Source organism: Puntigrus tetrazona, chromosome 4 (assembly GCF_018831695.1).
Source record: "Puntigrus tetrazona isolate hp1 chromosome 4, ASM1883169v1, whole genome shotgun sequence".
Classification (NCBI taxonomy): Eukaryota; Metazoa; Chordata; class Actinopteri; order Cypriniformes; family Cyprinidae; genus Puntigrus; species Puntigrus tetrazona.
In genome coordinates, this window is record NC_056702.1 from 12,435,847 (window position 1) to 12,507,935 (window position 72,089).

General features: G+C 40.1%; 2 protein-coding genes and 1 long non-coding RNA gene across 7 annotated transcripts in view; 1 reads left to right on the forward strand and 2 right to left on the reverse strand.

Moving 5' to 3' along the window:
- The first annotated feature begins 24,839 nt into the window (after positions 1 to 24,839).
- On the forward strand, positions 24,840 to 26,381 carry LOC122342723. Its single transcript, XR_006250638.1, has 3 exons — positions 24,840 to 24,992; positions 25,203 to 25,351; positions 26,308 to 26,381. It is a non-coding gene; the product is annotated as an uncharacterized LOC122342723 (long non-coding RNA).
- Positions 26,382 to 29,765: 3,384 nt separating this feature from the next.
- cpm (carboxypeptidase M) lies at positions 29,766 to 53,335 on the reverse strand. Its single transcript, XM_043236767.1, is given in 10 exon segments — positions 29,766 to 30,461; positions 30,908 to 31,056; positions 31,710 to 31,862; positions 32,047 to 32,217; positions 32,506 to 32,643; positions 32,646 to 32,695; positions 40,870 to 41,039; positions 47,734 to 47,831; positions 52,208 to 52,391; positions 53,124 to 53,335. Coding segments are annotated over 9 exon segments (1,341 nt in total). The 5' UTR covers positions 52,374 to 52,391; positions 53,124 to 53,335; the 3' UTR covers positions 29,766 to 30,215.
- Positions 53,336 to 56,507: 3,172 nt separating this feature from the next.
- The window catches only part of usp6nl (USP6 N-terminal like), a 43,973-nt gene continuing 28,391 nt past the window's right edge, over positions 56,508 to 72,089 (reverse strand). For 4 of the 5 annotated variants that reach the window (XM_043236801.1, XM_043236804.1, XM_043236802.1 and 1 more), the window contains 11 exons: positions 70,890 to 70,929; positions 69,701 to 69,781; positions 65,348 to 65,455; positions 64,809 to 64,918; positions 64,077 to 64,125; positions 63,787 to 63,907; positions 63,471 to 63,565; positions 62,538 to 62,603; positions 62,312 to 62,411; positions 62,002 to 62,154; positions 56,508 to 59,571 (listed from right to left, as the gene is read on the reverse strand). In XM_043236801.1, coding sequence (XP_043092736.1) covers positions 58,187 to 59,571; positions 62,002 to 62,154; positions 62,312 to 62,411; positions 62,538 to 62,603; positions 63,471 to 63,565; positions 63,787 to 63,907; positions 64,077 to 64,125; positions 64,809 to 64,918; positions 65,348 to 65,455; positions 69,701 to 69,781; positions 70,890 to 70,929 — 2,308 coding nt within the window. In that variant the 3' untranslated portion in view covers positions 56,508 to 58,186. The remainder of the gene's footprint in view (positions 59,572 to 62,001; positions 62,155 to 62,311; positions 62,412 to 62,537; positions 62,604 to 63,470; positions 63,566 to 63,786; positions 63,908 to 64,076; positions 64,126 to 64,808; positions 64,919 to 65,347; positions 65,456 to 69,700; positions 69,782 to 70,889; positions 70,930 to 72,089) is intronic. The other variant, XM_043236805.1, reaches the window with a different exon arrangement.

Genomic DNA, 72,089 nt, shown 5'->3' on the forward strand with positions numbered 1-72,089 from the left:
GCTGTCACTCAGATGGCCGCCCAGACGCCCCCAAACACTGAGACAGAGGTCCGTCTGTTCCCAAGAGTTTGTGTGGAGACAGAAACATTCTGAAGTCCAGGTGAAGTTAGAAGTTTGGTAACAGGAGCAGAGTTTATCACAGATACATAGAAAGATGGCAACGTCATTGTCTTGGAATCTCGCTTGTCAGACTTTTATCGCATTTTAATCTTAGTCTACTTTAAATGGGCCGGAAGGTGAAAGAGCTGAAAAATAACCCATTTCTTTTTGTGTTCGCACTGACACCGGATCTAAACTAAAACATATTCTGGGTTTTTCATTTAAAGTCTTGCTATATTAAAGTTTTGCTATATTAACTATTAATATTAGCTGTTTTCCCAATGAATATCACACATTACATTTAAAACGTTTGCTTACTTCAAACCAATATTTAAACTAATTTAGCAATACCTAAAGTAAAACACAAGGCATGCACTCAGTATAACCTCGCTTACAAAAAATAACATTAACAGATCAAGTTTCTGATTACCAAAAAGGAAAGTAAGCCTGTGTGTGAGTGTTTGAGAAAAAGGTTCCTGATAGGAAAGAAAACGTGTGACTCGATCCTTTTGTATCCTGCTATCATCATGTGTTACCATCTGTAAATCATTTCCTATACTCTTATCAAGGACGATATTTAATACAGGAAGTTAGGAGCAGAAATCCATATCAGAGAAACAAAGAAGCCAGATGGATATTGAACAAATACGTGTAACATGTAAGTGTGACATTGAGCTACACGTTTTCCTCTTTCAATGTTGCTGATATCCACAGTCTTCGGTTAAAATGTTGTATTCTTTCAAGGTCTCGCACACTTTCTCTTAGGGCACCATTATCATGAAAACTGCATGAAGTATGCTGAACTCAAACTAAAGAGCTCGTTTCTTATTTCATGGCTTGTTTGGAAGGGATGTTTATACTGGCTGCACAGAACTGTTATTGTGTTTTATGCGATATCGCAAAAAAGAACATTTGTTTTGGTGGTTTAAGTTTCAAAAAACACATTATTTTCCACATACTGTACATTATTGTTCGCCCCGCGTTAGGAAACGAGTCGATTTGTACAAAGCTCATTGTTTTATAAAAGCGAGGTGTGCTCTGATTGGTCAGCTATCCGATGCGTCGTGATTGGCTGAAAACCTCAAGCGCTTGGCGGAAATCGTTACGCCCCTTATCATAACATGATGACGCGTCCCGGCGCAATGACACCAAACCTATCTTTCTTCAATTTCATATTACGCCATTTAACAGGCAGATCCGGCTTCTAAAAATATATTAATGTCACGCAACCATCGATTAAAATGAGAGAAATCCTCCACAAAAGAAAACGGCCCTTTTCCCGAGACATGACACGCATATGTAAAGAAATGAGAGCTGTTACATTATGCATGAATTTTTTCATGAATTACAAAAACAGTTCAACATGACAAGCGGATTCTGCCTCCGCCGCCGACAATAAGCTGCCCATAGAGCCACATACACTGCGTGCCATCTTAATGTGCCACATCAAGTCAGAGCACAAAGCCTCCGCCACCGGTCCTACGCAAATGTGTTTCTTTCAATCCCCCCCCACTCGCTCCTCATTTTCATTATTCTCCAAACATCATGAAAATACAGAGAGACACTGTCAACAGTCCTTCCCACCACGTCTACGTCAAACCTCATGCCATTATATCCTTCCAAGATTGACTTAGAAATGCCGATACGAGGCCCAAGCCTCCCACAAGCCCATTTCCACGGTGTTTGGTGCAAGAGGTTTAGAACGTGGTGGAAATACTTGTGCTTTTAGAGCAGTACGATTACAAAACCTCTGAGTCCAGATGTAAAGAAGCTGACAATAAAGTAAAGAAACAGCCGCAGAGGTTTATATTTATGCATTCTGACTAACAGCTGCAGATTTTAAAAAGCGCTCTCTATTCAACATATACATTAACTGCGTGCGAAAGCAAAAAAAGTGCAGAAAACAGTTTGATTAATTGACCTGGCTATTATAAATGTACAATATTGTCATCAATGTTTTATTAAAGCCACATCAATTAAGTTTTAATTCAGAATGACGAAGGTTAGATGTAATATCATGCATTTTGACAGTGAATTATTGATTTTGTTTTTTTGATTTGGCGTGAACCAGAGCAGCATCCAGATGCTTTTTGCAATAATCGAGGCCCATTTCTGATTCTCAGACGGACATATGGAAAAATGCGCTGAGCATTTTAAATTTTGACAGTCTGGTCAGGAAGAGACCAGATACACTGTGAGCAGCTGAAACATGGGAAACTGAAAGGCCTGGGGCTTCTATCAGCGGCCAGGATTGTGATGAGTTATTGAGTTTGGGGAGGAGATTTGAGTTTGTGCTGAGGTAAGCTTGGACGGACTCATACAAATAAAAACTATAGAGGCAATCCAATGCTCGATAACCCACCTCCACCAAGACCCCTTCAGACGCCTGACATTGTTAACAAACCACCAACATCCAACAGAAACCGAATCAAAGAAACCAGTTCTCCATTGAAGCTGAGGATGGATCTTCAGTTTGTGATTGACGGATCTAACATCTATTCTTTATCGTCAGTTCTTCGATGACTGTCAATTATTTAGAAAAAAAAATGCAACGTGAAGGAAACACTTCTTCTTGTTTAGTCTGTGAAGTACTTGAACGTTCATTGGCAGGTTCTCTAAAAAGCCCATAATCAGCCTTTTGTCGTCTTTGTTTAATCTCAGTCAACAGAAACTTGTGAATGAGCTGAAAATATCTGAACTCAGACCTGTCCGTGATTCATTTTCTTCCGTTGGGTTTGATGCAGGAAACTCAAGGTCAAGCTGAAGGGAGCGAAACAATGTGACTGCGGCGCCTGAGCAAACCTGTTATCATCTGTGCGACGCAAACTAACCGCTCTCGTGATATTTGTCCCCGTCGACCTCGACCACAAACGGAAAACACAGAAGCCAGTGCGGTTCATCTCAGAGAAAACAGGCCACTTGCACCTTTGTCACGTTTAACTTCTCCGAGCCTGTTTTTCAAGCGTCCGCGGCCTCCATCCATTCCTCTTCCTCGCTGTTTGTTTTAATGGGAGCCGGCTCTCATTAAATCTCTTGAACTCATTTTATATGTGTGTTTTCAAATTGAATCTGCATCTCTCCAGGCGCTGTGTGGGACTCGCTCGCATAAACCTCCTCATTCGCTCTTTAGACACTTTAAATCCTCCCCGGCCGACTGGAGGATTTCCCAGACAGATTATCATTTTAATAGTCAAATCGATCCGTCGATGTCACGCCGTCGACTGCTTTACGTTCCCAAGTCTATGAAAGTATTTTCAGCTTCTCCGTGTCTTCTGGGTCACGGCCTGATTCAGACACAAACCTGTTGCTCCTCGAAGGCAAAAACACTTGAGCTGTTTTTTAACGCAGCTTTGCTCGATGTGTATTTCAGTCGCTCCGGATTTGCCCCAGAGAGCGGCGAAGCGCCAGAGGTCCAAAAGAAGCAGATAATAGATAAAGCCTCCAGCTCTCAGTGAACACGGCTGCTAATCTCCACATTTGTATGTATGTGCTCTTCTCTATCGCTGCAGCTCCTTTGAGGATGAAGATCTGGAGTGTCTCAGAGTGTCTCGTCCTTGAGCCGGAGCAAGTGACACAACGTTTAACTTCGTCCAGATAAGAGAGATCAGCCTCTTTTGATGTGAGGAGCTACAGCTGGGATTACGAACCCATATTTTCTACAACCTTCTACAACACACCTTTATTGACTTGATAAGAGAGCATCAAACAAGAACAAAAACATCAGCCCACCATCCACTAAAACAAATCTACTAGGACGTGTTTTAAGAAATGCAGGGACAGCTGTACAATCTCAGCCTTGACACTTATTTTTTTTACACCTCAACACTGATCAAGGACGAAGGAATTTAAAATCCTGCCTTTAGGGTAAATATTTGAGATCCACTTTAAGTTTAAACTCTAGTAGTTTCCAGAGGAATTTTCTTTCCTGCTTCAGCTGTAACGTGATTGAATAGACACCCCAGGTGCTTCTTGGTTAAATTGTGCAAGAGTTTTCAACATGTTTTTAATTGGCTTTGCACCAGCACAAACACTTAACGGTGCAGTCTGTAATTATTGAAAGAGCTACACATGGGTAATGTTTTTGAAAAGAGGCTGCATTTATTTGATAAAAACAGTAATGTTGTGAAATATTATTGCAATTCAAATAGCTGTTTTCTATGGAAGCCTGCTTCCACCACTGTATAACATTTTTTAAAAAGGTTATTGTGACTTTTAATCTCACAATTCTGCCTTTTTTCTCAGAATTGCATAATATAAATCACAATTCTGACTGATTTTCTCAGAATTATGAGATATAAACTCGTAATTGAGAGTTACGAAGTCTGAATTGCAAAATATAGTCAGTAATTCTGACTTTATAACTCCCAATTTTTTCTCAGAATTTTTCTCTGACTTTGTATTTTGCTATTCTGATTCTCGCACTTCTCGTAACTTTTTTTTTTTTTTTTTATTCAGAAACTGGCCGCTGTAGTTTTCTGTATTAATATATATGTAATTTATTATTATGATGGCAAAGCTCATTACCAAAGTCGTCTGTGTGTGTGTGTGTGTGTGTGTGTGTGTGTGTGTGTGTGTGTGTGTGTGTGTGAGAGAGAGAGAGAGTGATTGAGTGAAAGAGAGAGATGCATGCCTTTAATTACAGTCATAACTGAGCCAGTAATTTCAGTTGTTCACAAACAAACCCACTGCAAAGACACCTGGGAATGAAATGCTCACTGGCCTGTAATATTCCGTGAGGTTGTAGCGCGCCTTTCACCCTCTTCTTCAGTGTTGACAGACTTTGATGAAACTCGTCCCATCTCTCGTCTTCCCCGCAGCGATAGATTAAATGTCACAGGGCTTCTTGTAGGACAAAACTCTGCTGTTTCTGAGTGCATCTGCACCGCTTCACCTTCTCGTGAGCGTTTCTGATGTATTTCTAATCCCACTACGAGTCAAAGAATAACAATGAAGTTTGCACTAATAGTCTTTGTGTCCTTGACTCGTGTCTGATCTGCTCACAGACGGGTCACACGCAAAGTACAAAGCCCTGACTGGCAGCCCCGTGGACGTTTGATGAAACACACCGACGAGAAGCAAAGATAAATTTATAGCTGATTTGCAGTTAAAAGAAAATCAGTTAAAAAGTTTAAAAGGGTGTAAAAACAAAAGACAAGTTCTGTCGTTTTTTTTCAACTTCATATTGTTACAAATGTCTGTGTGATGTTTTTTTTTTTTTTTTTTTGTTCTTCTGTGGAACACGAAAGAAGAATTGTCCCAGAATAAAATTTCCAAAATTACCAACATTCTTTAAAATATCTTCTTTTCTGTTCTATAGGAGAAAGAAAGACATACGAGATTTGAGAAACACGAGGGTGAGTGTACCTTATCTTGTGTTACTTATATACTTAAAGTAAAACGAATGAACATCATATAATCAGAAAGGTCTTGTTTTATAATAATGATCTGAAAATAATCTGTAAAACTAGCTTTCTAAGGGAAAAAAAATACATTTTACAGAAATGTTACACAAATCCACGCAGCATCAAATCAACAAAATGAGCAAAACTATATATTTTCAATGAAAAGGTTTATAAAAGAGTGGGACGTGAACTTTTGAGTTATTGCTTTAAATTATCTTCATATTGCGTCGAGTAGCAATAAATCATTTGGTTTTTATTTTTAATTACTCGTATTAGTGACACAATAAAAATATATAAACAATAAAAAGGAAGCGTATGTCTCATAGCAGCGTGTTTGGGAAAAAAGTTTTACAAAGGTTAATCCGGAAGTTCATTTCAGTTAGCGGAGCACCGAAGTCATGAATTATTTTCTCTTGAACTTGTGCATTATTAACGATTATTAATATATAATCATTAATATGTATTAATTTATTACACTAATATATTTTTCCATTCATAATTGAACGGTTGAACTCTGGAGCGAGCATTAGGAAGCGGTGGTTAATAATGAACAGCCGCTACGTGGCGTTAAAATGATTTTTAGACTTACAGCCTATTTAATAAATCATTAGAAATCGGTGATCCGGCGAGAAACGGGCTCATTTGTTCCCAGTCACATGCATGTGTTTGACTCTCATTAACTGAAAGCAGCAGCTCTGACATGCAATTAGCCGGATTTGACATTTACTGTAATAGCACGGGAGTTTAGACTTTGAGACGAAAATAACCATAAGAAATTGCGATTCTAATTATGACGCACGGGAGCAAGGAAGGTTAAAGGAAAAGATGAACATTAAAATGAACATTTTTATGCAGTCCGTTTAAAATCGAACTTGAAATGAAGCGCTTTCTCCAAAGGTTTTGGTTCCTGTCGCCTCTGGCTGGCTTAGTTCCCCAATGATTGCACAGACCGTCTTTGCATTTAATAAGAATTAAGTGCTTAATCTTGTCTTTACGTATTATACGTTGTTCTCCTATTCGATACTGTTCAGTGCTTTCACACAATCTGTGCTGTTAAAGTGATTGCTCGATTGATTGAAAGGAATAGGGGAACATTTGCTTCGAATTCATTCCCCTTTGGGCATGATTTCGTTTTTTCCTGCAAACCCGTTTTTAGAAGTTTAGCGTGCTTTGCATCGCGGCGAATGGGCGCCGTCAGAACAGCTGATAAATACATCACAATCCACAAGTTATTCACGCGACTCCAGCCGATCAGCTAACATCCGGTAAAACTAAAAATCATTAAGACAATTCTCCATACTCGGCGTTTAGACAAAAATATCTCATCTGGGCTTTGAAAGTGAAAACAGACATTTTGTTATTACGTTTTATGGATGGTTCAGTATAAAAGGTTTACGTTGTGAAGTGAAATCGGCTAACAGGAAAAACTATAGTCTCGCTGGTCACCGGTCCGGACACCTCTCGTGTACGTCTGTGAATTATTGCTCAGATTACCGTTGTTTTGCTTCATGCTGTGTTATCTGCTCTTGTAACGCGGGTCATGCACCAGCATGGAAGGAAAAGCATCAGAAAACGCGTGTCTGACGTCTCCTCACAGAGACCTGAAATCCAGCGAAGGGCGTCACATTTCTGTGGAATCCCCACAGGCCCGATGTCTGCGGCGTCTGTAAACATCCACGCACCTGTGGTCTGGGACTAAAAGGGGTTTGATTGCTTGACGCTCATGAATTATTTAGGAAAGTCTGCCGTAAAGATCTCACCCTTCAGCGGGCGGCTGCCGACTCGAGACGCCCCTCTGGAAATACACCTCTGGTGCTTCTCATTAGCTGGATATGTGCCGACTGCGGGACGCGAAATGGGAAATCCTGATCAGAATCTCTCGCACGTGCCAGACAGACCAGACGGTTTCCAATAATTCCCACGTTACATAAGCATTTCCTGCAGGCAAAATAAAAGTCAAAAATAAAAGAAACTACTTACTTCGCCTTTAACAGAATACGCAAGTCGTGCTTTGAGGTTCACATTCGTATTTGCTTTTATACACATTTAATCAAAGCATAATTTAACCTCCAAAAAGTGAGATGGCTTTTTTTTTTCGTACGAATGAATGCTTGTCCGCGTCCGGTCAGGTGAAAGTCATAAACGACAGAAAGTCATTACACCTGCATGTAATCGGCGCCAAACCCATCTGACTAAGCCGGATAAACAAAGCATTCGCTGTAAACTTCTGACGTGAGATATCTGAAGTTAATTGCTTGTGAAAAACGCTTCGTAGTGAACGTGACTGTGCGTATAATGAACTTTCTCCGGAGGCTTCAAACTTGCACGGTGTGGCGCAAAATTCTTCTGTTGATTGAAGTTTCATCTCGCAGCATCTCGTAAGTCCTGTACGCAGAGAGACAGGACACACTGTTCTGGTCACAGAGGCCTTTTTTCTCAATCACAGAGCAGCCGCTCATGCAAACAGGACTTTTCTCTTTGCTAAGTCGAGCGGCAAATGTTCAGCTTTGATACATTTTCAATTTTCCACTTCCTATCTCCTATTTATGGCATGCATAAATCATAAGCGAGCCGTGTTACTTTCCAAAGACGGCAGATATGAAATAGCACACGCACGCGGGGAATTCAGACGCACTAAAGTACAGTAATGATATCTGCTTTTACATACCGAAGCCGCTGGATACCAGATTTAACAGCTTTTAATGCCTTAACATTTAACTGCTCGTAAATTTATCAAGTTTCCCTTTACACTTCATAGTTTTGCCGCAGGTGTTAAATATACCATGAAAGGAACGATTCATCCAAAAATGTAAAGTTCCTCACGCTAAGTTATTGTACGGCTATAGAAAACTTTAGCGCGCTTTATGAAGTGTAAGACCCGTTTTTCATCCGTTTTTTGTATAAAAATGTTCAGCTTGGACATTCTGATAAGCATCTTCTTTTGGGGTTTCACAGAAGAATAAAAAAAAATCAAAGGTTTGAAAATAAGCTTTAGGAAATGGCTCAAAACGTAATCAACAGAACATTTTTAAAAGAGTATCGATCTGTTTAAGTGGGTTTCCTCAATTCAGTCTTGGGTCTGGATTGAGTTGACCTGCATTACTGCAGACGGCCCGGCTAACACAAACAGGAGCTCGCGACCTGCAGAAGCTCCAGATACACGAGAGCAGGAAATGCAGGCCGAACTTCAGTAATGAGAACACAGACGTCCCTCGGAGGACTCTGAGGTCTGAGACATCTGCCACCAGATGCTGAAATGTGCTGCGCAAACGAGACCTTACGTATGCATACAGAGTTTTTTATATGCCTGTCAGGATATATGACTCGGATCCTAAAAGCGGTTTGGGGTCTTTGAATTCCGAGAGGCCATCAAAAAGATTTCCCAGCAAAAAAGTATCTTTGAATTGATTCCTGAGAAGATTTTCTCGGAAGCGCAATTCACAGTCAAACGCTACATTTCAGGATATGTTATTTTCTTAACCCCGCACAATTACTATTATCGTCAGCCTGAAACCGTTCATCTTACTCGGTCACAGAAGGCCACTGGTAACCGTTCTTTTGATTCCAAGTAATTTAATAGCAAAATAATTCAAACGAAGGCAAAATCGATGCGCGGCGCCCTAGCATTTTCTCAATCGTTTAAACTTTAAATCCGCACTTTTGTTCAGAAATCCTCCGGTTTCGGGTTCATTTCGAAAGTGTGGAAGACGGCCAAACTGCCAGCGTCCGAGGCAAATGGAGATATGAATTAACAGACATTCACGGACTCATTAAAGCGGCGGGTTCGGTGAAATACCGTCACACCTGTTACAGCAGCAGAGACGAAGTGAGGAAACACATCTCTGCTCAGTATGTCATTCTCTGCTAACATTGCAGCAGTCCAAGGTGGTCAGACTGTTCTGGTAGCACGAGATAATGGAAATAATCCGCTGAAAATAATGTATTTAATTAGAGACACAAAGAGCACATTGTCGGCGTGGTGTGGATGAGTCAGTCATTTAATCCTAATTGGTGTTTCATTCTTCAGACGTTATGTGGCCAACAGCTAATATGTAAAAATGAGTTGTAGCAAAGAGTTTATGAAATGAAAAGCTTTTCGTGCAGTTAATGCTTCAGATATGTCTCATCAAAAAATTTTAAATAAATAATAATAATAAATATTGATCATATAATTGTCTTAAAAACACGAGGGGGTTTCTGCAAGGAACCCTTCATTAAACAGTGCTTTCCTTAATGTGAAGAACATCTATTTCCACTATAAAGAACAGTTCGTCCAATGGAAAGTCCCAGGTTAAAAATCCCACGATGTACTTAAAATGCTCTTTTTTTCACATTCATTTTGCATTTAATATATTAAACAATTCTTTAGTTCTGCTTGAGATAAACTTGAGATCACCTGAGCTGTGCGTTTTATGTATATATATAAAAGAAAAATACATTTATGTATATTTGATATTTCAATTATGTGAATGTAAATATATAGGTCATTTATATATATACTATATATATATATATATATATATATATATATATATATATAATATATGTGTGTGTGTGTTTATATATGTGTAGTAAATATACACAGTAACCACATTATGAAAACAAAAACTTTTATTTTCTATGCGATTAGTCGATTTGTAGTGCCACTTGAATCCTTCTTTCATACACTAGTATACTATTGTACTTTTTTTAGTACGTTAAAACCATTTTGCTATTGTTTATGGATTTCGAAAAACGCACAACAGAGTTATTTTTAGGATACAGTATTAAGCAGAAAATTAGTTCACAAAAACAGAGCACTTTAACTACATTATAGAAGTGTACTTCATACAGGGTTGTGAAAGGATTTTAATGAAACAAAAGATGCCTATCGGAAAAGAATGCCCTAAAAATCAAATAAGAACCTTTTGTATTTCTTGTACGCGTGTGTTGACCTCTTTATTTAGTAATAATGCTCATGGATATTTCTGCTTTCCAGACAGCACGCAGGTCATGAGATCATAAAATGGTACATCTTCTGCCTGTAATGATTGAAATCACTGCCGTGCGTGTCTGTTTCCATCTGAATTTTAGAGATTCCTCAGATTTTTGCATCAAGCCCCTGAGGAGAGATGCGCAGTAAATGCTTAATACCTGAAAATAACGTAGATAACGATAAAATGTAAAGGCCAGGAAAGAATTGATTGATTCTGTTCGTCTGCTTCAGGCGTCATGGGTTTGGGCTTTAACAAGGTTTGCCGCTCAATCGGCTGTGACGACGTGTCAGCATTATTTCGAGCTCAGCCTGTGGCGTGTGATGGAGTCGGCCCGATGCTGCCAAATCGAGCAGGGCAAATAATTCAAATAGAGAGTGGGTGGAACAAGATAATGAGGACCTCCACCGGGAGGGAGGACGATCCGCCGCGTTTTAGGAGACGTAAAAAACAGAGAGGAGCTCATGCAGCTGCAAAACTATCACGATGATTTTCCCTTCAAACTGACACGAGATCTGTTGCTTTGCCTGTTTGCTGAACAACGAGTTACCAGCCGCTTATTATCGCATTTCACGACTGAAGTGCCTCTATCGTAAAATACAGCTAGATCTAATTTAGACTCGTGGATATCCCGGCTGCAAGACTAGCGGGAAAACGCTGCTTATTCATTGCATGTTTTTGACCCAAAGTATTGATTTTGATACGCGTGTCTGCGGCTCCACCGTTTTTTGATTATATGTATTATTATCGCACTGATTATAGAGCGTATGGAGGTCGATGGCGGCGCGTGACCTCGAATCGGCTGATAAATGGTTTCTTTGAGTATCGCAAGCAAGGCCTCTAGAAAGTCACTGGTCTCCCGAGCGCATGCGTCTCAGTCAGTCAAAGTAATAAATGCATCGATTGTTCGTAATCAGACTAATTTGTTATTCTTTTCCGCCCTTCATTTGGTCGCCAGATGTCCGTTTTGTCCCACGCGCGCGATGAGATTTCAGGGTCTGTTAGCCGTGCCGGATCATCAACGTATAAAACCGACGCCGTCCCGATTCCAATTAGACTAATAATGTGTCCGAAAACAGCGGTCAATGAGAATCCCACCTCATCTCCTCCGCATTCGTTCAGTCATCATTAACACACCGTCATGTTCGCTGACCACAAATGGAGGCACGTATCGACGTCCCCCTCCGTCTTATTAATATTGTTTTTGCTTCCCTTCTTCAGAGACGCATCAGTAATGTTTCATTACCCTTTCAATAAATTGCGAGGCTGTTGTTGTTTCATCTGGTCGGGTCGGTACTGTAATGAAAGCGCGCGATTTGATAACGAGTCACGTGCAAGTTTCATGAAAAATATTCTCGGTTTTTGGAAACGATATGACGGACCAAAACAACACGAGTTTACTTCACTAGTCCGAATGAGGCAGAATTGAATGAACAATTAATAAGGCTGGCTAGCAAAGGTTTGAAATCTATATGTCGAGCCTCACTGAGGGATTCGGGCCGAGTTCACCTGACTTGAATGTTGAGTTGTTTCGCTCTGATTTGAAGCTCGTCTTATCACCCGCCGCACGAGCCCAAGCACCTGAGAGGCATGTCAATACTGAACCACAACCATCTAGTTCCTGTTCAGTTCAACAAATACGCAAATACAGCCAAGCCAGGGGGCGACGGGCAATTACAGCAATCGGCTTTGCAGAAGCAAACTGCCGGTTCATAATTCGGATTATCGTTAGACAGAAGAGGTCGTTAAAAAGTACGAGGCCGGATTACGTTCATCGTTTCATTTCCGTGTTCGTCGTTGTTGGCTAAAGGCGTGCGGTGAGAAACGTCTGGCTTGCAGCGAGCTTATTTTCTCAGACTGTTCAAAGTCCCGTATTCGATTTCGTACGTTGGAATGATAAGAACGGCATCTGCTACGAACGCGACAGCGGATGTAAACAAACATGAAGAAATGAGAAGTTAGTGGCTTTATAATTAAAACCGATACGATGCGAGTGGCAGTAAAATCATTCATCTGCTGCAGAGGTGGGAGAGTATTACCTGATTTCTGTACTTAAATGCACTTTTTAAGTGTCTGTAGGCCTGCTTTGCTTGAGTCTTAATTTGTTTTCTGGAAACGTACGACTTGAACTTCACTGCATTTGAAAGAGAATTATTTTACTATACTTTTCAGTCTGCTGCATTTCTGTCAAGGTCCTTAAAGCAGAAAGTCAGTGGGTGTTTTTTCTTCTTCTTCTTCTCCTTCTCCTTCTCCTTCTTCTTCTTCTTCTCCTTCGTCTCCTTCTTCTTCTTCTTCTTCTTCTCTTCTTCTTCTTCTTCTTCTTCTTCTTCTCTTCTTCTTCTTCTTCTCCTTCTTCTTCTTCTTCTTCTTCTTCTTCTTCTTCTTCTTCTAACTTTGTCTCCTTCTTCTTCTCTTCTTCTTCTTCTTCTTCTTCTTCTTCTTCTCCTTCGTCTCCTTCATCTCTTCTTCTTCTTCTTCTTTTTTCTTCTTCTTCTCTTTTCTCCTTCTCTTCTCTTCCTTCTTCTTCTTCTCCTTCTCCGTCTCTTCTCTTCTCTTCTTCTTCTTCTCTTCTTCTTCTTCTTCTTCTTCTCTTCTTCTTCTTCTTCTTCTTCTTCTTCTTCTCTCTTCTTCTTCTCTTCTCTTCTCCTTCTCCTTCGTCTCCTTCTTCTTCTTCTTCTTCTTCTTCTTCTTCTTCTTCTTCTTCTTCTTCTTCTTCTTCTCGTTCTTCTTCTTCTTCTTCTTCTCCTTTGTCTCCTTCTTCTTCTTCTTCTTCTCTTCTCTCCTTCTCCTTCGTCTCTTCTTCTCCTTCTCCTTCTTCTTCTGCTTCTTCTTCTTCTTCTTCTTCTCTTCTTCTTCTTCTCTCTTCTTCTCGTTCTTCTTCTTCTTCTTCTTCTTCTTCTTCTTCTTCTTCTCCTTCTCCTCCTTCTTCTTCTCCTCCTCCTCCTCCAAATCGTGACGGCCTATCAGTGATCACTCTTCTAAGCTTAGGGGAAGTGATTTCCCAGAATTAGTTCTGAACCAGTTGCGAATGCGATATCCTATTTACTTATTAATTCAACAATAATGATACTGTGGGATATATTAGCCTCAATATTGTCAGATTTTGCCAAATTGTGTAAACGAAAATATTGCACAAAATCCCAGAGACAAACTGTTTGGCATTTCCTAACAAAACGCGATAGGTGTTTGACTTGAATCAGCGAGGCACAGGCACCAGAGTAGTTTTTGATTGACTTGTTTCATTTCTATATGTTTTGACATAAAAAGTTTTATTCCAAATACTACGAGCCAGTCACACGGAACGTCTCTCTGGGCTCTCTGAATATTACAGGTGCGTGTTTTCACGTCCAGCTCTTCTTTCCGATTGCCGCACGGTCGACCGCCAGACGTCCACCAAGCCAGCGTTTTCCTGTCAAAACAAATTGACTAGACATCCTGCCATTTGTACGCATTTGATCCTCACCGGACCGCAACGGGATCTGATCTGGCTCTGGTTTTCGCTTGGAACCGTATTAAAACATATTCCATTAAAATCCCAAGCTTTCATCCTTTCCATTGAGCGTTAGTGAACTAATCTATTCCACCGAAATCTTCTCCTGTTTAAATGTTTGGCTGGGCTGTAGCTCTTTGATGGTTTATGTAAATGAACCTCTTGAACGCTCGATTCTGATTTACTAAATCAGTGTTACCCGTGTATCTTTCGTACATCAAATGTAAATACAAAACAACCTTTAAAAACCTTTAAAGCAGGACGATGGCAACATGAATGAAAAATCATTGTAAGCAGCTCATATGAGAAGGGCGTGCATTAGATTCGTGAAGATGCGGATAAACACCGTCTGTTGGGCACACACCCAAATTCTCAAAGCAGATAAACTATTTAAAACTCAATGCACGGTTAGCGCATCTTGAAATGTTTATTTTTGTTGAGTTAAAACATTCAGTGACTGTCACAGTGATTGTACACAGACGTTACGAAATATATGAAATATTGAAATTAGTTTAATTTTGCGCATCAACAGATGAGCAAAGCGCACACCTGAGGACCGTCTGATGTAACAGGGTTTATTTCTGCAGGCCGCATACATATTTTTCCACCTTTGATTTTTCTTTGCGCTCACCACCTTATAGTACTCTCTCTTTTCATTCCCCGCAGACATTCGTCGGAATAAAACAACCCGTCCCATTTATGTGTAGAAACAAGAATATTTCAGGATGACTCATAACAAGTGAACGTCGGATGCCTCGGGCTTTAATGTAGTTTTACTTTTCTTGACTTCCTTGAATAAAGAAGAAAATCTACCGCTTCCAAACTTAGCAACTCAAGCTGTCGCATTGAATTCTGTCCCAAAAACTTCTTTCTGACTTACGTTTCGGGGGTTTTCTTGTTAGACAGATTTGTTGATACGCATTACTCGTTAAAATACATGTAAATGAGCTCGGGAGCGGAGTTGGTCCAAATTGTCCAAACTTCTTTAACGCCTACATCTGCTCAGAGCCGCGGAGAGGAGCAAACGGCTCCTCTGTTTTTATGTTCTGCGCTACATTAAGAATATTCGCGCAACGGCGTCTTCTGAACCCCGAAAGAAAAAGAGCATAATTCACTTTAGGAAGAAGCAGAAGGCGTGAAAAGTAATTCTGCCCTGGGCTGTCTGTTCCTACAGAAGCAACGCCATTAAAACATTTAGATGCCTACTGAAATAGACAGAAAGAATCGGTCCAAGAAATAAGTTCCTGGTGGAAAATGGCTAAGTAATCATGGATTAATTAGTCATTTTATTCAGTTAATGACTATGATGATGATAATGATGCTAGAACTTTATTGGCAGTCAAAGTTTTTTTTTGTTTCCCATTCATTTATTGACAGCATTACCATATCATCAGATCTTTTTAATGTCATATCACTAAAATGCAAAATGTCAGACACTTTATTGCTTTTTTGTCCAATTGTAGGAAAACTTGACGCACAAAAGAGTGTTTAGTCTCACTCGGTTAAATCTCGGGACCTTGTTTCACCAGTTAGATGGCAAAAGTACAAATTCATTACGCTTTAGAAAAACATTATGATTGGAAAAACAATTACTGCTAGGATCATTTGCTTGCTCCATAAAATAATCCAAATACCTTTTCGAGAGGCCGTCTTCATGCCTGGTGTTTTCATCTACAATAATGTAAATCTTATCTAAATTAAAATAGTACGATAATACGTTAAACTAAATGCACAATATAATTTAAACAGCAAATACATTACAAATATATTATCGTATATTATTCAAGAAATACCCAATATAAAATATACAGCGTAATTCCAAGGATTGCATATCTAAATATCTCAAATTTAGGGTTCATGCATGTATTTATATTTAGCATTTATTTATTTTATTTTTTGCCACGGCTTAGCCAAGGTCTGCGAAAAAGAGCAACACTGCCCCCTGCAGAAACATTTTTGGTCATACAAAACAAATCGCTGGCCTTTTTTAACTACTGGGATGCTCTTCTGTTCCTTGACCCGGTGCAAAAATGTGGCCGTCCTTCCGCTCGCTTCATTTCTTTATGGCTTTAAAAAGAAAACACGTCATTTCACAGGCCTTTTGAAAGTGTGAGAGCGGTTTACACAGTCAGAAATTGCCCTGAAGGGATGTTCTGGAATTTTTGTCATGGTGCTTGATGTTCAGCTTTATTGGATCAGAATATATTCTGCAGCTACACTGCAAGGGGCTGCTGGAACTGCTGTCGCTTTTCCCTTTTTTTCTGTTGCTTTTCCAATTTTTTAGGTTGCACATTTCTATTTGATATATAGCTGCTTTTGGGGCTCTTTGGAATAACAGTTACTGGTCAATCGCAGTTCAGATAATATATATATATATCATATTATAGACTACTGTGTATTTGGATGTGTGGCTGCTGCTTTTTTTCTCCAGGAAAGTGCTGGCAGTAAATGACAGAGGACAGGCTTATCAGCACTTAGAAAGACTCCAGCAGTGCTTGTGTCCGGCTCTCTGGACTCATTCGGCGACTGCCAGAATCGCTAAACTACTCCGTATAGCTGTTTACCAGAGCCCACTCTTGTTGTTCGGTCGCTTATCATCGCAGCTTGTTACCCATCTCCTGGTAATCAAGCACTCGTACATTAGAATGGATGAGCTTGAGCCACAAAGTGCATGTTTTGTTCGGTCAAATTAACAAAACGTATCTCAGAAAGGACGTGATCAGACCACACTGGCTTGAATAATACCCTGTTCTTTTAAAAGCATCGTCTTTACTGATAATCAGAATTAAAAAATAATAGTAGATGTACCAAAGCAATGACCGTCGCTGCAGCTTGTTTGCGTTGCACTGAATCTAGAAATGTTTGTGACAGTTTTTTTTTTTAATTTAAATACTTGTACATGCATGTATGACAACAACAACAAAAGCAATGCCGTGAGATCCAGCAGATAAAAAAAGATGGCTTTTTGTCATACCTATATATTTGTATTGCCAGCATTTATTATTTTTTCGAAGTTACTGGCTAAATTTGAGTAGTTGGTCTAAAAACAAGACACTTGTCAAAATGGCATTATACCGTAGAAAAGGTACATGCTATTCAGTGGTTTATTTCATTGCTGACCCTGGTGTGGGGTTATATTGGTTATGCTAAGTATATAGTTTGCGTGAAATGGGCGTGTTTTTATCCGTACGTTTTTGGTTACGTAGCCTACCCCTGACGCAATTTCCGCTTTGGACAGACGCACGTGGTCGTTTGGCGCGGCCTGGTCTAGCGTTCGGAGAGTCGCGTTTTTTCCTTAGGTAAGTCCTTTGACTTGACGTGAAATGAGCACAGCGTCGCCGACCAACTATGTTTAATTCAGTTCAAAACGAAAAACGAAGTCGACTCCCCGCCGTCTAAACGCAAACGCGTCGTGTTTATTGAGGCACAGCGCGTGAGAAACGAACCGACGCTTAATGTTTGTAAAAGCGTGCTGTTCGTTAAGTGTCGTGAAGTTACGCCATGTTTTAGCGCTAGATACACCACGAAAGCGTTTCCTTTTCAGATATGTAAACGTATTCGTTTTGCTTCAGCGCAGGTACGATGTAGACACGCTTTAAAATGTAGGAACTAGGAGCGTTATGTGTGGGTCTTTTTTATATGAATGTATTTTATGGTTTGTTTTCTCAGTTGGCTATTTCAGGGACGTCCACACTTGGCCCAGAAGAGTTTACCTCCAGACCCAGTGAAACATCTGAACCGGTGTCCTCTCGGACCGAGCGTGGTCATCCTTGCTCTAAAAGGTCAGTCTTGACTCCAAATCAACAGGCCGTCAACAGAGCTACCAACCAACCTCCAGGCAGGTTTGAGCCTTTTTCATCCTGATTTGTAAAGGGATCCTAAATGGCATTATTATTATTTTAAGTAGTGTTGTTTTATGTTCTGTAAAGCACTCCTAATTTAGAACAGAATCTGTACAGATTTTTTTTTTTTCCAATATGTTGGTTATTTGAACGAAACGCCTATTTAAAAACAGCATTTAACAGGAATGGTAAGTTAAATGCTGTTAAAAACAGCATTTAACAGGAATGGTAAGTTTGCTTACTTGAGAAACCTCCACGGAGTCCAAATATCAATGGTAACTCTACAAGAAACGCTGTCTAGTGATACTGAATAAACTCAAAACGCATTATAATGCTTTATAATAAATGCTTTAATGCACTAACATGCATTAATGTAACCTTATTGCAAAATGTTAGCATTATTCATTCTAGCATATACAGAAAAGCAGGTGCCTGATTTGGCCGCGGGAGCCAATAGAAATAACGGTTTCCTACCTAAATCCTGCATTTAGACCAGGCTTGGTCGCAGAAACGCATCACTCTGTGCTGCTTTATTTTATATAAATAAGTGATCGATTCTCAAATTCGTAGCCTAATCTTTATAGTATCTGTATATCTCACAAAGGTACATGTTAATCAGTAAATGTGACAACCCAATGACATGTGGTTTTATTGAATATTTTTTTAATGAAGTTATGAGCATGGTAGAGAACTCAGCACTGGACAAAAAGCGGTGAGGGCCTGGATACCAAACTAAACACCCCTGATTGGCCGTTGTATTTTAGAGATCAACAAACATTTCTGTGATTGGATACTTTACTCCATTCTGTGAAATGCATTGTAAAATCATTTGATGCTTTCCAAAACAGAAGGGCACAGATACACTGGACTGCTTGCCATATCCATTTTGTTATGGTGTTACTGGGAAGAAAACTAGACCAGGAATTGTGGGAAGCTTTTCCATCTAAAAGCAATCAGTTAGGGTATTTTACATTGAGTTATACTTTGTCTGTATAATATATAAAAGTCTATGTGTGTGTGTATATGTGTGTGTATATGTGCATATGTGTATATATGCGTGTATGTATATCAATCAATCAATCATTTTTATTTATATAACGCTTTTAACAACACAGGTTGCATCAAAGCACCGTACAGTATAATGACAGGGATGTATAATGACGAGAGTGAACAATTTCTTATTAAATGCAGAGACGGTCTCTGTAATCAATTCGACGATAATCACTAGAAGTTAAGTGTCCCCAACAAAGCAAGCCAGAGGCGACAGCGGCAAGGAAACAAAACGCCCAGCACTTAACTTCCAGTTCAATTTTAAACGCAGCTGTGTCAGATAGTGTAAATGACTTAGTGTGTGTGTGTGCATCAGGTGTGTCTGCTTCCCAAACAGAGTTAGGGAGATTGTTCCAGAGTTTAGGTGCTAGATAGGAAAAGAATCTGCCGCCCGCAGTTGATTTTGATGTTCTAGGTATTATCAAATGGCCAGAGTTTTGAGAACGCAGCGGATGGGCAGGACTATAATGTGATAAGAGCTCGCTCAAGTATTGAGGAGCTAAACCATTCAGGGCTTTATAGGTAATTAATAAGATTTTAAAATCTATCCGATGTTTGATAGGGAGCCAGTGCAGTGTTGACAGAACCGGGCTAATATGATCATACTTCCTAGTTCTAGTAAGGACTTTAGCTGCTGCGTTTTGGACTAGCTATATGCGTGTGTGTGTTTGTGTGTGTATGTGTATATGCGTATGTATGCGTGTGTGTATGTATATGTATGTATGCGTGTATGTATATGTATGTGTGTGTATGTACATGTATATGTGTGTGTTGGTTTTTGTGGTTTACAAGGACTTTTGACCTGAATACGTACCAGCATTACAAGGACATTTGGGTTTATGAGGACAGGGACCATGTCCTTATAATTCCGACAGTGTATATGCCTTTCTCTATGTCCCAGAAGTTCCCTCTCAAATGTTCGCGCTATGTCCTAACATACCACAAAACCATGAAATTTTACTATACACAGTGTATCCTCTGAGCTCGTGAATGCGCCCCTGCAGCCCGGACGCGGTACTACAACTACGTCTTCGAAAATTTGCATATTTTACGCTTGTGTAAGTTTGGAGGGCGCTGATTGGCTAATCGTGAGAAACAAGATGGCGCCGGTGGGCGTGGTTACAATTTGCCGAAATTTTTAACTTTGAAGTGAGTTGCAGTTTAATAATTGTTAAATATTATTTTTATCATTTATCGACTGTGTAAGAATATACATTCATAGGGATCCTGCACGTATTCCTTAAAGTTATCATTATAAAGTATATGAGTGACTTGCAAGCTGTAATCATAGCTGTAATGCTATTAATATAACATTAATCCTAACTGTAAATTTAACACTGTTGGAAACTTTTTTAGCTTCTTTTTAAGAAGAGACCAGGAGATTCTTGTAAAGCAGGAGTTCGTTTTTTTTATTTCGTTGCTGTAGTCATCTGCAAGAAGTCTTCAAGAAATCTTTAAGAAAATCGTCAAGCAATCTCCAAGAAAATCTTCAAGAAATCTCCAAGAAACAAATCTAACCGAAACATGTTAGGTTGAAGTATATATGTTTCAAAGGGGAGGAGTACACAGAGGTGGAGACCAGTAAAACAAGAGTATGCAAATGCGATCAGGAACTTAGCCCAGAACAGGAACTTTCCCGATCCTTGATCTATTTAGCATCCAGGTGTCATTCAAATGCATAGGTGAAACAAAAGGCACAGTTGTACCTTAGGATTAGCATTCACACTTGATTTAGGACACCTACCAGATGTTCAAGAACTGAAAGACAAAAGATAACTGTCTCGGAGCTTGGGCTTCCTGCTCTTAGAATGTAAATCACAATACACATTCAGCATATACTGTTATATTGGCGTCTGTGTTTAACCTTTTATAAATTTGTAATACAACAATCCCCATTTGAGAGTTTTAATGACTCTCACATAACACAAATTTAATCCTTCTAAAATCCATTCTATAGCCTATGTTTAATAACATATGCTCCATCTTGCAGTCATGCAACTTGAAAAAGTTACAGGCACATATCTTATGTGTCTTTGCCTAGAATTGCTTAGGTTGTAATAGTTCTTTTCAGAACCATAACTCTTGACAAAATACGACATGGGTGGTAATATGTCGTACAAAACTACATGATGACACAATCATGTAGCATAAGAGTGGAAGTCCTGAAGTCCATGCCGTCTGAATAACTGTGACGTCTGTTTCCTGTAGTCCATTTCCCCTGTAGAATCATTCGGATGACTCTTTGTCCTCATGAAGCTTGTTCATGGATGTCTGAGGTGTAAATCAGGGTGCTGCATATGAGATGACCTTGCATATACACGGACCTGAAACACAAGAAAACAGAGAAACAGCAGACCAGCAGTATTCATGCATAGACATTTTTTAGACTTCTGGTGATCGTATAGTGGTTTAAATTTTGATGATCGTATAGTGGTTTAATTTTGATGATCGTATAGTGGTTTTGTTGACCTAGTCTTAAGTCATTTGACACCTATGGACCAGTGAGGTAAGGATAGACTAGTGGATGGGGAAAGGCCTATGAGGAAAATCTTCACCGCAGGGGTTGGCCCCGAGGCCTGTTGCGTTCGGTTCTTCCTGGGCTCCTCACTGGTCTATGTGTCCTAGTCTGTCCCTGTAGGTGATTTGTAAACCATTATTGTAAAAACATCTTCATCCTCCAATGAAACATCAGTCATGGCAAACATCATAAAATAGAGGATAGGTGTAATTTGGAGTGTGCTGTAGTATAACTTTGAAGGCTGTGAGTGTACTTGACTAGCATTCTCTCAATGGAAGGAGACACCTTAAATTAAGTACTCACAGCTCTAACAGCTAACACCTGAGCAAACTGCTCCAACTGTTGGGTAAAGTGGGGTCTGCTTCAGAGTAGCTGGCAGATTGAGTGGGAGCTGGGTAACGCTGTTAATTTCTCCTAAAGTCTTTTTGCGTTTCCTGCACTCTTTTATCCAGTGTCCAGATTTTCCACAGTAATGGCAATTGCCCTCCCTCTTAGGACATTTAAATTTCTGCCTGTTCTCAGTGTTGACCTTAAAGGATGCTGCTGCAATCCTTACTCTGGCTTTAACATTAGAGTCTCTTTCCCATGTAGGTGAGGGTAAGCTCTGGGAGATTCCTCTATATCTTTAGGTCCAAGCATTTTTGCAATGCTTTGGACCTGGACAACAGAAGAGTTGGGAAGAACACTTTCAACTGACTCAATCCCTGAGATCTTCTCCTAGCACCACATACCTTTGTTGAATCTACAGGCACCTCAGTTTCAAAGAAGGCTTGCAAGTCAGGATATGTGCTATCAGGCTGATTAACGTCCACCTCAGTTTTTTCTGAAACTTTATTGTGGTTTAATTTTTTTGTCAAAGCCGATATTCTAGCACATAGCTCTTGGTTCTGTTCCTCTAGTTCTGAGATGCGCTGAGATTGTTGTGTAGCTAGTGCTAAGCCAAATTCCCTGTGGCAGCAGATAATGCCTTTCAAATTGTTCTTACGTAAACATGCTCCTAAAACCTTTTTACACTCCTCTACAGACCAAGTCTTGTCTGGATGGATCTTGTATTTTTGAGTTAGCTTTTGTCTAACTTTCTCAGTTATTATAAGGTTCATTTGCATGCCTAAAAGTGATTTGAATTCACTATCTGACCACAAAGGAGTTGCAAGACCACCTTTCTCAGTTGTGGAAATGAGTCTAGCATTCTTTTTGAACATTGTAGATTTTGTTTTTGTTCCTTACACAAAGAAAACACTTAACGTCTCTCAACAGAGGGTACACTTGTTAACACAGATCAACTATGGTTAACCTTCTCTAACAAAGTAGAGGATAAAACAAACAATTAGCAAGTAATGCCAATCTTCCCTGCCTAAAACAGAGGATAAAGTCTTCCCTGCCTAAAACAGAGGATAAAGTCTTCCCTGCCTAAAACAGAGGATAAAGTCTTCCCTGCCTAAAACAGAGGATACACAAATATTAGTAAGTAATGCCAATCTTCCCTGCCTAAAACAGAGGATAAAGTCTTCCCTGCCTAAAACAGAGGATACACAAATATTAGCAAGTAATGCCAATCTTCCCTGCCTAAAACAGAGGATAAAGTCTTCCCTAAAATGAATTTTTAGAGGATAACCTAGTTAACCAAACCCTACAGCTGTCTGTTAACTCTTCTCTGACGGTGCAGAGGTTTACATGTACTGGTCTGTAATGGTTCTTTGGATAGAGTTACACTCACCAACCCTTGGTTGTGCTGAAAGATTCAGTCTGGATCGAAGTCAGATCTTTGTTGAGCTTGAAGTTTCAGTCTGGATTCAGATGAGTAGCTCTATCCGGGTCACGGCACCAAAACTGTTGGAAACTTTTTTTAGCTTCTTTTTAAGAAGAGACCAGGAGATTCTTGGTAAAGCAGGAGTTCGTTTTTATTTCGTTGCTGTAGTCATCTGCAAGAAGTCTTCAAGAAATCTTTAGGAAAATCGTCAAGCAATCTCCAAGAAAATCTTCAAGAAATCTCCAAGAAACAAATCTAACCGAAACATGTTAGGTTGAAGTATATATGTTTCAAAGGGGGAGGAGTACACAGAGGTGGAGACCAGTAAAACAAGAGTATGCAAATGCGATCAGGAACTTAGCCCAGAACAGGAACTTTCCCGATCCTTGATCTATTTAGCATCCAGGTGTCATTCAAATGCATAGGTGAAACAAAAGGCACAGTTGTACTTTAGGATTAGCATTCACACTTGATTTAGGACACCTACCAGATGTTCAAGAACTGAAAGACAAAAGATAACTGTCTCGGAGCTTGGGCTTCCTGCTCTTAGAATGTAAATCACAATACACATTCAGCATATACTGTTATATTGGCGTCTGTGTTTAACCTTTTATAAATTTGTAATACAACAACACCAAGGCTTATATATGGTTATGTAAATATATATTATTATTATTATTAATAGCAATAATAGTAATATCAATACAACCCCGTTCACACGTGCTTCAATCAGAGCGAGTGTGACGTTTTGTAACTTCCTGTTTGATCCTGACGGAATCTCTGCACCTAGAGAAGACACCTGTGATGTGAACCTGTTTGAGACGACCATTATATGAAAGGTAAGTTATGCTGCTGTTAAATTGTTTCTCTGAGAGTTTGTAGCTCAGTTTGTGAGTGTTTCGTGGGATCTTTGCGGCTTCTTAAGCGGCTCGTTAGTTAGAAAGCAGCTAGCGCATGATGCTAACAGCGCTAACGAATTTACACTAACTGTCCGTCTATTAACTGTAGCGTCTGGCAAGAATTTAAAAAATGATTATAATTTTAACTGCTTTTCATTTTTACTGTAACTGTAATAGAACATAGACTGGCCATCATAATAATGTGTTGTCATGACTACAGTCTGTGAAGGGGAGGGGCTTCCACTGAGTACAGTATCCTGACATGCCTGTTATGTTTAATATTGCTATAGTTTGTAAAATTATCTTTATTTGTTTAGTGCTTTATGGAATAGATTGTCAAAGCACAGTATTTATTTTTAAAATAAAAAACAAACTTAACATTGCCAAATGTTATAAGCAATTATTTTTATTAAAGCAGACACATCAAATGATGGCTGAAGTGAAAAGGAGAAGGAGAAAACTGAAGCCAGTTGATGAGGCCATACAGTTTTCACTACTACAGAAAGACAAATCTGGTCTTGAAGGAAGATTCATCAATGATTTTAAAGGCAAGTTAAATGTTTTGATTGAACCAAGTTAAAGGTATAGTTCACACAAAAGTGAAGATTTTGTCATCTAGTCACCCTCAATGTTTTTCTCAAATTTGTGTAAGTTTCTACCATGTGGTGGGCACAAAAAAGAGATTACTAACCATTTGATGGCTAGTAAGGGATGACAGAATTTTGTGTGTGTGAACTATAGTGACCTAGTGTAATAAAGTTGTCTCAGGTTCATTATATGTTGTTCTCACTGCTGTTGTTGTTTAGGGAGAGGTGTGTTCAGCTGTGCTGACTTTGAGAAAGGAGATTTCCTGCTGGAATATAGAGGGGACCTCATAGATAAAGAAGAATGTGAACGGAGGCAAAGGATATATCATGATGCACTTAAAGTTTATATATTTGAGTTTCGCTATAATGGAAAGCTTCTCTGGTATGTAAAAGTGGTTGATGTACATGTTTATTGATAATTAAATTATATAATTTAAAAAAATGGTAGTGGACATGTCTGTGGTCTAAGTGCATATTTTGCTAAAATGATCAGTTATGTGTTTTCAAAGCTTAGTGATGACTGTTAAATGATTGCTGATTACAAAGCATATGATGACGTTTTCAGTACTGATGTTGTCTGTCATTTGTTTAGCATTGACGCAGCCCGGGATGATGGTAAACGATGACCATATTAACCCAAACAGCAGGATGAGAACTATCTCTGTGGATGGAAAACCTCACTCAAAGAGCATCTGTCCTGGTGAAGAGAGAACTGCTTCTGACTGGCCATGGCGATGCACGGTACTGAAAACTCTAGACTGTCAATTCTGATTTATTGTATTATAGTAAAGATTAAATGTCATTTATTACTAGGGCTGAATTATTAGTCAGATGCAATGGTAATATGCATTTTGTCAGTAAATCTGGTTCTGTGATTGGTTGTTAATCTTCTTCATATGCTTTCAGATATAGTGCCATTTAATACACAGAGCCATAGATCGCTGACAAGCTACACAATATCACATTCATAATCGAATGTGAACCTTGATGCTGACAAGATGCACATCACAATCCCATGTGATTTATTGTGCAGCCCTAGTTGTTACCCAAGTTAATGTTAGTGACTTCTTAACCATTACATTACAAGCATGTTCATTCCAGTATGTCAGGTTGTGTTTACACCTGTATTATGAGGACCCAGTTTTATGAGGACCATCGTAAGAACATAGATGTAAAATGTAACTTCAAGACCATGTTTTTGTGATGTCCTAATAAAACTGGGTCCTCTTAATACAGGTGTAAACATACACAAAATGTGACACCAAGACCATGTTTACACGTGTATTATGAGGACCATCGTAAGAACATAGATAAAATGTGACATCAAGACCATGTTCTTTTGTGATGGTCCTCATAACACGAGTGTTAACATACACAACCTGATATATCTTTAAAAAGTCTTTGTTTTATCATATTTATAAAAGAGAGTTACAGCTAAATACAGCTTTGGAAACATAGGCCTACTTCCTCTGTGAGTCCTGTGCAGTGCTGCTAAATGAAGCACATTGTTTGAGTTACTTCTGAGTTTCTTTATCATTATATGCCTGATTTTCTGCAGGTGTTCAGAAGATGCCCAGTGAGAACACCACTGAAGTTCCTGAAGGTACCAGTGGTTTAAATTGCAATGCCACCATCAATGTAAGTACATGATCTCTCACAGTGTTAGAATTCACTGAAGTATGTGTTCTTCTGTACAGAAAATGAAAGCGAGCCAGAAACTGAAAAACCACGAAGAGGGCAAAAAGTGGCATGATCAAATGTTGAAATTACAGCTGTAAATAAAGGTAAACTGGCCACATGAACTGAATGCCAGCAGTGTAAGACTGCTGAAGATCCTGTTTTGGCAAGGCGTAGTGCTCAGAACATACGGGATTTTGTTAGAAATCGAGGAATTAGCCTAAAAAGGAAAATGCAAAGTAACCTAACAGTACATCCTGTGTCTCTTTTGATGCCGTTCTATTGTTTTTGTTTTTTTCCTTACTGCAAAAGTGCAATGGCAGCAGTTCATAATCTCACTGTAGAAATGTTTAAGTTTAATTGTTTGTCAAAAATGACAATTCTGTCAGTTTCTCTGTCTCTCGTTGATGTTTGTATGACCTTGGAGATAAATCAGTCCATCCTTGGAGAGTTAATCTCATTCAGTGAGGTACATACAACAATGTGGCATGTCTTTTAAAGTATTATTATTTCTCTTAAGTTGGTGGTTTCTTTTAATATTGTTTATTTTATTTTATTTTTTTTGTGGCGTCCTTGTTTTATAGAGAAACAACTACATTTTTTGACTGTTTTTTAAAGGGGCAGGATTGTGCCTAAGGTTTTTGTTTATTTGTTGAAGTTATTAAAGTTCTTCTAAAACGCATTGGTCCCTCTAATGTTGTGTATTGTGTTTAAGATCTGGTACTCTTTAACCACCTCAGTCTTGGTAATGCAGCATAGTGACCCGTGTGTGTGTTGTGTAAGGTCATGTACCAGTAAAACACCCTGGTCCCTGTAATCCAGAGAACTGACATGTTTGGTGTATTGTAAAGTGAGTGTCCTCATAAATCAGTCAGACCCTGTAAATCACAATTATGAAGTGGGTGGGAACATTTTAGGGGGGGCGTGGCAGTCCTTGTGTACCACCAAAATATCAGATTGTCATATCCATTTTATTGTTTGTAAAGAAAATCCAAAGTGATATTTGTGTTCTGCAGAGTAAAACAAAATTTTTGATAGTTTTATCATCTCTGTAGGACATTGGGAAAGAGGTGTCCCCTTAAACCACCATCCAACTGGTTTGGCCTTCAATGTCTTGCTAAACCACAAAAACCAGTGTGTGTGTGTGTGTGTGTGTATGTATATGTATGTGTGTGTGTGTGTGTGTGTATGTATGTATATGTGTGTGTGTGTGTGTGTATGTGTGTATATATGCGTGTGTATGTATGTATATGTGTGTGTGTATGTATATATGTGTGTGTGTATGTATATATGTGTGTGTATGTATATATGCGTGTGTGTGTGTATGTATATGTATGCGTGTGTGTATATGTATGTGTGTGTGTGTGTGTATATATGCATGTGTGTATATATATATGTATATGTGTGTATGTGTAAAATAATTTTGTATGAAATAATCAAGCCTAGTAAAACTTGGTGAAAAAGGCTTATAAAAGTTTTAGAAGTCTTCCTAAATATGATTAAAATGATTAGAATGTGTATTCATGACAGTTGCCTTTGTTTTAATGAATATATTTGTTTACCAATAATGCTTTGCAGCTTTTCCTGCATTGCTACGAGCTCCCCATGTGACCACATCGTTCCAATCATCACATCTCGTCACGCGGCACACCACGGCTCCTCCTCTTCTGTACTGAAAGTGACGAGCTCGTCAACGGTGAGTGAAATGATGCATGCGACTTATTGACAAAATACCTGTTTTGTACTTTCAGATTGGTCCACTTGGGTTTTTATTGCTCATTGAAGCAGCGTACACACCACAGGACTGTCAGGCTGATTATAAATGGACTTTGTTGTTGAGGATGGACCGTGCCCAGTCAGACATGGTCTGTTCACTTGCATAAGTGTGTTGTGTAATATTTAATATCTCCAAAAAATGTTTGAATATACAAGCGTAACGAATAGCCTAGCTGTATCCTACTTGAAAACCACGTAAAATTAATATTTTGATTGATAATGAACTGAAAATATTCTGGCCATCTAATAACAGGAAACAGATGAGGAAATGTCTTTAATGTAAGTATTGGTTTATGTAATGGTAGTGGGTAAAAGGAAATGGATGTAATGAGGTAAACCCAAACAAGTAGCACAATCATTTGCACAAGGCCATAAAATCAGGGTTAGAAGAGGGAAAAAATGTCCTTTAACCTGTAGATGGGTCATTCTCGTGAAATTGCACCACGTGTTAGTTAACTTGGTACTGATATTTTATTAATAAATAGTTTAATAAGGGTTTAAAAAAAAAAAAAAAAAAAAATGTTAGATGGATCAAAGTTGTGCCCAGAAGGCGTGCAATTTGTAATTGTTACTTGGTTGTGAATTGTTTAGAGTTTTAAGTGAAAATTAGTTTAATGAAGTGCATATTTGTATTGGCAGTAGAATAGAAGTATTGTGAAATATTGTTCCTAAAGGGCAACTTTGAAATGTTAAAGTTTCAGTGGTATTTATGGTGGTTTGTAACAACCTTGTTTTAAAGGAAACGGAACATGTTAGTGTGACTGGCACAGTTTCCTGAAACAGCATTTAACCAAACATACAAATCTGTACATTACAATTTTTATTTTTCCTTCTCTTCATGTACAAAACATTTCTCCAATTTTAAATTAGACAACAACTAATCAATACTAATCGCTGCAAATGAGTTCAGACTAACAAAATTTAAAGCTTTTTTCCCCTTCTTAAGTGGGACTGTTAATGTTTGTTGTTCTTTTGCGATTCAGAATGGCAGCTGAACTTTTTCCTATTTTGGCCTCATACATGCATTTCATACAGACATTTAAACAGCTTCCCCACCAACCTAAAAGTGTGTAATTCTGTTTAAATGAACACGAAAGCTGGATTCTGTATTGTTAAAATTTGGAAGTGAATTTTCCTTTTGTTTGATGGAGTAACTTGCGTGGATTGCTTGGACCAGAACGGGAAACACTTCAAAGCAGTTGCAGACGTGGTGGGCAAGCCGTTTAAATGCCCGTATGAACAGTAGGTATGATGTGGGGCCAAAAAAGTAATGTGCTTAAAGCCGCCATTCTGAAATTTCAAAAGAGAAATGATCAGTCCTGGGGGGGGAGAAGCTACATTTGTTAGACTGAAGTGATTTGCAGCGGTTAGTATTGTTAATGTTGTATAATTTGCCTTTTAGTAAACAAGTTGTGCATATAGTATTAGTAGCAGTGTTTGTAAAAAGGGAGAGGAAAAAAGAACATGATTTTAATGTCCATGTCAAGATTCTAGCTTTCTGTTATGAGCCTCATTGACAACTGCACAATATTTCATGTGATGTGATTAAATGTTGTTGGTAATCTTTAGGGTGGGTGGCGTGAGACGTGTAGCCTAAAGAACGATGGTGTATGGTTTCAGTGAATCAATGTAAACAACTTGAAAAGTGCAAGTTATTTCTCCAAACTGTTCAACTGGCACACATACAGCTCGAGACGACAGGTCCTGTCTTTGACACGTTTATTGAAGGCACCGTCAGTCTTTTACTGTGAGGTAGAAAGAGCACTGGGTTTCATTTGGCTTTATTTCATGTTACACAGCTGCGAGGAGACCGTGTTAATGGAGAAATGAGATTAAGGTGATCAGCTCGACGAGTCGAGTAGAAACCGTCTAACAGTTATATGCAGCCTTCAAGTCGCATAGTCTTCATCGGTCCACTTTTGAAATGTAAAAAAGTAAAGTAAAACAAGGCTAGTTTATAAGTAAAGCGGTTGAGGTTTTTGGTCAAAGAGTTGCTACTTGGCATCAAGAAGTATCCTTTTCAACAGTGGGTTGTGGATGTGTTACATGCTCCGAGTCGACACTTGCTACGTCCGTCCGATTTTGCAGAAAAGGCAGGAAAAAATGTGCAATAAAAGCAAAAAGAGTTTGTCCGTAATGTGTGTCTGCTCCCTCAGGATAGCATCAGCAGTCTTTGGAGGAGGAATAAAGTAAGTGTAGTGAAGACATCTGGCAGCAGGGTGGCACTGTCGCTCTCCTGGGTTCCCAGCGCCGGGGTGCCGCAGGACTCGGGGAATTGTGTGGTCGTGCTGTAATCACTGTTTTGCAGGAGGAAGTCGTGTGTGAGCGCAGAAAAGGTGTCTGGACCATATGGCACTTGAATAATCTGGGTGACTGTCTTGTGTCCCGGGTAGGTGACCTGAAGATAAGAAGCAACAGATGTATGTTATCCATGTGTGACAATGGGGTGTTTGTAGTGTACAAATGTTTACATCCTCAAGTTCCATACTTCAGGGAATTTGCCTAAGATGCTGTAACTTGTCTGTGGTAAGGTTAGATTATCAGACAGTTTCCCCCACCGTTGTCATTAAAAAGACATGCACCATTCGCTAACATATCTTAGACGGTCATTCACTTTTTCCAAATACTTCACTGTAATGCTGCTGTCTTACTGTGTAAAAGCAGTCATTGGATATTTCTTGTAACCAATCTAAACCCCTTATTTAGTCCAATGCAGCCTTTGGCCACAAACACTTAAACAATTAATTTCTCCCCAATGAACCCTATTTCCTGGACTGAGGATGTGAAAACGGTAAGTGTAATGACAGCAGCTGTCAAATTCTCTACGAGACGGCCTGATCTTACTTTGATGGTGTAGTTTCCGGGCAGCAGCAGTCGGTAGTATTCCCCGTTCCGATCCGTTTTGAAGGGACAAAGATTCCTCCTTCCCGCTACCTCCACTACGGCGTTTTGCACAGGCTTCCCGTACGAGTCCACAACCACTCCTTTCACCCCTGAGCAACAAAAAGGTACTTTTCCATTTTTCTATGCAATGCGTTATCTTACAATGTTTCACATACACATGCCTAAATGACTTTTCAAAGTTGCACGCGCCATCTCGAAAGCAATTTCACTGTAAACAATCAAGTCATCACAGCAGCTGCTTAACGTAAACTTTTTGGCCCCGTTGTTCAAAAGGTGTGGCGACCCGTATTGCTTTCCTATCCCACTGTCTGCTCGCGGATGGATTACAGAGACTGTTGTGTCAACGCTGGGTGTGGACGGGGCCTGTCATTGTGACTCAGCTGTGGGATTGTCCCATCACTAAAGGTCAGGGGTGTCTGTTTGTGCAATTTCATTGTAACAGGATGTGTATTGTACCACAATTATCCATCCACCCTGTTCTTTACAAAATGAGGTGACTTCTAGAGGAAATGACAAGGGAAAAAAAACCCTGCACGTAACAAGCACACATTTGATTGGAACAGTTTCATAGGAAAAAAGACAAAGCATACGTATATTAAATGTAGTCAGTCAGCCCTATGATTTATAACACACAGATTCTAGCCTTTTTGAAATACACTGGAGAGACCGTATAATTTGGACAAGCAAGTCAAGACGGAAGTCTTTAAATAAAACATCTACTTTTTAATAGAAACAAGCCTACCTAGGTGCACTTGCTGCATGTAAGCCAGTAGTGCGGGTTTGTTAGCCGTCCACAGGCCAGGAAGCTGCTCCTCTGGAGGATACTTGCAGCAGGAGATTTCCAGCGTGAGCTCTAAACACTGTGCCCACACGTAGTTATAGTCTTGCATTCCCCCTAAAAGAAACAACCTGTGAGTGTGGAACTGTTGATTAATTCCTGCAAACAGCGACACGTACGCTTTGTGTCTTTTGGAATGTGAAGCGATGTTATAGTGCAGTCAAAAATGACATGTTGCAATATCTATGTTGGCAGGTAAGCTGATAAATTATTACATTGTGACTGTTTGGGAGTCTTTTACCTGCTAGAGGATACCAGTAATAACCGTTAGTGATGCCGTGGCTGAAGTCCTGTAAGTCATCGCAGCTGTTTCCGTTGTGCATCTGGCTGTGGCTGTAGGAGTAGGTCTTTGCCAAGTGGATGAACACGTCGTCGTCGGGGGAGATGCTCTGGCCTCCCTGCAGCTCGCTTCCTGCAACGCTCACTCACTTTACTGGTTTTTGTCTCATGTTATGATCTTTTTTAACTTTAACTTTGTCACAACAACAATAACAAGAAATAAACACCTACCCAACAGGTGTTAGTTAAATAAATATATTTTGTACTTTAAAAGCTACACAATTTACAAACTGCACATGATTGCCAGCAAATGCACATCCCACAGCACAGTATAATCAAAGTAATTTAGATAGTGCAAAATCCAGATAAATTTTGCACAGCCCAAATAATACAACCCAAAAACACACCATTCACAACCAACCTCCATTACTGTTATCATATGGATAACTGGCCACCACTGCTCCTCCATGAAGATTAGCTGATAAGACAAAAGTTTCCATCTTCAGCCAGTCCATCACAGCCCTCACCTCCACCTCCCTTTTCTGATCTGCATTAGTCACGCAAAGACATCTGGAAAATTGCGATTCAGGTCCACTCCATTCTTATTATACCTGTAAGCAAAAGCAGTTACCACTCATAAAAAAAAAAATACAAGTACTATCACAACTTAATTGCAACACACACCTGTAATAAAAAAAGACAATTACACCACATCAATCAACTTTTTCTCAGCTGCAGGGACTGGTGGAAGGTTCAATGCACCAAAGTAAAGACAGCATTCAAAACCTCAGACCAGGAACATGGTTTACCTTCAAACAGGACAAAGACCCTAAGCCAGGGGTGTCAAACTCAATTCCTGGAGGAGCACTGCAGAGTTTAGATGTAACCCTAATTAAACACGCCTGATTTAGCAGGGTCCAATCTAAACTCTGCAGGACTCCTGCCCCAAGCAGTGGCAAGTGTGTCTTCTGGAATATTGTGAATATACTTAAGGAGCCTGGACTGAAAATGTTGACGGTCCCCCATCCAACCTGATAGAGCTGAGGAGAACAAGATCAGAAAATTGGCAACAAAAAAAACATCTCTTATCCCAAATAAAAGCATACAATTCATGTCATCACTTTCTCTAGCACATATCAGTGAGAGCAATGACTTGTTACCCATTTCAAACTTCCATCAGGTTAAGAAAAGGCTAATAAAAACTCACCTAGCAGATCTTCATACTGTTGCAAATGACAATGGAAATTAGCACAACATTTCATAAGTGAGCGTATGAGGAACGGGGGCTGTGTTGAGCTTTGCCAATAACTTCAATTCAAGAGGCTGCCTAATTAAATTGAAATCAACAGAAAATAAAACCGTGTCAAATTATAACAAACCCAAAAATACAATTCTGACGCTTTTCTCTGATACTTTATCGTTAGCATCTCCTCCCGAAAGGTTATTTTTTTAAAATCGATAACTCATTACCGAAAGCACTGTTTAGCAATTAGGGGTTTCCTTCACGCATTCTCAACAAATAACGTAATCAAATCTACAAACAGAGCGGCACACTTGGCTATCATTGGCAGTCTGAATCTGTGCTGATGACAAAATCTTAAAGGATGAAGAACATCAAAAAGCTAACTAGCAAACCAACAGGCCGGTGACAGCCGCTCGCGCTGACGGATCTAAATTTGTGCGGGTGGATTAGCGCGTTGCCGTCGGGTGGAGCGATCCGTCCTAATCCTGAGCGCCCGCTATACAGAAGTGCTTCCCTCTGGGATTCCTATCTGCTTACTGTTGCGATGCTTTGAAGTGCTTTTAAACTGTCTCTCTTGGTCAAAAAAACGCAGCAGAGCTACGCCACAGGCACACGTGCTGAAATATATGCACAGTTGCTATAAACAGTAAAAAATCTACTTCAATTATAAATGGTGTAATATATACATTTAAAGATCTGTGCATTACCTCAAAGCATCTTGTGAATGGTTAGGTGCTGGCCATTTCCTGTGAGGCATATCATTTTATGAGTAGTAGTAACACTATTCTCTACTAATAAGTAGACATAATAGGAGTCCTACTCCTCTACTGAAGGCTAGTTGACTTGTAAAATAATAACTGACAAAAAATATAGAAATCTTGAAAAAAAAAAAAATTCATCTGATCTTATGGCTGTTTGAGGAAAAAAAATTGTATTGTTACTTATATGTAGTATTTGTTCGCATTAAACAAATACAATATTAATCTTACTAATATGAGATGACAACATTATAAATTTATAATGTATTATAAATACAGCCAGATATTCTTTATAGCCAACAAAAAAAAATGTGGCTAACACTACAGTAATATGCTTATTTGGTACATAAAATAGTTTGTGTAAATAAACACCTGAAACATCTGGGGGGGGTGCATTGTACTATAAGACTATCAAGACCTTGTGTAAAACTAAACAAAAAAACAAACAAACAGGTCGACTTATTTGGGTTGGGTTTTGTACAAAGGTTTTGAGGTTCGATAACCAAGTCTCCTTGGGTGAACGACATCAAAACACGCATAAAAACCGACCCAAGCTCAACAAACAGGATGTGTGTGTGCGAGCCACATTTAGCTGGCGTTCCAACACAGCTGTTTCTTCCTGTGCTCTCATCCTCGATGGCTGTTGTACTTTAAAATGGCAGAGATGAGCTAGCTTACGCCAAGTTCTCTCACAAATATTAAAGCTCCTCAACTTGTTTGAAAGCTTTTTGAAAACTGATTAAGCGCCTCATAAATCAGCTCCGATTCTCTCGTGTGTCTGGCTCGTTTCGGACTTGCTTGTTTTCTTTCGCTGATTGCCGGCCTCGTCCAGACACCTGACTCCTCTCTTAAGACCCTCGAATCTAAATCACGGCGGTCGCTTAAGCTGATCGATGTGGCGTGAAGCGGATTTGGTCATAAAAATGGTTGATTAACGGCTTTCGCCTCTGTAAACTATTTGTCTAAAACAGCTCTTGAGGTTTCCATTAGTGGTGAGCTGTTAGTTTGATGGGGCAGAACGGATCGCTGCGGGCTTCGTCTTGTCTGACGCCTATTTCGGCCATTTCTCTTAGGGTAGCTGCTCCATACATTTGGAGGGGTTTACTCTCCTTCAGCCGTTGTTTATCGGTGCAACTTAACACGCGAGCGGCGCAAGATTTCTTAAACATGCAGCCGTAAAATCTGTCAGCCTGCACTCAAGGTCTGTCGGCAAAATTTGGAGGAGTATCAGGGCTGTCAAGGGGCGTCTGGATGTGTGAGAGCCGTTAATCTCTGAGTGAAAGCCATTTAATAGTGTTTATGTTGTGCTTTGTGGCTGTGGAGTGATCAGCTCAGAATGGAAATATTTCTGGCGCGTTTCACTCATCCTTAAAGGAATAGCTTACCAAGAATTCTGTGGCTGTTTATCGAATCTCAAGTCACTTCAGTGCAGAGCAGAATGGCCGATTTTGCGCAAATGGGAACGTGGGCTGTCGAATAACTTTCAAATAATTGCTTCACTTTGCCATCTAAAAGTTCTAAAACATTTATAAAATCAAATACAAATGCAAAAATAACTGGTTAAAAGGTTTTCCGAGATCGTCGTTTAATGCCATTTGTACGCAGCGTAATGAGGTTTGAAATGTCAGTTGTACAGTAATAATAGCTATTATTAGGAGGTTTTAAAAGAGTGTATATTGTGTGTGGGATTCAGTAAGTGCTCGCTATCCTGTTATAAACGGAGCCAGGTTTCCCTGTCATTATTCCACCTCAGCCTTCCTTGTCTGACATTCTTTAAAGCCGTGACGCTCAAACAAAAACAAATGTTTCAAAGCGCCGCGCAGCCGCAGTGTTTACACTGTGAATTCCACCTACAATAATTGTACAATTAACCCTGCGCATTCAAATGAGGCAGAAACTGTGCGTCGCCCTTTAAAGGATATTACTCACTATGTGCACGGCGCGTGCGTGTGTGTGAGATGTTAAAGATGGTACGGAGATGCAGTGGCCGCGCTCCGCTGCAGACTCGGCCCGAGGAAAAATTCCTGCAGTCCAGCTGTGCTTTCGGCATCAAATTATAGAACTTTCTCTGAAACCTCAAGAGTTCGAGTTGCGCCAACTGACCGTTCGTGTGCGTTTGCTTCTTTCCGCAGTGAGAAAATGAGCTCCGGACCGAAACATCTGTGGATCTTTTGATCGTCTTAAAACCTCAAAAGTTGTCTTTTCTTAAATCGCCAGGTCAAATTATTGCCATATTGGACATAAATCTGACAACACGGAGCGTTTCATTAGCTACCATATATAGTCACGGAACAACAGCGTCTGAAAATAGACAAGTTTCCCCAAATGATTTTAGCAGAAGGTCCGCTTCCTGTCAATTAGTCCTTCGAGAACAACATTTCCTCTCAATCTAAAGCATGACAACATGAAACTGCTAATTATGGTCCATAAAGAACTAACGTATCCAAGCCATTTACTGCATTAGAAAGTTGCAGTACCAAAGATGATTGTGGCTGGCTTATAATTACAGAAAAATGTCGCCTTCCTCTATAAGAAATGTTTCATATATTCATACTCGGGTTTTGAGTTCTTTAAATGTTCCTCTACAAATCAGCCCTGTTTTCAGTTTTCAACAATGATGCTGACGCTGCTTGGCATAAACAATATGGCTGGTAGAACCAGATTGCCATAGTTCGGTCAGTGGTTACCACTGAGCCTTTACGGATGACATAACATGATGCCTCCTGTACCAAAAGAAAAGCTACAAGAAACCATCACATTAGCAAAGACGATAATAAAACCCAGTCTGCGTAGAAACATTGTTGAAAAGGTCACATTACAGAACAAAGATTTCATGAAGGAACACCTGTACCAACAGTTTAATAAGTGCGCGAGTCAAACAGGGCTTGTACGTCCACAGTTCTTATGCGCTGTAGGTACGTACAGGAGTGACAGTTACAAATCTGAAGGAAGAATTTCAAACGTACAAAAGCAAGAGTGGTTATGACCCTCACCGACTCTGAAGATAGTCATTGCTATTAGTACAGCAGTCTCTCGGGTGGCAGCAGAATCCGGTTCAAGATGTACATAAGATCAGCTCTTCATTTTTTAGGATTTGATTGTTTCAAGTCCAGTAAGGGAGAGCTGGCTTTGGCCTCATCCCAAAATCTAAACGATACGGGGCTACATCGAGTCAGAAGAGGCGAAAAGGACACCTAAGAGAAAAGACGTCTCTTGTTGCCTCATGTAAACACCCGAATCCCCGAAACATACACAACTAGGATGAGCCACAAGCCTTAAATCAAGAGCGTTATAGGTGGTAGCATAATCAAGTTGTAAAACAGCTGGAATCGGTCTCGGAACAGAGGAAAACTACAACAAACACTTCTCCACACCGGCCAGCTGACCTCCAATTCCCCAACGAGACAACAAAAGATGCAAGCAGCCTGGAAGGAGGAATGTGGAGGAAAAAAAAAAAAAAAAAAGGTTGACATATTTCGAGGAGCTAACAATACCATGAGAAGACTGAGAGAAGGAAGCGTTTGAATATCTGGGGTACAGCTTGAACTATGAAGCAGCCAAAGTCGTGCAAAACGGCGACAATTTTTACAAATATCTGACCTGTTTTGATATCTCTCTCTCTATATATCTATCTATCCATCTATCTATCTGGTAAAAATTAAACTTTGTCAAATCTGAAACTGCATTTTATGACCTTTAAGTAACCGGATTCAGAACTTGTATCAAAACTGTTCATTTGCTTGTGGCTCCCGTTTCTTCCTCACGTGAAAAAGTCATAGGTTGAGCTCCGCTGGATCAAAATAAGAGACACTGGCAGCGACTGACGAGTCGTGGTGTTTGTTTCAGTTGGTTGAGAGAGGTGGTACATGCAGGGCTGCCAAACCTCACAGGAAGCTCGCACCGAAAGCCGCGGCAATAAGAGCGAACCGCAGCACGTAAATATACCATCGTCATCGTATTCGATGTGCGCAGCTGCTTGGCTGCTGTTGCAGCTCGCTTTCGCTCTTGCTCAATCTCCTCCTCTCTGAGCTTGCCCACCATATCATCAAATCCAGATTAGATCTGTTTCCAATTGCGCCCCATTTGAGCAGGAGCGCTTATGTGGTCTGAGGCTGCAGGAGCGGGACGGTTTGTATTCAAGGATGTGGCTTCTACGGTATTGGATGGAGTCTGGGCCGTTTCCAAACTTCTGGAGCTTACCGAGTTGGACATATGACTGAGCTCGTCTCACACAGCCTCCGTTGCAAAACCTAGTGGGTTGCCTCTCATAAAAGCAGCTACCTTTTAAACGTGAATTCACACTCGTGGAGGTTGAACTGTGGCAGGTTGCCAAGCCGCTGTGCTGTTGGTCCACTCTGCGTGATTGCTCTTCTTTGAAACGGCATTTATGCTTTATTCGTACGTGTTATAAGTAATTTCAATTAATCACACTCCTGTAATAGTGAGAACGTCTTATTGGTGTGGTAACCTCAAAAGGGATCTCTTTATACCTTATTAACTTAAAAGTTAACTTAAGAGGTAAATTTACACTAATTAGGTTTGAATAACACTTGCCTATCTACCTCTTTGTAGTTAACAAATAAAAACCCCAGAGATCAGAAGCAGCAAAATTGTTGAACTTCTCAAATTATTAACCTTGGTGTGACGACAATGACAACACCAACACATTCTGTTCATTTATATACGGATATCGCAACTAAACAAGGCTTGATGATATAATATTTTAGAGGTAGATGACGCCCAGGGGGCGGATACAGTGAAAGTCACTACAGGCCTGTTCACACCCAACGTGATAGCTATAAAGAGAATGATAAAGATATAGTTCTAAAAGTTGTTCTCAATATTAAAAAAAACATCACACTTTACGTTTTTTGGGGGGAATTTTTGCAAAAAGGTGAGTTTTAATTATCACAGCAGTGCAGTGTTGGCTGCTTGGTAACAGATCTGAGAGAGGATTGTCAAACTTGACGGTGCAATTTAAAATCTCCTGACTAGAGAGAAGATACAATTTTGTAAGATACAAAAAGAATCCCAAATCAAGTTAAGATTTTTTTCTGTACTGAGATGTTAAATTTAGCATTTTTCACATTCATAAGACTTCCTGTAATACGCCCCCAGTTCATGATTCGCAAGTTCCTAAAATGACTCCCATTTGGACAGGCCTGGAGTCACTCCAAATCAAAAACAAACCAATATCTCAGAGTATGTGTGGATCCAGTTATTCCTGTTTCTTCACCGATGAGCTAGACATACGGAGCATAAATGTAATACTGCCAGGGGGCCAAATGCATGCTTCTTGTCCATTTAGAAACATCAGATAAGCAAACAACACGTTTACAATTTTGGGTAGCTACTGTCTTGCTGTATTATTGCAAAGATAGGAAACAATGAATGGCTTGAATTGTCAAATTGTTCTGAGAGAGGCGGATTTAGTAAGCGGTAGTCCCTTGAATCGTATTGCCCCAGTGACCAGCTGTTCTATTTTATTTTTTTTGGAAAATGGTAGGGAATGATATGCTTTCAGCTAGTCGATAACCATTTGATTTGACTTTAGAACAATGATGTTTTTCTTTTTATTTTAGGGGTTCTTCTCAAGGGAGTTGAGGATAACTCGTAATCACGAGTTATCCTCAACTCCCTCATAAAAACAATAAATGACACTAAACATACTGGAGAGTTTGTTTTTACAACTAGAAACAACTCTGCTGTTGGTTTTAGAGAGCCTTCATTAATTGATCTGTAGGAAATATAAACAAACACATCATAAAATATCGCTAGAGTCGAGGACAGAACTGATATCTATGAAAGCCTATACAAAATAATTGCGACCTTCTCTTCCTTAAAATCATTTTAACTTTAGCTTTTTTCCCCAGATTCAGATCACCCAATGGAAACATTCACTCCCTGCTTCCATACGACCCACCAACATCTAGTTTCTCCAAACAAAAAAAAGGACAACATGAGGTGCTGACTTGTCTTTTGATCGGTATCGCCAAAGACACCAAAGCGATTGTACAGCATTTTGTCATCCGTTTGCCGCAATCTGCTCAAAATCCACATCGTTACATCTACGGGGATGAATGAAAGTCAGCGATCCAGATAGCGGGTTTCATATCTCCCGATTGCAGATTTTACTGTTTTTCCCCCCACATGGGTACATGTTTGTTTATCAGCAAGTTGTGGCGACAGACCGAGGAAGATATTTTCCATTGCTTCAGGGACACCCCTTTCCTCCAGAAAAACTATGTACCACTGTTTGGGAGCCTGTGGGTCACGCAGTTTGAGTTTCAGTCTGTTTGCTATAATGGATGTTTATCTTTGCTTGTCAGTATGTGCGAGTAAGATCCCTCGTGCCAGATAAGACGTGTCTTTTTCGGCTTTTGTATCCCGCTTATCGGCAAGCTTTTGGATGATTTGTGGGAAAAGTGTGCAGTATCTCTAAACGTCTCATCTGAGGCATGATTTCTCTGGGCGGACCGTTACAAGCTCTGACAACTTGGAAATAAACTGTTCTGAATTCTTTGCAGCAAAATGAATTTGGCTTTTGAAAGAACTCATGATTTTGTTCACCTGGCTGTTAAAGGGCGATTATGGAAAAACTGATTCCGATTTCATTCAACGCACAAAAGTTAACGGTAAACTCTACCCAGTTCACTCAGGATAACAATATGGTGTCTATAGACCATATTGTCGCTAATAGTCTACAAACAGAGATTTGAAATAAGATTTTAACCGTATGTTAAACTGTGCATGCTATCTTCATCCCCTTCATCCCCACACTTACCGGCCTATCGTATACATGCATTCCCGGGCGGATGACTCAAAGCCGTCCGGGTTCATGGATGGCAGGATGTGCACACGACTGCTGTTCAACAAACGTGTCACCTGGTGGTCACTCAGGTAACGACTGGTCAGATAATCGATCAACTGAAGCAGCAGCACACGGCCCACAGCCTGAAGAGAGAGAAACAAATACAGTCAAAAACAAATGAGTAATTGACACAGACGAGGCAAAAAGATCCGAGAAACCACACAATAAATCAGAATTGTGTTACATTTGGACGCTTGAAACTGGAGTCAATTTGAAACTAAAACCTGATCAAATAAAGTGAGCTTTGCAGAAACGTGTGTAAAAGAGCTCCACGCGTTATATGTTAACCAACGCTGGGCCAAGTTACCCAACTAAATGCCTCAAATCAACTTTAGGACATGGGAGACAAAAAGGACTCAATTAACGTCTCGACCGAAATTCACTACAACATTAGTATTTGTCGTGCCTAAAAGAGATCTTCAGAAGGAAATGAACCGCTCCTTTCCTAGGAAGGCGTCGTTCAATGGATCATTCATGCTACATCATTGTGGTCTCTTCCGGACGTCACAGGCCATCAGGGGAGCTTTTTGATGTGGTGTGGAGTGTATGCCCTGCTATTCACATCTCGCATCTCACAGGAGCAGCTATAACAAAAACTACTCACAGAAATCGAAGCCAGAGGCGCGTTTTATTGTAAAACAACAAGGCTAGCGTTGGACTACAGATAGTATCGGTCTGGTGTGGATGACTGCGTTCTCTTAGAAATGACTGCCTCCTATGGTCCCGAGGACAAACCTTTTTTTACGGAAACTATAGCTTAGTGAGACTCTGAGGTTAAAGTGTACGTCACGCACCCACACACAATGAGACCCGTGATTACGAGTTATGGGTTAAACCTTCTGTCCTGGAGTGTTGCATTCTGCGTCTAAAAAGGTGTAGGATTACTGTTGTTATCTATTATACTATTATCTGTGACAGCTGAAACCGACCACAGCAAACATCGGCTCATCAGTGCGATAAAAACAAGACGCCCACGAAGAAAAACATGGCAAAGAATACGCAAAGTTATAGTTATAATAGTGTATAATAAATGTGTTCATCGGGTAAATAAAAATGTAGATAGAGGATTAGACATTTCAACTGTACATCCGCTTGCATTTAGTATCATCATCATCATCATCTTTCAGTAGAAATCCTCTTTTTAATGACTTTGTGGGATATGATCTTTTCAGTTTTTCCTTGTTCCAAGCAAATTCTGTAAACCAAGAGCTTAAAATGTCCTCTAGCGCTTCCTGTCTCCATCATCACTTACTCGCCGACTCCTCTCAGAACAAACATCTGTTTCAGCAGCAATTACGCTCTTCTGGGGAAACGGCAAATCTGGTTTCACGTCTCGTTGACGCGTCTCACAAGTCCTTAAACATTGTACTCGTCATTTATAGTTTACATTACTGCAAATCGCTAATTAGCGGTTACATGTTGATGTGAAGTTCATTGAAGTGGTTGAAACTACTGATGTGGCTTGGTTTTTGTTTAACCTGCAATTTACATGTTGTCCGTCTGTTGTGAGGGAAAACGGTGAACTATGAGATCTGAGAACCGTTTACCGTTTTCTCTTCAAAAGACCCACACCAACGCAAACGGCGCACCCTCGGTGCTCTAGACGTGATCAACACAACGATCCTCATACAGAGCCCTGATTCTCACGGCGCGTGTGAAGGCACAGACAGATCCCTCGCACCTGTGTGGCGATACGTTCGAGGTCAAGTTTACACTTGTTGGTGAAACAAAACACCTGTGAGAGAGGAAACGGTCGAGGGGTCCATCTTAATTTAAGGCGGCGCTCGCATGCAAACAGGATTTCGCCGTCATATTAAACTGCTGTTTATCTGGCTGAGATTCCTGACATCTATCCTTTATGTTGTGAAATGTTTTGGTGAAGTGATTGCGAAATACGAGACTGCCGAGTGACTGCCTGAATTAATGCGTACAAGACTAAGCCTTTGCGAAAAGTGTAATAGTTTAGATGTTCAGTAACACAGAAATGATCAAACATTGTGAACGTGAAAATGACCAGACTTCACAATCTTTGCATGTTAAAAAAAAAAATATATATATAAAAAAAAACAGGTTAAATTATGGTGTTTTCACATTTGTATCAAGCATTTTAAAAAAAAAAAATAATGGAAATTTCGGACCTTTACTGACAAGCTCGTGAAAACTGTAGTGAATTAAATAACTAAACCAGATGAGCATATTTATGGATCTATTTCTGATTCCTGAGGCACGTGGCCTGCTTGTTTAAGTTGGCATTCGCGTGCAGCCCGTGTGTCTCAGTTGGCACACAGACAACTAGAGAATTGTCCTAGAAAAACAGATACACACTATACCCTCAGCTTCTTGTCAAGACCACCCAAAATCTGGCTCGTCATAACTCACTTAATTTTTTTACGATCCTTAAAGATTGAAGGTAAAATAAAGAGTTGGAAAGCAGAAAAAAAAGGGAGCCACTGTTGAAAAATCTCCATTTGGACTTGGACTACACGGCAGTCTGTATATTCACAATCGAGCTTTCATGCAGCAGCCGGTAGGCCTGGCCGGAGTAGCATGCAGAGGAATAATTTAAGATACAAGTAAAACCAGAGCTGGAAAAAGACAAGTCAGTCACACTGCATTGACTCTACGGCCGAAGGTCATCTGACCCCGTGTTACACATTTACTGGACTCCAACTTACGTAACTAGAGGCGTGCACAGAATAAGAAATTTAATAGATTTAAATAAAAGAGTTGGTAAAAACAAAACCGTATGAGAGAAAAACATCATTCATATGGTAAAGTAATTTGTGTGCAACTTTAAATACTGAAATTCTCCCCATTGGGGCTCTATCCACAGAGAACAGAATATTAGAGGCTACATCTTTAATATTAAGTCTACCAACATGGTGAGCAGGAGTAAATGAAATCCAGTGTTTAAATCTTGACACTAGTTGCATTTGAATGCACACATCATCCTAATAACTACATTTGATTGATTTAGTTCATTTAAATAACCCGTTTAATGACAAACAGTAACCCAACAATACAAGAAAAGCAGGAGGTTTAAAAACAAGTCTTTTAAAGATGGTTACAAATATAATAAATGTTTTCCCAAAGATGATTCAATTCAAGAGCAATCCATTTATTGAGCAAGTTGTGATACTGAACCATAAACACCCCAGAGTGTACCAAACATGTCAGCAGGAGACTTGTACAGACTCATTTCTCATATTTTCCTCTCTCCAACTCTACCACTGAGCTTAGGCTATCTGCTAAGCTTCAATAAGAACAAAATGATCTTTAAACCGATTTAAAAATGGATTTAAAACAAAATGTGCTGTGGACAGCATCTGACAAGATGCAGGAATTCATTCGCTTTAATACCCATAATGCTTTGGGAGGATTTGAGCCGTTGAAAGTTCATTAGTTTGTACACACGGAAATGCAGTGCATTATGGGATTGGACAAGTGTACTTTGTTAAATTTTTCCAAATACCACTTAAAAACAATGCACTATATTAGGGAGATCTGTAATACAGCCTAGCGTCAGTTAGCAATCAACCGGCACACCCTAGAAATGGTGAAACGTTGCTCTAGTGACCACCTACAACAAGTTAGCAACACACCAAACACTACTAGCGTGCAACCACCCAGCATCCAATCACGAAACGTTCCACGATACAAACAACCACGGCGTAGCTAATGCTTGAACTACGGGCATGCAAAGCAGCGACTGTTGCAATAAATTAAAGATGCAAAGAATGTTTCCGACATATGTTTGTACCATTTGCGTTTCATAAATGAGGCCCAAAGTGACAAATTATATTCTCAGTAACGCACCGATTGATTTCATCCCTCAGTAATCCATACTAACCTCGTCTGTGTTTACTCTCTGTACGCTCACATTAGCTAAATGTCTAAAAGAGACTTTTTGCCATTCGGGTTGACAGAATAAGACCGTGTTCTGTCTTATGGGGTCATTGAGAGACTTAGGAGCACCTTAGTGGTGCATCAAAGGTCTGGCACACCTCATCGCGAAATGACTCCTAGATGCAGATGGGCAATGTTTGTGCGGCTAATTAGACTAATGTTTACATGTTTATTTAAAATGCACCTCCCATCCTGGATGATCGTACGGCTTACTTGTATTTGCGGGATTTGAACAGTGGCCCTCTTTAAACGTCCAGACAGGATGTTGTCTAATTAGATGACACCATCGAGTCACAGCTGCCATCAGACAAGCGACGCTTTGACTGAACAAGTTTTAAAAGCCACTAGAGAAAGTTACATAGTAACATAGCTATTGTGCTTTCCTTTTGAAAAGTTATGAAATTTCATACTGAATACTGCAGAAGTATGCAAAAGATTGCCATGGTGGTTTCTTATGTGGCCTTAGAAAGCTACATCAATGATTGTTTGTTACACCACTGCTTGAGTGCCAATTTAAAAGTTTAAAGGGGTCCACTTATGTTACCAATATTTATACATAATGGATCGTAATTTGGAAGTAACTGGCTATTTTCAGTCATGTTATGACCCTTTTCATTGGAACACTTTGAATTGGCATGGTGGAGTAAACACTCAATGCTATGATTGGCTAACAATTCAAACCTTTATAGATGGACACTGCTGTGACTTAGAAATTTAAAAAAATTGTCTTGTAAACGTAACTGTGGTAAAATGAAGTAAACAACTTACTAATGGTCTGGCACTTCATAAAATAAAGTTCATCGTAAAATTTAGAATTTGGTTTCTGCGTAGACCGATGTGCACTAATTGATGGGCGGAGCTAAACAGGCAGTGATGTACAAGCTGGCCTCGATCTTATTTGGAGGCGGCATTTATCTACAATATTACTTCATAAAATGGCACATTCTGTAACCTGTTTGGCCAAATTTAACACTAACAAGTAAGTTTTAAGAATTTACAGGAAGTTTTTAATAGCAATATAACGTGATGGAGGGGTTTGAGTGCCTGAATGACCCTAGGAGCTAGGTTGTTCAAGGCTATATGCCCCTGGTGGGGTCTCCCAAGGCAAACAGGTCCTACGTGTTGTTACGACCCATTTAAAAGAGTGAGGTGCCAATAAGACGTTTTAACGGGGTTCCAGCCACAGTCAACAGATGAACAAACGAACATAAGAATTTTAAAGTATTTATTGAGTTTAACAAGTAAAATTAATATATAGGAGCATTGATTTCAGAGAGACCCAAGGTCAAAATAAACCAAAAGAGCTTTATAAAATAAAAATGTATAAATTACCTAAGGATAAAGGAAAAGGAAAATACAAATCAACTTCCCTAACTACCTAGGCAAAAACACATCGGCAAAATTATATCAAAAATAAAAGGCAGATCTCTCCTACGCTCCAGAGTGGTTACTTAAGCATTACACTTTTGTTATTAACTGAAACCGACAAAAACATAACGACGAGGGAGGTAGATGGTCTGTTGGCTGTGGTGGAATCCGGAGCTCATCACGCCATAGCCGCAAACGCCGAATTGAGCTCGCCATGTTTTTGGGCGTCGCCCTTTTAAAGAAGTCCCCATCAGGATTCGCCCAATCACGTCCCTCGAAGAACAGCCAATCCCTGCACACATACATTCAAAATACACAAACCCGATGCCGGGTACCGTAACAGTGTCAAGCCAGATAAAGAGCGGTCCACCCCAATTCCTTATGGACAGAACACAAAACGTTGCCTGGTACGGGCCCCAGCCCCACTACGTATAGAAAACAGACCAAACCATGACACCGCTGTCTTATCGAACCAAACCGTAAATTGTTGAAATGTTACACCCCCATTACTTATTTTAGCTTTTTCAATCCATGACCCCTTTACATAACATTCTAAAAAGGCACACGTAAAAAAAATTAAGAAAGACTGAATGATGAAGTACAGTATTTGTCGTCATCTCTGTTATTACTGTGAAAAAAAAAAAAGAAAAACTCCAAGGAACAGAACACAGCAGACTGAAATGTTCCATTATATCCTTCTGTTCTATTGTGTTTGTGATGTCACATTACAAGTCCAAGCATTGGATTATTTTCCCTAATGGATAAACAGTATGACGAACGATTTGTGTGTTGTGGGTTAAGCTTATTTGAAATTTTGCTATTTTAGTTGATGTCCATTAAGTTCTTCTTCTTATGATATAAAACGGATTCATAAAAAGGAGGAGGGTCATTACTCAATGAAAATGATTCTGTGAAAAGTATTTTTTTTAGTAAATCAAGCATTTTTACATCTCAACCAATAATCTCTCTGCCAGCCCATTCAACCAACAGCAATTGAAACCACAGTTTCTCTTCAGAAAAACTTAGTTGAGTGTCCCTCACAAAGACAGGAAGTACTGAAATCATAACAGGCTTGGGGCGGAGCCCATTGGAGAAAAGATCCCCCCCAAACACTCCACCTTGGAATTTTTTTCCCCTCCTCCCCGGTGAAGGTCACAGTCCACTGCTCTTCATTGGTGTCCCGGCCGATCCCCCTGACTGTACTGCTTTTGTGTACGGAGCCTTTTTCCCACACACCCCTTACCAAATACGCCCCTTCAGACCAGCACTGGCCCCCTCTCGCCCAAACAACAAGAAACAAAACTAAACAAACGCAGAGCTGGATCTATTTAAGGAAGCCTCCAATTCCAAATTTAGCCACATCTAAAGAAAACAGACAATTTCGAGACTGAGTCCTTTGGAAGCGGTTCTGTGATATGAAACCGGTTCACGTAAAGTCCTAGTGACCTAGCGAAAGCATAAATGAATTTTGCAATAAATAACCAAGTGAAACGGCCGCGTTACCTCGTTTCCGTGCATGTTGCCCACGTATTTGAATTCCGGGATGCCCGTCCTGTGTTCTCTGGGATGTTGACCCAGTATTAAGACCCAGAGTTCTCTTCCTAAAAAGACAAAATGTAAATGTTAATCGACTGCAAACAAAATGTTTCAATAAGTGAATCGGTGCATTTGCAACTGAATTAAGTGCTGTGGATCTTGTGCTAGTCACGTGATTGAGGTCTCTCTGTTTTCTCAGTTAACCAGATACTCAAATAATGTTTTTGCACAGTTTGGGCAGGAACCTGGCAACCCAATCCCATGTAATCTCACGTCTAGCTTTCATTCACTCGGTCTGCTTGTCTCGGTCTCTGAGGACTACTGAATACAGAGATCTCATATTCACTGCGCAAGTTGAAGCATGCTTGCTTCAGGACAGCTAAAATTAAAAAAAATAAATAATCAAGATGAAAATGAAGTCATTTTTTTCCCCATGGGTGAATTCAAACAGTGTAATATTACTTCAATTTAATGTAGTTTTTCAGTTTTATTCTTAATGCGAATATAATAAAATTAAGTGGTCTGATAAGCATCCACGATGCTCTGCACAATACTTCTTTTGTGGAACTTGCAACTGGTCTACCTGGGAGAATATTTTCCATAGTGCACCTTTACAAAGATCATCAATGGCCGCCCTGAACATCCTCTAGGCGCCAAAGGTTTGGGTACTATTGTGCCTCCCAAAGTAATCTGTGTTGCGTGTGGTCCATGTAAAGTTTTCTAAGGTGTGGACCTTGAGATACTTGAAGCCTTTCAGTCCCACCACAGGGGCCTCTCTCCAAATACACAATAGTTTCTTTAGTCTCATTGACACGGATAGAAAAAGTGTCAGGTTCTCCATCTCCATCAGATTAGCTATTTTATGCACAAATTCCTGTAAAATTACTGGATTAACTGGAAATATAGTAGAATGCTAACTATTTAGGGAGGATTTGGTGCTGAATGCAGTTGTTGAAGAGGTCTCGGTTTAAAAGTCGAACAGAGAAATTCTTTGAATGGGTCAAACTGTTAGAAAGCGGACTTCTTACAGAACATCCTGTACATGCTCAAACGCGCATGCCAATATTACTGCCATCCTCACACATACCATGTATTGAACCTGAGCAGCTTATTTTGGCAATGCCTGCGCTGATTTGACAACGAATCCTGCCCACACACAACCTCAAAAAATTTCTGATTTACAGCCAAGTATCCGTGTTATCAGCAAAGTCAATGGTCTTCTGGTTGAATACGCTCTAACATACTGCAATAAGCAGACCTGCTATTAACGCACCTGGACTTTTATCCGCAAAGCCACAAAAGAGAAGGGTTTAAATTTGACTCCTTAAAGCGACATTAACTGAAACTTTTCTAAATGCGTGTTAAAAGATCCTATTGTGAATTTTTTAAAAAAAAAAAAATTTTTTGACCTTAATGTTTAAATCATAATCAATGTTTTTGAAAACATCTGAAGCTATTTCCGTTTCATTGCGCCTTGAGCAGATCCTGTGATTTGAGCTGCTGTTATTCCACCTTCCGTCGCTGACAAAGTTTGTTTCTGCATTTCCGTACAGATCTGAAATCCAATTACTTCTGTTTATCAAACAAGACAAAATGATGTGCGGAATTATGAATGATTAAAGGATTTCTGCAGTGTAATCTTGATTAAACCGACGCCGTTGCCAAATGACAACTGGCATTTGTCTGAGTTGATAATCACCATAGAAGAGCTTTAGTTAATTAGGCCCAGCTAATCAAGCATATGAAACATAATATTACATCAGAGATAATCATAGCCCACCCTCACATCCCGTTCTTGCCCCCGGTGGGCAACTGTAACACTGATTAGGCCGAGACAGGGCGGTCAACAAACAAGGACGGCCTTCCAGGCTAAGCAGCTGGTGTCCTAGATTACCTCTAGTCAGCTCGGGTCTCTTATTTCCTGGCCTTAAATAGGCGACACAGTGGGATTAGGACAAGGGGTTAGCCTGACGGGGCAAGAGCGTACAATGCCTACACAATCTCCTTGACGTCTGAAGTGATCGGGGAAATGGGCTTTACAATCAGCCAGTAACAAAGGCTCCCAAGAGATAAAAGAAGATGCGCGCAACTTCATTAAGGGTTGCTTTCCTGAAGTGCGACTCCATCAGCTAAATGAAAACGTACGGTACCGCAGCGTCCTTGTATTAGCTTTGGCCATTACCTGCATTAGTAAAATCTGATCTTTAACTGGGGAAGCAGAGGTTTACTTGAGGTTTTAATCAACTAAAGTGGGCCCGAGGGTCAGCCTTGGGGCACGCCGCTTGTCTAGAGATGAAGAAAACGAGATTTGGTCTGAAGCATATGGAGGACCACCCTTATAGAAACAGAGGTTGAGAGAATGCGTGCAGCGTGATATTAGCATCTAAATCAGACGGCGAAAAAGAGAGGGAGAGAGACTTGGCAGCGGATGGGTTCTACTCAATGATGGTTTTGTGCCGAGCCAAAAGAGCAACCTGATCCACAGAACGAATTAAGTTGAAATGTCACGGACTAGCAGCACCTTCAAAGATAAGCCAATGTCTCCATCATTCTGTAATCTTAAAAAAAAAAAAAAAAAGCTTGGCCAGAGTAACTCATCAAAAGTACTTTATTAAGTGTGTGGTATATTTTGATGAAAGGAAGATATGAAAGATATGTAACAGATCTAATTTTCTTTAAATGCATTCAAAATATTGAACAATTTACAGTTGCGTACACAAACACTTCCGTTGAGTAAGATTGATATTTTCTGCTGCAAACAATTCTATATTAGTCACTTCTTACTGATTTTCTCTATTTTTAAGCAAATAAAGCATTGGCTGAACGCAAATGCTTCAAAGCCTTATAAACGCACTTTTGAATGGTGTTTGAGTAGTGAAATTTTTATTTAAATGGTGCTAAAGTTTTACCAAATCAAACGGGATCTAGCCTCAACCTTTAATGTCAAAAGGATGCCTGACAGACACTTTCTTTCACTGTTCGAACTGCTAAACGTCTGTCTTGTCTGCTTTCCACATGCAAATCAAAAGGTCAGCTTTATTTGTTACACCGATCTTTAAACACAGGAGCCGCATTGTGCTCCTGTGCCGCCAGTATTTACCAACTCTGTTTTGCTCTGTCAGATTGACCGACTGTGGAAAACAGCAAATCTTAAGCTGCGCTGATTTCCCTTTCAAATAACAAATGGGATGAGCAAACTATCCTTTCAGACATTCCCAGACAATACAGACCGCTTCAAAACGCCCTTTCAATATGACCGCATAGGCGTAGAGTAAGACCTTTGAAGCAAAAGCATTGTAGCTACCCCGGATCCTTTTGTTGGGGTAATAGAGTAAAACCGGCCGGTCTTTCCAAGCACCTGAGTAGAACCATGGGAAACCGGTGTGAGGTCTATTCAAGAGAGTCGTGTTATCTCGCTGGATTTCGCCGCTGATACGAACCGCTTCGCTACACTTCAAGCGGTTTGGTATTCGGCGCTTAGAAACTACGAAACGGGTTCAGTCAGAGGCCAAGATCCAAATCGAATGTGGCTAAATCATATTGCAAATTTTTCTCAGATACGAACGGGATTAAACGACGTTTAAAAAGTACATAAACTTCAGAATGCCAAAGGTTGATAGCATTGTGGTTTAAATGCGTATACATGCTTCTAAAATCGCAACAAAAATCACAAATACATTTTTCAAAACTACTTAGTGGATGTAAAAGGTTTAACATCAAGCAACCAGAAAAGATACTTTTTTTTGACCTAATCTTGAAAAAGCGTATCTGCCGATATATCACTTAAAACCTTACAAGCTTCTGTTTTGTAAAACTTTATGGAAGATTTTATCATGTAATGCAACGATGTTCAAACGTTGCACGATTGACCAAATATTTGAGACTGACGTTCATCTAAATAACTGTACGAGCTGTACGGATTGTAATGTTATCTAACATCATAGCAGTTGTTCAGCTGACATAAAATCTTTGAAAACGACATTTTCAGTAGACGAAAAACCCACGGCAGTGAGGGCCTGACCTACAGAAATATTAGCTGGAATTGCTACACTTGTGATCCCTTTGACTTTTTACATGCAGGCGAATACAGGAAGGAAAATAAAAAAACGTTTGGTGAACGTTAAAATCTTAACACATTAAGATGCGATCAGTTAATCAACGATACATCGAGCAAATAAGATGCATCAAATTAATTTCAACTTATGTTGCATAGACATACGTGTGCTCCGTTTGTAGACTCATTTGCTTTCTCTTTACTTTGTTTGGTCTTATCCTGATGCACCCCGGCTATCTTCTCAAACTAATAAACCAAATGCATAAACACTGCAAATAAATCTCAACCACAGTAAGCTCTCCTACGGAGGGCCAGGCATGAACCCGTTAAGCGCGTCTGCCCTCAAACTGCTGGATTGAGAAGAGTCCAACTCAACTCAATGCTTACCTTCGACGGACTGGCCGATGCTGTGCAGATGGGCGATGTCAGGAAACGTCCTGTTGATGCCTCTCAAGTACTGCTCCATTTCCACGCTGTTATGATAGCGAAACTCCAGACCGCGAGAGGACGACAGCCAGGACCACAAGAGCAGGCAGAGCGCGAGGACGACCATCCTGAAGAGCGTGGAAACCTTTTCCAGAAACACAGAGGAGACGGATCACTTTTATTGCCCGTCATTATGCATACATATTTTCTAAAGCCCCGGTGTTTGGAAACACATTTAATAAACACGTTTTATTATATGACAGGTGTGTAACTACGTCCAAAGAGTCCATCTATAATAAAAGAGCGCTTGCCTTGTATGCATAATTAGTTAGGTTTATGAGTCTATCATGCACTCGGTAAAAGGCCTTATAAAAGCTACTTTATTGCACCATGGTACAATTATGATATTAACTTTACTACAAATTTAAATATTTTAGTGCTGGCATCCAAAACACAGTCACCGCGTTGCACCTAACAGGTAAGCAGTAATCTAATAAGCTTTAAAGGGCAGTAATATCATATTCCTTTAGGTCAAGGTTAACGTTTATGTTCGTATATGGTTTTTGCCTTCTATAGATTTCTGAAAAAATAAAAACTAAATATAACGAGCATCCGCTGAAGACAAAAAACTACGACACCGTGATGGTCACAAATGCTTATTTATGAAGGTTAGCGAGTCGCTGTTATTTACGTACCGGCGTTTGGAAGCGTTCCGCAACTTCACGTATCATCATAAACAAATGTCTTATCGTTGTGTCATAACTCACAACAGCCTAAAAACCACCACCGTGCGCTTACATCATAAATAAACCACGACTTGCTTCATAAGGCAGTCTACTAATTAACCAAACAACTTCAGACGTCGTGCAGCTCTTACCTCTCGTGCGTTCTCTGGCGGGTTCTCCGAGACTGTTGAGGTCCTCCTGGTTCTTCAGTTAGTCTCTTGTCATAACACCGAGCGGCGAGTTGTTCGTAAAGTTCGTGCGTCGTCGTCCTGCCCGTGTCATTGATGAAATGAAGGCGTCTCGCTCCATACCGCAGCGGGTTCAACCGACTCCAGCCTCGTGTGTTTGGTGCAGCTGTAGTGACTAATGAGGAGGCGGAGCGCTCGCGCTCGCTCACGCTCACACTCACACTCACACTCACACACACACACACACACACACACACACACACACACACACACACACACACACACACACACACACACACACACACGGAACGAACGACACTTTAACATAACTTAAGTAGTGTGTTCGGTGCTGAAAAAACTACAGAACTAAAAACACAAAAACACAATAGAACAAAGTAATGGTTATAAAGGGAACTGTATTGGTTTTAATGGCAGCTATAATGGTGTCTACTGCTAGTTGTTTTTTTTTTGTTTTTTTGCATATGCAGTTTAAATGTACGTCGTATATTGCGCACATATGATTTGCATATTCCAGTATGGCGGGATATCTTGACCAATCCGATTAGCATATTCTGCAATACGGGGTCAAAGGTGACCGTCCGTTAGGCTTTGGATGTCGCGTCACGTCCTCCGTGGTTAAAAAGGCACATATCGGAAAGTTAACATAAAAGCGTTTAAAAAAAACCACTGCATTCATAGTTTGAAACATCACGAACTGTTGTTCATAACCACGACTGTAGTGTTTTTTTTTATGACTGTGGTGTTTATATTTTCTGGAAAACGCTGTATAAGAGCAACGCACACACACACACAATAACAATAAAGAACGAAGCCAAAATGTTAGACTGATAAGAAGATCTCTTGAATTTTGCTGTCAATTTTTTAGGTGTAGCACTCATCTCCAGCTTCCTGTAGCTCGGGACGACGGTGCAACCAGATAAATGGCACGCCTGTTACCGCAAGCTCATTCTTTACTGCTGAGTTTACACCTTCTTCACATTTACACATTAGTGAGATTATTAAAAATAGATGCGTACACGGATCGCATACGCGCATCGGAGAGCTGCTAAACGAACTGCATTTCCTCGTTATACTTCATGCTGGTCTAAAAAGAGCGCTTGAGCTCGGTCCAGTTTGGGTTTCTCGGATAACAAACCGTAAATTTCTAAAGAGCGCTCTAGAAGGAAAAGGTCATTTATCAACAAACTTAAACTAGACGTATACTTTTAAAGAAAACCAGTCAAACGAGCATTTGCTCTGTTTTTTGTTTTTTTTCCAATAATTGGAAGGTGCCCTGAATTCCAGGCTCTATTTTTGTCATAAAACATAAACATGACGCGATACGTCATCGGAGGAAGGATTCCACTTTACCTCACCTATAATCTCCTCGAACGCTTTAAAGATGTTTGACAGTTGCCTACCATTAAGGTACGGTCACAGTCATGGTTGAAATGTAGACATTTTAAAAAGAAAGTGAAAGATTTATTAACAGATTCAAGTTCGTGATGCAAATTTGGGTTTGCATTTCATTCATTCCTAAACCATTGACAGTAGACAACGGGAACTATTTGTGTCCATATAATTTGACTAAATATTACCAAACCTTTCATTTTTAAGCGCGGTCATAACTGCCTTTGATAAATTGTCACGGGCCAAATCCAGACATTTCAATTGGAATCCATGTGATTTTTTTCCTTTTTTTGCGTGAAAGATTTCGAAACAAGCTTAAGTTTTTAAACTAAACTAAACGACAAAAAAAAAAATCAGCTTGGATTGAAAATGACTTCTTTATGAGCGACGCTTCTTAGCCTAGATGGCTACACCGTTGACAGACAATGGTTTTTTGGACACAAAATTTGCAAATGTGACTATATCTTTAAGCGTGGTCGCATTCACCATTATCTGGCAAATTTTCATTTTCCAATCATTTTAATAGGATTCCACACGATTGAGATTTTTAACAGGTTCAAGTTAGTCTCACGAATTTGACTGACCGACCAAGTGACTTTGCGAAATGCGCTTCATTTATTTCTACATTTTGGATATCATGGAAATTTTCACGGGCCAAATCCCAATAGACTCTGCGAAGCTGGTGCACGGGGGTTAAGTGGTTTACATGCAGTTAAAACCCCCCCGGACATGCTTCACGCCCCTCTTTGAAGGCAAGTCTATGAAATTTAACATGAGTTTAAATGCAGGTTAGTAACTTGTTTGCTTGCGCCATCTTAAAACCCATCCATTCAAGCCTATAATTCCGGTCTTAATGTTAAAACCCACATAATAGCTCTTGCGCATCATTAGCCCCGACGGCTGCAATCAAGTCTCATATTGTGCTGCATGCGCCGGAGTGCGTTCATGCATGCGGTTATGCGTGTGCTCAGACGTCTGGAGGTGTTCACCGGTATGTGTCTGTACACATCCACGTTTAACAAGAAGCTATGCGCGTTACGTAGCGTACCGATACCTCTCTTTGGGTCGGTCTTGCTCTTTATTTGGCCACTGCTCGACTAATTTATAGGCCGCTCTTCACCAACAATGGGTTGCGTCAACGTATTTTGACAGCGTCAATCAACAGGTCGGTCCCGGGGGTGAACGCTGTCACGCGCACCCATGAATTATGTCATTTTAAACGCTCGACAACAAACAGTTTCCAGCGACCCGAAGGCAAAAACCTACTCCTCTAGTCATCTCCTTTTTTGTTTGTTCCAGAGAGGTTGGCACATACACGGTTTCATTTCAACACCTTGCGTCTCGGTTCTTACGCTTTTAGGAAATTCACTTTTCCCGGCTCACAGGCCCGTCGACCGTTTTCACACTAAATGAGTGGAACAGCTGGAAACCTAAGTTGAACTGTTTCCATGTCCGTGTTCGGCAGACACAAGGAAGTCGTGGGGATTGGAAACAACGGCCTAGGCTGACTTTATTATAACTTTTATCATCATGGCCAGGTTACGAATGCTGGATTTGAGACCATGACCTCGTCAAGCTATTGTTTTTTTTGACCAACATCTATTCTAGGGAGTAAAAAACAGTTTAACGGCTTTAAAATGTAATCTAGTTAATGCCATCGTTAAGGCTAAAGTTAATAAACTCATAACGGATATGAAGCGTTTATACCGAGCGTCGTTCGAAGCAAAATTCTGCACCACCCATACCTACACCTTCATGAATTGTTAAGTTTGAAATAGATCTCTTGTATCAAATAGCACAAGGTGTTTAAGCAGAAGGAGACATCTGGTGGTCGTGAGAAGATCACGCATCCAGATATTTTGAACGCATCGCATATCAATCAAAACGCCAAGATATATTTCGTAGCGTCACACACACAAAAACAAAATCGCAGCCACGTTTTTTTTTTAATCACCCTATGTTGTTTTATTAGAGAAGTGGGAATGCCGATAATTAAGTTGCATTTAGTAGTTTAACAAAGAAATATTCAGTTCAACAACCTGAAATGGAATGCTATGTCAAAATTAAGTATGCGAAACCAGTTTATTATACTGCAATAACAAGCTTGAAAGAAGCAAATAATTTGGCGCCAGAGCAAATAATTAATTAGCTTGCTTGTCCGTGAATAAGACATGGGAATAAATGTTTTTCGCACTGATACGATTCTGAATAGCAGACCAGATCACAAAGGGATGCACGTTGTATTACGAAACAATCTATCCGCTACATATTTAGTAGCAAACATCTGTGTATCTGTGAAACGATTGGGTAGTGTTGTCGTGCCAGGCAAGTCAAGTCGGCCATTACAAAAATAAAAGGTATAAATCAATGTACATGGCAAGTAATGTTTAGCGAAACAGAGTAAAAAGAAAAAGATTAACAAAAAAAAATCTCATGTCCATGTGTTTGGAAGAAACAATGCCGGTAAAGGCTCTATGCAGATGGATAATCCCAAAAAAAATGTGGACTGGAAAATTTACCAACAGATCTTCGATGAGACGTTAAGCTTAATTTTGTTGTAACATATAAAACCTGTGCTTTTTGTGAAACTGAAATTCGATAATTTTTTGTAAAAAAAGTTGATTTTTTTTGTTTAAAGAATTCCACTGAGTTACAGCACAGGTACAACCAGCTTTACGTATCATCTGCATGCTACAAACTACCAGCCGTATTATTGAACGGATTTGTGAGTCGGTAACTACTTGCATAACTTGCACTGGGCATCACGGACAGACATTTTGTAGATGAATTTGGATAAATTGGGCCACTTCAACCGTCCCAATTTATTTAAATTCACGCTTTGTTACAGACGTCTCTGCTACTGACAGTAAAACAGTGTTGTAATATTCTGCCGGGCACATCCGAGGCAGCTTTCATAATTTTCATTAAGCTCCGGTATCAGATGGGTCTTGTCGGTTTTTAATCCGTTACCTCGATGAACTGAAAATATGAGAACCCCCTTTCAATTTAAGATTAAATACCTGCATTTTATATACAGTATAACCTCAAAAAACAAGCCTTACAAACTTTTACTTTCACTTGAACACTGTAGTGATGCATTGAAATCTTCTGTCCAACAGCGATTAAGTTCACTGTTAGTTATTTGTAATATACATACAGTATCTAACCTACACAAATCTTTGTTCTTAAAAAATATATTCACAATCAAGGAATAAAGTGTCCTCTAAAAGTATGCTTATGTCTAAAACGCATTAAAAAAATAGATGATAATTGATCAGTAACTGAGTTTGTCCATACGAAAAAGACTCTCCGTAACCCTCTATTTAAATATCTCAGTGTGCTAACCAAAGAAACAAACAAACAAACAAAAATATCTCTTTGCACGTTTAAGCTTTGTTATATTACTCACTTCGGCAGTTAATGGTTATTCTATGGATGAAAATGTACAAACAAAAGCAATAGTAAATTCTTCAGTCAGTCTTTGATCGGTACAAATGCCTGAAACTGGCACCTCTTGTGTAGTAAGACTTACCAGACAAAAGAACGAACAAACAAACAAAAACACAAAACCAACACAAAACTGCTTGCTAGCCAAGTGTATCCCTCTATAGTCCCTTTTAGAGCAGCATGGACTCTTGCATTGCAAAGGCCTCCTGCGCCTGCCTGTAGTGTGTTCCTCCGAACAGCGGGGGGAGCTGTTGCCTGCCAGAGTGCTCTTGGTAGGGTCCTCTGAAATGGAGCACAGATTCCGAGATATTTGCAGGGGGGAAGTTAAACTCCTGAACGAGGTGAATGGGAGAGAGCTGAGCTTTCTGAAAGCTGGGAGATCGAGGTAGTCCCACAGGAGATCGTGGAAGCCCCGCCTCCACGTCCCCATACCAGCCCTCTCTCCGCTTGTTTGTCTCATAACGCAGTTCTGTGGGCGGGTAAGCCGGAGAGCCCATCAGTCGGGTGGGTTGTCGCATGTAATACCCTCCCTCGCCAACGCTGTCTATCTGGGATGAAAACTCTGCAGGAGCGACCCTGAGAGGGGTCACGTTTGTGGGTGGCCGTCGATAGGTTAAGTAGCTGTTGTTCATCAGCGTTTTCTCCGGCGAAGGGTTAGATGAGCCACGACCCGTAGTTGCGTAAATTTGCTCGGCATATGGTGAGCCGTATAGTCTGTCCTCGGGCCGAGAATCTTGAACGTAGGGAGCGTAAACAGGAGTCATGCCAGGTGGGTAGTGCAAAGGTGCACGGGGTTCTTGTTTGCTCTGTTTGGGGATTCGAAAGGGAGAGACGCCAGTTCCATCGCTAGGGGGACGGGTGGGACTGCCCTGTCTCAAAGAAGGTCCGACGTACGGTCGGGACGGGGGGCGAGAAGGCGGTTTCTCGAGCTCTATGATCTCCATAACCTCTCCGTCCGGGCCTGGGACATTGTCGTATTGCGAGGCGTTTGAGGCGCGGTTGGAGCCTGGAACAAATGCTCGTGAACGGGGTCGGTGCTGTGCCCCGGTTGCCTCCTCTGGAGCAGTGGAGCTGGGCGAGGGTGGAACACCCATAGTTAGACTCAACTGACTTTCCCGAAGTGCTGCAGCCTTGACTGCTTCCAGTTTGCCTTCTGAAGGCTTGACCCAACGAGGTCCAATGTCCTTGCGCATGCTGGATCTAGCATTGGAGTTGTGATTCGACTGGTTCTGGATCAGCACCCTTCCGCCAGCTGTTGCGCTGCTGTGGATCGGGGCCCGTTCCTTTTGATTGTCCACACCTCGTCCATCCCTCTTGTTCTTATCTGGATGATGCACCTTGTCCAAGGAGCTGGGAGGCCGACTTTCTTGGAACCTCTCTGGTGTTCTATCAGTCTCTGCTTGTTTACTGACGCTCGCGGCAGGGCTTGAACCACGAGGGGGAAGGCCCTCAACTCTCTTCCCGACCGGCTGTCCGTTAGCCACATGATTTGCCAATCCTGGAGGTTCAGGAGGAAGTTGACCTAATGGTTTCTTAGGAAACTCATCCTCCTTACCTGCACGGAAGATAGAGGAATAGTCAATCAGAGCTAACATTAAAACAGAAATTGCAAGCATTAAAGACCCCATGAAATCGAAACTTCATCTTCACTCTAAATTTGAATTCTCTCTTTTCATTTGAAACCGATCAAAACATTAATGACTCCTCTTGCAAATTTTTGACTAATAAAATTCTCTCTAACGGAAAACCACATTTCATGGAGTCTTTAAACCAGGGATCTACAAACTCAGTCCTGGAGGACCAATGTCCTGCAGAGTTTAGCTCCAACCCTAATTAAACACACCTGAACCAGCGATTCAAAGGCCTGTATCCGAGATCACACCCCACACATACAAAGACGGGAAAGCCATTTGGTGTGGCATCTGAAACCATAAGTTTCTCGAACGCACTTCATTCAGTCACACACCTCAATGTACCACAAAAGTGAGTGTACAACCATTGCACGTTCAACGGCTATAGAATACCCCTAATCCACTGTTAAGTCGAGTGCCAAATGAATTGCCGCATCTTGTCAGAAGATGTCGCATGCAGCAGAATAATTCATCCATTTATTTTACATAACACTGCGTATAACAGTGTAATTACCATAGGAAAAAAATAATTGTAAATTGATTATTTAATTGTTTAGCTATTGCTTATACATCATTTCCATTACATATTTCCAGATAAATCTTTGAATCTTACGACTAGAGCTGCCAGTTTCCCAGTTTAAATGATTATTAAACAGCGAGCATAAACTACGCGGATCTTCTGGTGCACTCAGTGTCCAAATTCACTCATTTTCATTTCTCTAGGTAAGCTAAAATTTGTGACCTATAGGGAATAGCGAATGAAGGTGATGGAGGCCAATTCCGGATACTAGACATGATAGAAACTTGGCTCAAGTAGGCAGGTGTGTATAGGGAATTTGAGCTGTTCGGGCTCCGAGTTTGGAGACCCCTGCTTTAAACCATCAGAATATAAACAAACACTGAAGTGCAACACTCATGCAGCTGAATGTCTTTTAGAAGAACCAAACTGCCAAATAAAACAAGAGTTACAGTTGACACTTTGTTCAAATAAAATCAAACCACAAACATCCACGGCTGGTGTCAAATCAAAGCTCAGATTGGGAACAGTGAGGAGTCAAGAAGCTAAAAGTATAAATGAAAATATTATCACAACACTTACACTTCAAGCCTGACTGTGAACATATATATTAACCACGTGGAGAGAAGATGTGTTAGGTAACATTTTGGAACACACAGCATGTGCACAATATTCACGTTTGCAGTGAAGGAAACTGAAGAAAAACGTCAAGGGAATGATGAACGTTTACAAACAGATACTGATGATTAAGGCGGATATTGGTGTGCATTGAGAAGGGGCTTAAGGAACGCATACGCCGAAGACACACAAACCCGTGAACACCTTCAAAGGTGCGGTTTATCTTATTTGGGGTCCAAAATTAAGATTTGCAGAGCTGACAAAATGAATGGCGCGTGTGTTTTTAGCATGTTGCTAAACTAATGATGCAATACTCATACATAAATATTTGTATTTCTAATTTTGTCAGTGGATTAATCTAAGTGCATGTATTAATCAGCATTTCTGTCAATTTGGATTATATTTTCTATCACAAGGTTGTCACAAACTGGGACTTTTTTTCCATCAAGGACACAGGCTTGGCCAACATTTAAATTTTTTTTTTAATACAGTCTTTGTGTTGGGAGTGCAACTATGATGAGGTAGGCAGCTTGTGTGTGTGTGTGTGTGTGTGTGTGTGTGTGTGTGTGTGTGTGTGTGTGTGTGTGTGTGTGTGTGTGTGTGTGTATATATATATATATATATATATATATATATATATATATATATATATATATACTTAGTTCATTTGTCAACCGCAGATGTGGCAAAAAATTAATTTTGGACACTTTTATCTACCGACATTCGCTTAAGTTAAATGTATCCTTTTTTTCCCGTCCTTTTACATGTTTTTAACAAACAGTGCCCCACAACACTTTGCGTGACATTCCTGAAACAAACCTTTTAAAAAAACAGAACCCCCCCCCAAATCCAGGTTTTGTGAAAGACAGAGAAACAAACGAGAGGAAAGAGACGTGTGTGCAGTGGGGGTAGACGAACGAATGGTTGGTTGATTGACAGATAAAGTAGTCAGTGTGTTTTTGCCCACCGGTTGGTTTTGTAGGAGGGTTGGCGCCCTCCTTTCCCAGACCCACTATTGTAAGCAGAGGCTACGTTTGAAGCGAAAGGGAGAGAACGCAGATTAGACAAACAGTACATAGCAGCAGTGAATGAGTGTGTGTGAGTGTGTGTAAAGTCAGAGAGAAGTTACCAAGAGACAATGTGTGCAGTAGGATGTGTCCCTCTAGAGGTGGTGACACATTTTATGGTTTCAGCACATGCGTGTGTGTTTTTAAAGTACCTGGAGGTGGCAGCTCCAGCTTAGACCGTCTGAGCTCAGACATGGAGTGTTGAAGCTGCTCTATCACAAAGTCATCTTCAAAAAAGAAATCCTTTGATAGAGTCACCTGCAGAAACTTAACCAGCTCCTCCATGGACAACTTCAAGAGGGTTTCTAACACACAAACACACAGAGCGGTGAAATTCAGAATCAGACAATCAGAAGAATCGCACACTAATTAGAATCATTACAGTCTATCCTGATCAGTTCCTTTTCATCGTTTATTTTTCCACACTGATCGTTTATTTGTATCTATTATCTAAGTTATTACTTTTGTGGAGTTTGAGGATGGTGTAAGACATTGCCGTCAGAACTCGCTCTCCTTCCAGAATGTAGATGTCCCATATTCTCAACGTGAGCGTGAATGGAGTCTGTTCAATAAAGCACACGTTGATGCTGTCGATTTAGTAAGGTTGCTCACTGGACAACAGACAATAATGGAACATAACATAAAAATGTGCTCTGATGTAAATGACGTAATGTTTAATAGTGCATACCCGATCCAAGAAACACTGAAAAAACCATTTCATAGTATACAGGCTGGTGTACACCTCTTGATTATCCTGTAGAGGGCAGAAAAGGGAAAGGTATTGTACATGTATGCCATCAAAACACAGGTTACAAAAAAAAAAAAACACATTTTATTTATTCACACATTTATACTATAGGCTACATACTAGTGTACTACATATATATACTAAATATATATATATATATATATATATATATATATATATATATATATATATATATATATATATATATATATATATATATATATATATATGGGATTAATTAGATATATAAAAAAAAATAAGGGAGGAAATTCCCTTATGGATGCAGAAGATTCACATGTTGTTGCTCAGTGTACAAACTGTACAGATCGTGCAAAGAACTATGGTTGTGCTGCATATCTGGAACAAAGCCATATTAGAGCCTCTCTCTCTCACTCTCTCACACACTTTATTGAGTGAAAGCTTATCGCTCTCTTTTATCCCATTTCTAATCCATTCACATCAAAGACCGTCTCTCTCACACACAAATAATTCATTAATTAATCCATCTCATTATTTATTAATACTGCCTTTTATTAATTACTGTGCCCTTTAATGAATCCCAGGCTGGCATTTCTTTGTGAATTCTTTGTTACATCGGGGCTCAGGGTTGGCCAGGGTTCTGCCAAGTTTATTTTCAAAACCAAAAAAAACCCACCATTGCACAAAAGTAAAGATTACAGGCCAGAAGCGATGGAATACAGGCCGAAAAAAAAGACTGGATACGAAGCGGTGTGAACGTTTGAATTTAGGACACGCAGGACACAATTAATCTCGACACTGTTACAAAAAGTCTTCGATGCAAGTAATGCGTGCCATGAAGCAGTACAAGCGAAGTGCGGTACATGATGTTTTGGAGGCGTTTGCGTGTCTTACCAGATGCTGTTTGAGCTTAGGCATCATCTTCTGCAGGATACGGTCGTGATGCTCCTGGAAACGCATGAGTTTAGGGAACCCTGGGACAAAGAAACCTAGACAAACGCGACATGTTCCAGTTTAAAACGAACACTTGAGGTGCAGAACACACAATGAATGTTGTAGCTCAAGTGGTGTTGCTCGTTACTATTTTTTTTTACGTGCAATATACATTTTCCCACTTCTTAATATACGTTATTAATAACATTATTATAACGGCAACAACCGCTACTACTACTCAACGCCAGGTGAACAATCGCTGTGTGCGCTCGTGTACCGTGCATGGCGTGTTTCTGTCCAGACAGCAGTTTGACCAGAGCCCAGAAAGCATCTTCCTCATTCATATAGATGAGTAACAGAGCAGTGATCTGACTCATGCCCTGACAATAGCCCACCTCCTACACACACACACACACACAAGAGAGAGAGAATCCATAGTGTGCAGGTTCTTTCCACACATAAATCAAGCGCAAGCACATACTCATAAAAACGACTGCTACTGAGGCAGCTTTTCGATTCAGTGTAGTGACGTCAACATGGCAATCTGTACGGGCATATCTTACTCACCGTGTTATATACCGAATACGCCGTGAGCACATGAAACAGATCCTGCTGTCTGAAACGCACAAGCACACACAAAAACAATTACGGTGAAATAATCGATTCTGTTTTTCTTGCTTTATATGTCACGGGTCGTTAGGTTTAGCACATTTTTGCATGTCGCATTTGCCTCTCATTGTCTCATTGTTTTTTTTTTTGGTTCTTATTGGACGTCTGAGGCCACGCTGCGAGAATGATCTGACCCTTTCGAATCTCCACAGGTAAATGTCACATCAGTCAATACGGGCGCTTTAGCCCTGTCACAATTCAATACACCGATAACTGGAAGAGAAATGGTGGGCGGCGAGCGTCTCTCTCTCTTCCGCCATTGCGTTCTCAACTTTTTCATTTCACATGCTGGTTAAATGTAGCAGTTTTATGGCCATGAGGAATGGAAGTATCTCCGAGGAGAAATAAAAAAACGTATTTTTCACAGACACAGATTAAAGGAGCAATTCAGGGCAAAAGCCTGGTAAAACATCACAGTTTGCACAATAAAAATGGTTGGATATTTAACTGAATAAATTAGTTTATCAGCCATTAGCAAATAATTAGTTTATTTTATTTCTGTGATATGATGAAAACAAATACATAAAAGATCTTGCTTCTTACAAAAAAAAAGTTGTAAAGATGTTGCATAAATGCATAATATTGCTGTACGTTTTGTCATGTATTTTGTGTGTGTGTGTGGATGCTCACTTGACATCATAGCGGTGCATGAACATGATGTGATCTCTGTATGTACGATTCACATCCAGATCAATCTGACGGACATCTGGAGACAAACCCCTGGCTCTTATCTTCAGTTTCTGGTGAAAAAAAGAAATGGAGTATTTATCATGGAGTCCATAATAAATATGACTAACTATAAAGTCAAGACTCAAATGCATCTAACGACACGTGGTTTCCGCCACACAAACACCTTCAGTTAAAAGGGAATGCAGGCTGCAAATCATGTTTTCTGTCTAGTCGGATGCTGCAGGGCTTTAGTAAAGCTGCTATTGTCCGTTTGGAGTGATATTTCCCTCTGCGGTGTGTGTGTGTCAAACCACATAAGTGTTACATTGCAAACCTCAGGGGTTGGCTATTTTGGAAAGTCATATTTAAGCAAAGAGTTTGCGATTGCCTCTCTTCCACACACACACACACACACACACACACACACACACACGTTTGTGTGGAATAAACTAGCTCTGAAAAAAGCCATGACTATGCTGAAACGGGGAAACTGCGTTTACCTCATAGTAGTCCTTTTTCTCCTCTTTGATTTTGGGGATGTCGAGCAGCAAACACCAAACCTGACCCCTGAGCTGCAGCGGAATTCCCTTATAGATCCTCCTCACCAGCTACGCAAACACAAAAAAACACTGTTAGAATTCATCAAAAAGGTTTTTTTCCATTCAAAATGTGAAACTTGTACATTATATTCATTCATTACACACAGACTGGTATATTTCAAATGTTTCTTTCTTTTAATTTTGATGATTACAACCGACAGCTAATGAAAATCCCAAATTCGGTATCTCAGAAAATACGAATGTTGTGAAAAGGTTCAATATTAAAGACACCTGGTGCCACACTCTAATCAGCTAATTGACTCAAAATGGTCTCTCGGTTTAGTTCTGTGGGTTACTGCACGATCACGGGGAAGACTGCTGGCTTGACAGTTGTCCAAATGACGGCCGTTGACGCCTCGCACAAGGAGGGCAAGACACAAAAGGTCACTGCAAAAGAGTCTGGCTGTTCACAAAGCTCTGTGTCCGAGCGCATTAATAGAGAGGCGAAAGGAAGGAAAAGATGTGGTAGAAAAAAAAGTGAACAAGCGATAGGGATAACCGCACCCTGGAGAGGATTGTGAAACAAAACCCATTCAAAGATGTAGGGGAGAATCACGAAGAGTGGACTGCAGCTGGACGTATGCAAGATATGGGTTTTAGCTGTCGCATCCCTTGTGTCAAGCCACTCTTGAACAACAGACAGCGTCAGAAGCGTCTCGTCTGGGCTAAAGACAAAAAAGACTGGACTGCTGATCAGAGTCTGGAGGAAGAGAGGAGAGGCACAGAATCCACGTTGCTTGAGGTCCAGACTAAAGTTTCCACAGTCAATGATGGTTTGGGGTGCCGTGTCATCTGCTGGTGTTGGTCCACAGTGTTTTCTGAAGTCCAAGGTCAACGCAGCCGTATACCAGGAAGGTTTAGAGCACTTAAAGCTTTCTGCTAATGAGCAACTTTATGCAGATGCAGATTTCATTTCACCCAACAGGACTTGGCACATGGTTTAAGGATCATGGTTTCCCTGTTCTTAATTGGCCAGCAAACTCGCCTGACCTTAACTCCATGGAAAATCTATGGGGTATTGTGAAGAGGAAGATTCGATATGCCGGACCCAACAATGCAGAAGAGCTGAAGGCCACTATCGTAACACCTGAGAAGTGCCACAGACTGATCGACGAAGTGTTGAGTGCTGTACATGCTCATACTTTTCGTGTTCATACTTTTCAGTTGGCCAAGATTTAAAAAAAAAATCCTTTCTTTGTATTGGTGTTAAGTAATATTAAAATTTTCTGAGATTTTGAATATGGGATTTTCATTAGTTGTCGGATATAATCATCAAAATGAAAAGAAATAAACATTTGAAATATATCAGTCTGTGTGTAATGAATGAATATAACATACAAGTTTCACATTTTGAATGGAATTAGTGAAATAAATCAACTTTTTGATGGATATTATAATTATATGACCAGCACCTGTATATACATATATATTCTTAGATTTTATCTAAACGTATTTCATATAATTTTTCTTGAATATATACATACATGTGTCTTTATATATACATAATAATAATGCACAGTATACACATTATGTAAACAAAATTTGTATCATGAATGTGATTTATCGCGATTAATCGTTTGACAGCACTAATGTTTATATTAATTAATATCATTTAGTTAAATATTATTTATTTATAAAACGAAAAACAAATAAAGTGTCACGCCATTGACTCTGCAGTCTAGAATATAGACGGCTACATCAGAGACAAGTGACTTTGATTCTTTGCCTTGGTTAGAAGAGGACCCGGATGGAAATGGCAGACTTTCCACATTTCCTGCGCCAATTGAAATAAAGTAAGAATGCTAGAAGACATCGCGAAAAAAGGGGAAACGGAAAACATATACAAAGTATATAATCTAACTTCAATGACGTGTCCACAGATGCTGATGGCCTGGTTATGAGGACACGCTCAATATGGATGATCACGCTGTCCAAACACATTCGATAGCCGAGTGATGGAATACATCTGTGTGTCTGTGTCTCTCACAGGTAATTGTGCAGTCAGTAAAGATTAAACTCCCATCAGAGGGCAGATTAAAAGCTCAAAAGCGAAATGCTGAAACCACAAAATCTAATGGCCGGCGTGAATCGTCTCTCAGCTACAATTAAACTCACCCGCTGGAACAGAGAGAGAGAGAGAGAGAGAAGAGATGTACGACTGTGGAGGGGTTGAGAGGTGAAAGAGAGGAATGAACACTCTTCCGTTTCCTGGACTCATCTGTCCACATTACTGCCGCTAAGTGATTTCCTGAACGTCTCTTCCGCCCTCAGGGCCAATCCGTGTGTGTGTGTGTGTGTGTGAAATGATGGCTGCTGAGTAGTTCGCTTACTATAACGGTAACGACGATATTAATATTCTCGAGGAGCTGCTTATTGACAGACAGCAGTGGGCATATATCCCACAGCCACAACCCTAACGACCGTCTGTGTGTTTCCGCCTCTATTCTCAGCAAAATGAGGCGATTAAGACTGTTTGTTTATTAGGAATAAAACGAGACATTACAAATCGGCAGGTGTCTGTGCGTGTTTGCTCGCGTGTTTAAGCGTGTTTGTTGACGGGGGATTGGTTTCGTAATTGGGGACGCGTGAGACGTCAATGACTCCGTCTGTTCTACTCTTTGAACGAGACGTCTTTAGGGTGAGGGTGTGCGGTACAGTGGAATCAAAACCCAAACAAACACGCAGATCTCAAAAATGCAGCAGGATATCCCAAAGCGGATTATACAAACCAGTAACTAAAATATTAAAAATGTTCAATTGAATACATGTGAAAAATAAAATAAATACCTGCATGGCATCCTTAACGGACATCGGAAAATTTGGAAAATGCTAATTAAATTCTGTAATATTGACGTTAAATCTGGAGTAAATCAAGTAAACTGTTTAGGTTAAATGGATTTAGGTGATGAATAAAAGGTGAGAATACCATATAGATGGTTAAACAACTAAATAATGCAAACATTTATACAATATTTGTGCATTTATCTGCATGAATTGTTCGCATACAAAGAAAATTACTTGGATGGTGTCCTTTTACAATGTACAAGACTTGGGCCGAAATACTGAAACAGCTCAAACAGAGCATGAACCATGTGGGAACGCGTCTGGAATAAGAAACCGGTTAATGTTGTCTGAGGCGCCCCCAATTTATCCTGAATGAAACGAAACGAGGCAAAGCAAAAAAACTAAACAAGAACAAAAGAACGCAGATCAAAATTTCACTTTCTTCTACATGTAAGTCGCTGTTGACAAAATCATGTTTAAAAATGTAATGTAATCAATAATGTTTTGAAAATGACACGCTTGACCTTTAGCAACAGTAAAACGTGCCACTATCTGCGTTTCTATCACCCCACATATCGCGCAAACTGAAAATACAGTGAAAAAAATACGTGTGTTCAATGAAAACACGGCAATTTTGCGGAAACCCCCATATATTACAAAAAAAACTTGCTTTAGGCGGCTTTTCTGGCAATTTAAAAAAAAAAGTAAAATTTCGCAAAACCGCAAAATTAAACAGTTTTTCCTCATTTACAGGCCACGTGGGGGCTATGCAGAAGCCACACGATCATTCTTTCATGAGGCCGAGTGGCGTAACATTTCATTGTATGATACTGGAAATGGTTTAATTTTACAATAGTTCTTTTAAACCATATTTATAAAACGTCGCAAAGGTTCAGCGCAGTAACCTCTTACTGTTACACTGTGAGTATATTTATCGCGATCAATCCACAAAAATCTGAATTTCTGATGGATGAGGAAAACTAAATGGCTGTAGGAGTAGGTATGCAGTAAAAAAAAAAAAAAAAAAAAAAAAAAAAAAAAAAAAAAAGGTAGACAGTTTTGTTGTGGTTTTGATGCACTGAAGCGTGCTGCGTATGCTCATTTGGTTCAGACGCAGTGTGACAGTATAATCAAACTAATTGGACTAATAATATGAAGTAATAATTAGTTCTACTCAGAGTAATAAACTGCACAACTGTCACGCTCCACCTCAGGCGCTGCGAAGATTTCTCATTTCACGCTAGACACTGTTAATAGACAGAAATGCAATTTAACACACTACCAGCTGCCCGGAGATGTCCGAAAGCGTGCGCGGACAGAAACCTGAAGGATTTCGTTCAGCTGAAGCCGGACAGCGGTTTTCTTAGGGGCCGAAGGGAAGCCGTTTGCACACACACACACACACAAGATGAAAGACTTTCTGAAAGTCCTTCAGAGAGAGTTTACGGTCTGTTTGGGAAGGACTCGCACCTTGTCGCTGTTCTTGTATTTCTCCCAGCTTTTCAACATCTTCAGCCATTTTGTCGTTCTCTCCACTTCCAGATGTTTTTGCTAAGCAGAAAGAGAAGCACAACAAATTCAACAAAAGAGACGAAAACTGGCCTTCAATGAATACAGATATTAAAATGTAGAAAGTCATCGTGAATATCTGCCTTGCTTTTTCTTCCACGTGAACATAATGAGGCCTCCGAGGCAGCGACGTTACCCTGTTTCTCCAATTTAGAGCTCATTATTATGTTACAACATGACACTTAAAGTGCTTTCTGTCATGAAGATAAATGCGCGATCAAGAACTATTAAGATTTCGGAGTCATTTTTGCTTTTCATTCATTTACATTCAAACCAACCGGTGACGAAGGGCTTTTTAGCACATGTATAAAGCACTATTCTGCTCAAGCTCAGACAGGTTAAAATTAAAGAAATTACAAAAACACATCCTTGCTAAAATCTATGGAAGACGGTTTCCCCCACCGCGTAAAAAAGGTCACTTTTTATTTCACGATTCTGACTTTTTTCCTCAGAACCACGCGATATAAACTCGCATGGGATTTAAAAAAAATAAAAAGTCAGAATTGTGAGTTTATAAAGCCCAGATCCGAGGCCAGCGTGGCTAGGTATCCATTTAGATTCAAAGATCTATGCTAAGCTCCGGCTAAAAGTGCTACAACCGGACCCAGAGATCAGATTAATGGATTCGAAAACGGTAAAAACGTAACTCTTTGACTCTGGAGGAGTCGGAAAATGGGCCCATTTTCAAAAAGCGGAGTGTTCCTTTAAGTTAAAACACTGAGTGTAAAATAATACAGTGAGTTAAAACTTGGAGTGCTCTTCTCGTTCTGTTGACAAGATCCCACGGACTTCGTCCAGATCAGGATCCATATACGCGCATCTGTTTTCAATGCAGCTAATTTCGCTCCCCTTCACGTCAGCCTCCCGCTCATTAAACTATGACGGGTCCTGAAAAAGACGCTCATCGCGAAGCACGCTTTTTGTTTTTCTTCACGTTGTCAGATTGAAACATATGTGAATTCGTCGGGAGAGATGTATTTTTCTCATCCTGCCGATGTATCTGCTCTACTTTTGCAGTTTTTCACAAATGCACTATGAAAGTATCAAGTTGGCTTTAAACTCATCTCGGTTTTGCCGCCACTCGACTCACCTTTTCCTCCACTAGGTCATACACTGGAAGCTCATCCTCACTGTGAAAGACAAATCACATCAGATTACGAAAGGGAAATATACACTTGGACTAAACTCAGTTTCCTTCTGTTGAAACAGAAGAATACTGAACTCAAAGTTCAATCACATCAGTAAATCAAACACTGGTTTATATTGCTGACGTCGAATCTCGCTTTTCTGAAAAAGGAATTACTTTGTTCCACAGGAAGTTCACTCGCTGGATAAATAAACATCACTACTGGTAATGATGCCCCCGTGACCCCCCCCCCCAACCCTGAATCCGTTCAAAGTGTGAGATCTTAGTCAGCTACACAAACAGGAAATGACTGTTTCCATGGCAGCCATTTTGGATCTGATCCCGGGATATCCGTGAGGTAACCCAGGGAAGCCGTGATACGACGTTAAGGGTCCGTTTCCTAACTCCAGTGAGCTTCATTTTTCGTCTACATAGGCAGCTATACGTTAGTTAATATGGAAGGTTGGTGATTGCTGACTTTTTGTTCAGAAGGTATTTATAAGCAAAAAAAATCGAAACAAAACGAACAGCTTAAGATACAGAACAAATGTAAATGATTCTAAAATGCAAGAACAAAAGAAGCGAAGTAAAACAGAGCATGCATATATGCATACATGAACGAGATAAAAGATGCATGCAAACATCAAAACAAAAATAGATTTATAAGAGTCAACAAACTTAAGATACACAAAAAAATAAATAAAAATAAAATTAATTAATTAAATAAAAATCTAAACAAAAAAAGCAACAAACAACAAACTAAAATGTCTAATAATAAAACAGGAAAAAAAAATAAACAAAAAGCTAAATAAATTAAATACATACCAAGCAAAAACAACAACTTTAAGGACAAAGCAAACCAATCTCGCATCTGCATATACTTCTTTGGACCTTTCTGGTATTGCATTTATCTTTCAGTCTTTTTCTGTTTCTTTCTCTCTGCTACTTTTTTTTTTTGCAGTCGTTTTTCTTTCCTCCCGTCTCTCTGCCCCTACAATTATAGAGTCATGATCTGCCAGACACATGTGGCACCCTATAAATATCGCATAGTGCGCTGCTGTTTAAGGGGCCTGGGTCAGCCACAAACCTCCGTGCCAGGGCGAGAAGAGAGCAGAGCTGAGAAGACAGGAAAGGTCAAAGGAGCAGACAGACACTACGATAAGG